Source organism: Aplidium turbinatum, chromosome 3, assembly GCF_918807975.1.
Source record: "Aplidium turbinatum chromosome 3, kaAplTurb1.1, whole genome shotgun sequence".
Taxonomy (NCBI): Eukaryota; Metazoa; Chordata; class Ascidiacea; order Aplousobranchia; family Polyclinidae; genus Aplidium; species Aplidium turbinatum.
In genome coordinates, this window is record NC_137474.1 from 35,391,060 (window position 1) to 35,463,148 (window position 72,089).

General features: G+C 38.6%; 3 protein-coding genes across 3 annotated transcripts; all 3 read left to right on the top strand.

The window, feature by feature from the left end:
* The first annotated feature begins 10,035 nt into the window (after nt 1–10,035).
* Nucleotides 10,036–10,863, top strand: LOC145766751 (uncharacterized). Its single transcript, XM_082578457.1, has one exon. It carries the CDS (start codon nt 10,036–10,038, stop codon nt 10,861–10,863), a length of 828 nt encoding a protein of 275 aa, XP_082434583.1.
* A 6,472-nt stretch (nt 10,864–17,335) lies between these two features.
* On the top strand, nt 17,336–39,512 carry LOC145766752 (ornithine decarboxylase-like). The gene is made up of 10 exons (XM_082578458.1): nt 17,336–17,440; nt 20,714–20,887; nt 22,900–23,072; nt 28,369–28,503; nt 29,005–29,170; nt 30,181–30,361; nt 32,396–32,526; nt 33,071–33,197; nt 38,473–38,560; nt 39,421–39,512. The coding sequence occupies exons 1-10, from the start codon at nt 17,336–17,338 to the stop codon at nt 39,488–39,490; spliced, it is 1,350 nt and encodes a 449-aa protein (XP_082434584.1). The 3' UTR covers nt 39,491–39,512.
* Nucleotides 39,513–56,193: 16,681 nt separating this feature from the next.
* On the top strand, nt 56,194–58,891 carry LOC145766753 (uncharacterized). The gene is made up of 2 exons (XM_082578459.1): nt 56,194–57,304; nt 58,791–58,891. The coding sequence occupies exons 1-2, from the start codon at nt 56,194–56,196 to the stop codon at nt 58,889–58,891; spliced, it is 1,212 nt and encodes a 403-aa protein (XP_082434585.1).
* The last annotated feature ends 13,198 nt before the right edge of the window (nt 58,892–72,089 follow it).

Consider the following 72,089-nt stretch of genomic DNA (forward strand, 5'->3'; position numbering starts at 1 on the left):
CAGTAAACTTCCAACAATCCTAACCCTTACTATCGAATCCTTTGCAATGCACGGTAGAATACATTTCCTTCGAATGATTCGGCTAGTTAAGTGGACTTATAAAAGCGTTCTGTCCTCGGGAAAAGAAAATCATTTTCTTTTTAACTTATAATTGGTACTGCAACTTTAGCTTGCGAGTAGTAGCCTACTCTTCTCAGCTTTCTCTTACTTAGATTACATCTTCCTTTAATTTCATTAAATTCATCAGTGAATCTTGTTTAGGACCGTAATCCACATAATGCAAAGCAGTCACAAATTTAAAACTGCTAGTTGTAGCCTACTTTAGCATTGACTCAGCTTCCGATCAAGCTCTTGTTGGTTCCAACTTGATGCATTTAAGAAACGTCTTTAGAGCTTCACTTGCAAAAGGGTAATGTAAAGCGTTGGGTTTGACTGCACCACGCCTTGATTACCCTCTCGAAGTCTATTTTCTTTGCAAGATGATAGAACAGCTTTCTTTAGATTTTTCAGAATTTTTCCTCTGACTGGGCTATAACTTTAAAGATGCCACAAGCTTACAGATAATCAATTACTCCAAAAATGATAAGAAATTTGAACAACGCTGTCTGTAGGCAATATTATGAATTCCAACTAGATTTAAGCAACAACATCCACAAACAAAAAACTCAAATAAAGAAAAAACTCACTACCTTCCAAAATCACATCATGAGAAGCATGACCAATAAAAGACTAGCCTACTTGATGACACGAAAACAGAAGATCTTTTAACTATGACAAAATTACATCCAATTGCAGCAATAATAAAATCAAAAGTTTTAAAACTGTTCGGCCACACTAAAAGATCACAATTCGGAATTAGCAAAGTTTGCACAGAAGGAAAAAGAAAATGTGGCAGACAACCAAAACGATGGCAAGACAACATCCAATCATGGACCGTGTTGTATTTCCGTTTGATTAACTTAGATATACCACACTTTAATAGATTACACACAGACCACTTTATTGTACTTTCTCTCTGCTGAATCTATCTCATGCTCTAGTCTCGTAACAGTCGCACGTAGTACAAACGATAGGCTAGTGAGACGTAACAATGGTTTCTATGACGAAACACTACATCCCTCCTTTTTTTTTAAAAAACTTCAAAATACGGTACAGATCATATAGTTAATGCAGCTTTAACATTGAAAAAACAAGAACATGAATGAGCTTTTATGAACTGCTACAGCTGCACTTTAGTGGCGACTCAATTACGAAACAATTGGTGACATAAACGGTATGTACATAGAACATCAGATCAGGCTATTACTATTTCGACGATATGCCTTAATATGCAAGTATGAAGCAAGAAATAAACAAATAAGAAAATTGTTAGTATGTGGTAGGTTACTCCAATACACGTAAAAACAGAACTACACAATATTACCACATACAGTAAACATGTTTATGTGAGAACATAGTCATTAAACCTTGTTGGTTTAGTTATACAGCGAGAAGATCTACGTTCTGGCATTTGTAAACGTGGGGGTGATAGATTCATTGAATCTGATTCATCGACAGTGACTAGTGGTGAGTCGTAAGTCTCACTTTCACAAGGACTATTGTCTGGACTGATATACTTCTTAAAGAAAGACGAATTACGTTTTAGTTCAATACCATCTTTATCCATAACAGTAACCTCACCCTTTTCTTTCGAGACAACTGTTTGAGGGACAGGTTTAAATGTAGGAGACAATTTAGAAGTTTTAGGATTTCTAACTAAGACTTCATCACCCATTTTTATTTCCGACTCTACAGCCCCCCTTTTTTCGTCAGCATAGCTTTTACTTTTCAATTTGTTCTCCCAATCACGATCTCTGACTTCTTCGTCGAACTGTTGTGGCTCACGACACAATTCTGGAAGTTTCGTTTTCATTTCTCGTCCAAACATCAAATAGTACGGAGATGCACCAGTGGATGACTGTGGTGTCGATCGATAAGCCATCAGGAATTTACTGATCTCCTCTTTCCATTCTTTTCCGTCCACATGTGCAATTCTGATCGCTTTCATCAACGTTCTGTTTTGTCGCTCCACCTCTCCATTTGCTTGTGGCCACAATGGCGTCGACTTTTCATGCTTTATGCCGTACTCGGTTAAGAAATTTTCAAACTCTGAAGAAACAAATTGTGGCCCATTATCAGTTCTCAAAGAAACTGGCACACCGAATCGTGCAAACACAGGCACAATTGCGTCTATTATTTTCGTGGTGGTAGTAGACTTCAAGACAGCTATTTTATAGTACCTACTGTAGTAGTCTACAATAACTAAAATGTTTTCACCGCTTGGCAACGGTCCAAGAATGTCAGCAGAACAAGCTTGCCATGGACCGTTCGGAGGAACCACTCTTGTCATCGGCTCCGGTCTTGCATATTCACTTGTCACTTGGCAACCATGACATTTCCTACACAACTTCTCTGCATCACTGTCCATTTTAGGCCACCACACTTTCGTGCGTAGTCTATTCTTAGTTTTAACGATTCCCTGGTGTCCTTCATGTGCGAGCTCCAAAACGCGTTCTCGCAAAGACTTTGGAATTACTAGTCGTGTTCCTCTTAAAATTAATTCACCATAACAACAAAGTTCATCCTTGACATGTAAATAGCTAAATTGAGAACACTTTGACCAATCGCCAGATTTGACATATTTTCGAATTTCTTCAAACTCCTTGTCACGAGCAGACTCTCTTTCAATTTCTAGCGGTGTTAATGCAACTGGAGTACAGAACTGCTTATTGCTACTAACCTCACAAAATCGTACTCTTCATGCGAACCGTCTTCTTTTGATTGTGTGGAGTTGAGTCTTGATAAGGCATCTGCAATGTTCGTACGTCCCGGTCTGTAAACAACTTTGAAATCATAAGCTTGTAACCTTAAAACCCATCTTTCTATTCTGGCAGAGGGTTTGGACGTTTTGTTATAAATAAACTGTAAAGGTTTATGGTCTGTTTCCAGCTCAAATTCTTTCCCGAACACATACAGATTAAAACGTTCACATGCCCAAACTAACCCTAAAGCTTCCTTTTCTGTTTGGCTATAACGCTTCTCAATGTCAGAAAGACTCCTTGACGCATAGGCAATTACGCGCCATAACCCATCCTGTAGCTGTGTAAGAACAGCTCCTAAACCGACTGGTGATGCATCTGCAATAATGCGTGTCTTGCAATCGGTTCGGAAAAATGCTAAGGCATTAGCTTTGGTCATCAATGATTTCAGCTGTTCAAAAGCTTGTTGCTGCTCCTGCTTCCACTCAAATTTAACTTCTTTCTTTGTCAGATCAAGTATAGGCCTAGCGATCGTAGCAAGATTTGGAATAAATTTAGAAGAGTATTGAACCAATCCCATAAATGATCTTGCTTCACTTGAAGTTTTCGGTGGTTCTGCATTCAGTATTGCTGCGACTTTTTCCTCGCTAGGACTGACACCTTGCTTGCTCAGATTGTGTCCAAAAAACGTCAGCTTCGGTAAACGAAATTGGCATTTATGTTTGTTCAAGGTTAATCCGGCTTCCTGTAGTTTTTCTAAAACATTAATCAATCTTTGGTCGTGTTCTTCTTTGTTCTTCCCGTACACAATTACATCGTCTGCGATGTTGGCTACTCCTTGACATTTCTTCAACACATCGCACAGAATCTTTTGGTACTTCTCTGGAGCGGAGTTGATTCCAAACATCAAACGTTTATAGCGATACAGTCCTTTATGCGTCACAAATGTTGTGATGTAACGACTTTCTGGCTCTAACATAATTTGATGGAAACCCCACTTTAAATCGAGTTTACTAAACATAGTGCTACCATTCATTCGATGCAACAAATCTTCAATTGTTGGAATGGGATGTCGTTCTCGGATGATTGCTTCATTCGTTCGACGCATGTCTACACACAATCGTACATCCCCATCTGGCTTTGGGATAATAACAACGGGTGAAACCCAACCTGTAGGTCCCTCGGAAACTTCTTCAATGATGTCTGCGTCGAGTAGGTCTTGCAATTTGCACTCAACTTTACCCCTAAGTTGAAATGGAACTTTACGTACTGGTTGAGCCACGGGCTTTACCGATGTGTCAATGTGTAACTTTAATTCATAATTTTTTAAAAGTCCCACCCCATTCAACAGTTTAGGGTAACTATCAAAAACATCATTGCACAGATTGTTTACACGTGAAGGGCCAATACGCAATACACTTAATTTTTCTGCAGTATCTCTACTTAAGAGACTAGGTGCATCACAGTTAACTACAATAAAATCAGTTACACAGGCACAATTAGTATCCTCACAAATTACTTCTGCAGTAAAAGTACCTAGTGTAGGTAACGGTGTAGTACTCCCATATGAATACAAAGATTTAGCTGATTTCCGACATTGGGCAACAACATTACGACATTTTAACCATTCCCAAGTATCTTTACTAATCACATTACTGGCAGCACCTGAATCGATCAAAACATCAGATAATTTTACACCACCAACTTTCAAAGTTATTGTACAAGAGTTCTTACGTGTCCCTTGTAAGTTGAAAAGTTCTTCTTTGTTGCTCTCCTCGTTTTCTGCGAAAATAAAAGTCTTTCCTTCTTCTTCCTCTAATGTATTGGTATTGGACTTGCGCTGCACTGGTCTCCGCGACGGCATATTCCGATTCATCTTGACGTCAGAAGGATATTGTGACGTCACACATCTATTCGTTCGGGACCGTGTTCGACATTGTAAAGCAAAATGTCCGACTTTGCCACATTTGTTACATTGCTTGCCTCTTGCTGGGCATTGTTGATCAAACTTAAAATGTCCAGTCTTACCACAAGCAAAACATACTTTCCCTTCCTTCTTAATTGAAGGCAATGCGCGTCGATGCTCTGGTTGGCGCACTTCGTTGACATGAACTGATGACGTAGGCTGCATTGTCTTTAATTGATTTTCGACATCTTCATGAGCTTTTGCAATAACTATTGCATCATTCAAAACTAGATTATTTTTTTCGAGCAACTTCCTTCTCAATATGTTAGAAGCACATTTTTCAATAACTTGATCTCGAATGTAGTCATCTCTATTGGTTCCAAATTCACACAACATTGCTTGCTGGCGCAAACGGCAAATAAATTTATCAATTGTCTCGTCTTGGGCTTGCGTCAGCTGTCGAAACTTGTATCTTTCAAAAGGAACATTAGATTTAGGCAAAAAGTACTCATCCAAAATTGCTAGAGTATCGTTAAAAGACTTACTGTCGTCATTTTCGTCCACGAGGCTGAAATAAACTTCTTGAACCTCTTCTCCAGCTGTGTGTAACAACAACGCTTGCTTTTGTTTATCGTCTGCGATTCCTGTACTGACAGTAAAAAGATAAAATGACCTTTTCCACTGCTTCCATTTTTGTCCTAAACCATGTGGATCACCTTGCACTTGAAACGATTTGAGACTGCCTATTTCGCAGACCAGCGGGTTGCTTCGGGCTACAGTAACTTGTTCAGCCATCTTTCACTTAAATCCTCGTCGCCATTGTTGTATTTCCGTTTGATTAACTTAGATATACCACACTTTAATAGATTACACACAGACCACTTTATTGTACTTTCTCTCTGCTGAATCTATCTCATGCTCTAGTCTCGTAACAGTCGCACGTAGTACAAACGATAGGCTAGTGAAACGTAACAATGGTTTCTATGACGAAACACTACAGACCGGACTCAACTTGGCGACACTGGGCGAGTTGGCTCAAAATCGCCACTCTTGTAAGCAAATAACTTATGTTGATTAGGGCAGGTCGATTTTAAAATTTGATATGGAATAAAGTACCGGTAGTTGCCAATAAGTGAAAAACATCTTTCGCAAGTAAAAAAAGTAAGTAAAGTGCAACGATCGCTTGCGGAAATACGATTAAATTCTTAAAAGTTGCTCCCCGCGTTTTTTTTGAAAAGCGCGAATATGTAGCGCCGTTAGCGGAAGTCGTCATAACAGCCGCAAACGCTTGATGACTTTCTCCGTACTTTATAGATGATGTAGGCCTACCTAATCACAGTAAGTTAGCGGAATTTTATAAGAATAGGAGACCTGAACAGTCAAAAAGTTGTGTTTTAACTCGAATTGAAATTAAGCACTTAATTCAGTGATAGACTGTATGCCTAGCGCTTGTTATAAGCCTAACGCGTCTCTATGTACTTAGGCTTTCCATTAGATTGAGTAGCCTAATCAGCTTATCATTACATCATTGGAAATGTGCTTCTTATGAATTTATAATAGATCGTTTTGAGCAATGATTTGACAAGCCAGTGAATCAGTTGATCTAAATAAAGCTTTTTAAATCTTATTTAATTTCAGCTAGTATGTGGTAAACTTTCTTGTTTACAAACTCTTATTGAAACATGCCAAAAGAAAATCCGCGTTAACACGACAAAGTGAACAGCATCATGGAGGAGGCCCTTGCGAGCTTGCCAAAACGGAACCTAGCACTTACAGTATAAACAACTAATTCAATATTATTAGTTACCACCTTAACAATGCTAAAATTAAAAGAAATATTTGGGGTATTGTTTTGGTCATCAGCGAGGATTTAATTAGTATCTGGCAGGCAGTAAGCTAAATCCTCGCCTACGTTTGATTTCTGACAAAGCCATCAACATAAAAATTGAAGATTTATTGAAATTGGTTAAGAATATAAACTGCATACATGCAAAAGGCCGAGCAAAAGCTAATCTGGGCATGTATTTGTTCGCTGGAGTTGTGGCATGCAGGGATACTCGAGTCAACTGCAAGCTCTTGGATTGCAAGAAAGAGCACATTCTCTGTGTATTCTCTGCAAATGCCAAAATTCCATTGGAAGAGCTTATCTGATGGATCAAACGCTAAAAAATTGGTCCTAAAGGTATCCTTCAAATGTTATTGGTTGATCGATCAGCAGTTTCAAAAGCACAAAATGAGGAAAAACGGTTACAAAAACTTCTCCATGACTTCCACGAGGAGGAAGCAGAGGCGCCGGAACGATTTTTGACTGGGGGGGCAAGATTACGAAAAAAGGGCACTTTTTTTTACTAAAAGGCAATTTTTTTTCAAGTTTTAAGATAAGATATAGCGATAATGCTAATCTATCAGCTCACTATGTATTGAGTAATGATAGCCTACAAGTGTCCAGTATACAAAGAAGGGCATCATGCTATGTTATAATGATGTAACCTACTGTCAAGCCTTAAAGCAGCCGGTGGCCATGGCCGCTAAGTAGTGCTTGAATGACCACCGGTGCTACCTCCTCAATCGGCCAAGTTTGGCCGCCGGTCTCTTCTAGCCAAATATTTAATTTCGCAATAGAATGATCGTGGATTAACTGTCAAAAATATGTAGTATCAAAGAGTGACGCAAAATTAGGTCAGCGCGTCATAATCGCCACTGTTGCATTGTGCGGGGATATTTGTTATTGATGGAATATATCCATCTGCGATCACCAGCGCTGTAAGTCTTGTTTGTAATTCTCGACGTTTATTTTAACAAAGTCTTAATTCGAAGTGCTAAATTACATCGGCTGGCAATATTGTCGTTTTTATGTCGATTCGATGTTGTCGGACATTGAATCGTTGTTAAAAAGGAGAACTAGGTTAGTTGACATCCAAGGGGAAAACATTTTTTGATCATATTTTGCAAAAATTATGCTTCTTTTAGTAATGTCCTTCACATCATTGAAATACTTATTTTATTACCTTGTCGTCATCGTCAACACAATCATGTCGAGCGTTGTTTTTCGTTGCTAAAAAGAATTCTAGAGGAGTGGCGAACTTCTTTAAAATCAGCCACATTGGAGACACTCGTGCGAGTGTCGTTAGATGGTCCCGCAGTACTGGATTACAATCCCGATAAAGCAGTTATTGCGTGGTGCAACGATTCTATTGTAGGACGTCGCCCAGGCCCAGACTTCAACAACGCTAAGTGATCATTTTAGCATTGTTAAAAGTTTGATTTTATTTACTTGTGCTATCGTTATTTTTATTTTGTATTTTGGCCTCCAAGCACACAGATTTGGCCGCCGAGAAGGAGCTCCCGAAAAAAAGGCCTGTACTGTGTTGCAAAATTTTCTGCCGTAAATATTATTTTGAGGCAAAAATGAAAGATTATTATTAGGCTAAAAGCGAATAGCAGAAATTGTTATATTGCAAAATGTGCAGTTGCTTACATGACTTTAAAAGGGCACCATTGCCCCCCCTGCCCCTCCATCTGCAGAAAAATTGAGGGCAGGGGGGGCATCCGCCCCCCTGCCCCCCCGCTTCCGGCGCCTCTGGGAGGAAGGCGACATACCTGGACCATCAGGATTACCCGAATGGATAAGTAGCTCAAGCACGTCAAGTTTGGCATCAGACAAGGTAAGCACGATTTATTTAGTCGATTGAAAGTGATAGGCTACATATGAATTGGTACCACAATGAAAAAATCAACACGCGCATCATATTGATGTTATTTAATAAGCTCAGTGCACAAAGAATATAAGTAACCTAAAATTTATATACCGAAACTATTTTACCTTTGTTTGCCATAAATCCCTGATGTTTGAATGTTTTAGGCCAGTAACATTTGATTTGTATCACAGATTTATTATTACCGTAAGTTAGTTTTTGTTTTAAGGTCATCATGTTTTAGGACAAGCAAGACTGCAAGAGTGCCGGCCTGCGAATACAGCACCGTAAAATTTCCTTTTTTCCGTTTAGAGCTTGTGAGGAGTGACTGTATCATCGCTTGGCAATGCATTATTACATGACATAAAACATCTTTTGAGACCGGAAATTGATCTCCGTCACATTATTATGAACAAGTCCAAACTGGATCGAGCCAAAGCAAAAATCAAAGTTATCGGCGAAAAATTACAGACAGCAGCAAAATCTGATTTTTCTTGGCGTCGATAGTAAAAATTTTAGCAATCGCTAACTTATTTTTGTATTTTTCTAGCGAGCACAGGGCAGCAAAAAAGATTCTATTAGTCAACTGGAATGCAAACGAGTGGCAAGAGTAAGTGGATATCAGCGATCTTGAAAGCCCAAACCCACCACTGACACAGGAAGTTTTAAATGAGGACCTTCAATCATTCGTTGACAACGATCGGAAACTGAACATTTCTGATGTAGGCTACCTTCACATTCGCAAAGCGTGGAGAGATGCTTAAAACTGGTTTCGGAAGCTTCGCAAGTTTCCTACGGTTTCGAAAATCGTCACAAAACAATTGTTGCCAAAGCTCTCAGTAGAAATATGCGCCGGCCGTTTCCGTCTTAAGGTCATTATCGTCACCCTTACGACGAATTGCAGTCCGAGCTGTAGCTCAGCTAACCAACTTTCACTTACTGTAGTTCGCGTATACTGAATATTTGTTTCATTTTTATTAATTTTTTACTTCGAAGAGTAGGCTACGCCTGAACATAAAAGTTTTCATTTTGAGTTCCCGAAGGATTGACTCAAAGCAGTTTAAACGAAAAATCAGCAGCCATTTTCAAAGTTGGTTTTGCGCCATCTAGCGGTAATGCAATTTTCTTTCAAAAATCGAAAAAAATTCAAATCAATTTCCGCAAGCCGTTTCTCATCCGGTATGGCTGATATTTCACAGAAGTGAGTTTTTCAGCTAAATCTAACTACCGGTACATTACTCACTTCAATATTCCAAAAAAAGTATAAAATCGACCTGCCCTAGTCTTTAAGTCCGGCCGACCTCAGTTCTCGAGGTGTGTGGCCTGACCAAATTGATGCGGCCAAGTTGTGGCTACATGGTCCAGACCTTTTTTGTGAGCACGAGACAAATTGGCCTAAGCAACCCAATTTTTTACGATGTTTGCCCAAAGACGACCCTGAAGTGAAAGACGTCAAACTTTGCAACACCCACTTAGAGTGACTGTCACAGAAGACCCGTTGCAGCATTTGTTTCGCCGTTTTTCGAAATTTTATGATTTGCAGCGCACCGTAGCGTGGCTACTTCGTTTTTGGCGGATTTTGAAATGCCGCGTGCGGAAAGAGTCGATTCCGAATGGGCTGTTGACTCGTGAAGACATGGATGCTGCCCGTTTTGCCATCATCAAAACGGTGCAGTGGCAAGTGTTTCCCGAAGTACTGTCGACGCTCAAAAACCACAAAGATTTTGAGGAGGATGTGAACCTTCTTACCGAGCAGCAGTTGTCCAAGAATCCGATGCTTAAATGTATCCAATCGCTGAATCCTTACCTAGTTGATGGCTTGTTAGCGACGTCAAAGAAGGTTAGCGACGAACTTCTTCGAAGCAAGACCAACTGGCATTTCAACCCTCCGCGAGCCTCGCACCAGGGTGGTTTCTATGAAACATTTTTTCGTTTGGTGCGGAAACTGATGCGATCGATAGTTGGAAATGCTACGCTTGACGAATTTGACCTTCTGACCTTGGTGGCGGAGATCGAGAGGATACTGAATGACCGCCCCATTACTCCACTTCCATCGTCACCAAACGACTTGCAAGCTCTCACACCAAGCATGCTACTCACGGGCTCTATAGGCGACGCTTTGCCTCCAGACACCTTCATGAAGACTGATGGCTATAGACGCTCATGGAGGAAGACGCAGTACATTACAGATAAGTTTTGGGAGCAGTGGTTGGCCCAATATCTTCCACTTCTACAACCCAGACAGAAATGGTTTGCGACATCTCCAAGCCTAAAACCAGGAGATTTGGCATTAATCGTGGACGAGGCTGCTAAGCGTGGACACTGGCCCAAAGCGATTGTGAAAGAGGTCATGCCGGACGCGAACAATCTTGTGAGACGGGTGGGAGTGGCGGTTGCTAACGGAACTGAATATGTACGCGACATTAGGAAAATCTGTCTGCTAGAGGGCAGCATAGACTCTTGATCAGTGACATTGCGCGTCGACGAGACTCAAAATTGGGTTGCTGGCCATTTCGTGCTGTGCATCATTAATGTTTGTGTCTAATAAGCTAATGATTACCTACGATTCGGTTTGTAAGTTTTGCTGTAGTTTTATCTTTTATTTGTGTGTGGTTAATTTTTTGTGGTGACGTAATTTAAGCCACCCAGTTAGTATTAGACATTGCTGCAATTCGCATCATTGTCTCCAGTTTTCCCGATTCATTACTGTTCCGTTTGAACAGTTTCAAGTTGTGTGATCATGGCCGTTATGTAAGTAAGTTTGCAATCAGTGTGGCTTGCCCCTGTTGGTGTTTGGGCCTGGTGCAATGTCTTTAGCTAGTGTTATTGTGTCTTTTCCATATCCACTCGAGGCTCCCCTTTTAGATTGTGTGTTTGCTACTGCGCCTGCCTTTTAGATAATGTAATATTCAGTCATCTTCGACACTGTTTGGTCATGCATGCTTTGTGATTTATTGGCATAGCCTTTCGGGCAGTCTATATTTCACCAGTTACGTGCTGCTTAGCTAAGCCGTCTCGTTAGATTTCATGTGTTTTTTCTTTTTATTGTGTTTGTGTAGGGCTAAAGTTAAACATTACCGTTTTCAACTGCCTTGATTCATTTTGGGCAGACGTTTTCAGTGCCTTTGTGTGACTATTTTATGTAGGCCCAATTAGAGTGTACTTTAGATGCTACTTGCTTCGTCAATGTGTCTTTTCATACGGCATCTTTCAGCGCATCATTGTGATAGAAGCAACTTTAGGTTTCGTTTGCCAGCGTCAGCCAGGCGTTGCTCAACGCCTCACACTTAATTTTTAGTTTATAATCTGAGGCAGCATTGCTAGAGTACTTTGCGTTCTTATTCTTGCTGTCCAGTCACTATAGTACTCTGCGTACGTTGTGTATTAGTCTATGCGTTGTGTACTGAGTATATGTACTAAATCGTTTCCCTTGTAGTTAGAAACCTTCGTGGGCTTGCTCTGGTTTCGGGGGAGGGCATGTAAGAAACGATTTTTGCGATCCCTTTTTAATTTTAATGTTTTGGTTTAATTGTCACGCTTCATTGACCTCCAGCCGCACGAGTTTTAATCTCTGTTGGTCATTTATCGGAATCGTCCTTTTGCGTTTTGACTCGAGCGGTGGACGGTCACATTTTCTAAAATTTCATACTGATGACGGTTGACTATTTGTTCGTGGATTGCAAGTAAGTGTCTTCATGTGTAGACTACTTGAATAAACTTTTAGTCAGCTTGAATCAGTTTGTGATAATTAGAGGCCTAACCTTGGAGCCGTTCTTGTCAGGCGAGAAGCACAGTTGTTGGATGCAAGGTCAGTTTATGATCTTGTAGAATTCGACTGTTACAGCCCATTCGTGTCATGAAGTATATCTGCGTCTTTCACGTGATCTCATATTTGGTTGGAGCTGGGTAACCATTAAAAACTAGTTTTATTTGTATTTTGAAAAGGTCACACATACCCAAAGCACGTTTAGTCGTTTTTGTAGTCACGTTTTTGTAGTCACGTTTTTGTATTAGTATATAACTATCAAATGATTGGTAACCTGAAATATTGGCTAAACATTACGCAAGTAGCTTACTTATAGTTTATTGTGCTAGCTTACAATTCTTCACTTTCACAAAGTATCAGAAAAATTCACATCCGCCAGATTGCTCAGTTACATGCAGTAAGCGCTAAGATTTAGTTTTATCAAGTAAGTAGCATTCAGTGTGTCTTTTGCCGAAAAGGTAATCTGATATTATTTTAACATTTTCGGCTGTCAAATGAAAATGACGTAACAATGACGTTTGATTTAAGATTAAATGGGAAGCTTTGGTTCTTTGCGCTCTGTCTCAATATGTACTTTCACTTCTATTTTGATCGCTTTTCTAAATTAAAAAATCCACTTAAGTCTACCAACTTTTCTTCGGCGTAAGATAAATTAATATACCCCAGTCAAGCTTTAAAGACTTACAACAAAAATAAACTAAAAAATCTTTCTCTTTGCAACAAATTTTCGCCTGCACATTTCATGCATTATTAATATTTCATAAATAAACAATAGGCCTACAACTCTAAAAGGACGCTTTCACAAACAAAAAGCAATTACAGAAGACTACATTGGTCTCAACATTAAAGAAAACATAAACAAGTAGCAGAAATGCATCACACTTATGTAAAACAAAGATATATTGAGGGTCATATACGATAAGAAGGTTTGGTGCAGCTGAAGCAATGCCGACGTAACAGGCCAGGCCAGAAGTTAAGTTGCCAGAGTTGTCGAATCATTTCCCCCACCTGGCATCACTTGTTAAGTGTAGGAAAACGTCAGATTAACGAATATTATTGTTTAAAATTTAGCATAAATTGGAACCCAACGCTGTGGGAAAACGTTTACCAATTTGTACACTACAATACGCTACAGAGCAAATTACGAGCATTTTAAATAAATGTTGTTTATTGATGTAATTGTAGACTTGCCGAAGCCAATCCAATAATTATTCAGTTTATCCAAATGGTGAAAGAAACTCAGCAATCAAAGCAGGGCCGGTTGCCTCAATGTCGGAAAACTTATTAAAAAAACACCATGCTGAAATGAAACTACATGACATAGATACAGTAGATAGTGAATTTGAACTTGCCTACATCCTGCTAATATGCTGATGAGTAAAACGTCTGTATTGTTTCCTCTTTGTGTTTGTTATCTGTGTTGTTATTGCTGTGTAATATAAAAAATCTAAAAGAGATATTTAATTAATTTCTGAATCAAACCATTTCCCTTATCATATGTTTTCTCTAGCAGCCTCATATTACACTAACCTGTTAATGGATGTTGAATAAAAATCTTCTGATGATTCCAATAAGGGTGAAACAGCCTGTTAAGGTTTTTAGTGAATAAAAACTGTATTTGATGTTGTCTATGTGTATGTGTACGGTTGCAGTTAAAGAAACATAGCTTAATTGTAAATTTACATTTATAGGGGTCTCAACTTTTAACTACAGAAAATCTCATTGTACCAACATGATCAGCTAAAGTAGCAGAAAGATAGACAGTCGAGTAAATAGAAAAGTGGTGGAAAAAGTTTGTCGCAGATATTACGATGCTGACTCTGGGGAGATCATTGGAAGGAGAAAGAAGAGTTGTTTCATAACTTAGACCAGAGTTTCTCAAACTTTTTGGGCCACGGACCACTATTTGTGAATCTTTTTATTTGCGGACCCCCAATACAAAAGTAAATGAATAAAACCGAATTTTGTTTATTTAAAAAACTGATAACATCAATGGGAAGGATGGGATTGCTTCTTATTACATAAGTCATCATCAATTCTCGGAGTTATTTGTGAAAGACAAACTCGTAAGTCAGGGTCCACGGAAAGTTTGGACCTGTATTTTGTCTTTATGTTGGTAAGAGCTGAAATTCTGAAAATGCTGTCTCACACATGTAGGTCGTGGCAAAAGGCAATAAAGTTTTAGTTGCCTTTTGCGATAGCAATGGGTATTCCTCTACAACACTCAACCAGAAAGATGCAATAGCTGTTTAATTGAAACTAAGCATTAATTCGATCAGATGATAATTTGGCTAATTCTTTTTCTTCGCGTCCTGACAGATCAGTCTTAGTAACAACAAAAGGGTTTAAAATCGAGTCAAAATTCTCATATGTCTCTTTTAAAAAGTACCTCTTGAAATGTACAGAAAGCAATTCCAAATGTTGTGTAACGTCAAAGAAAATCAAGTCTGTATTAATTTAGAACTGCGGCAATTATCTTTGATAGTGTACGTAATGTACAACGTTTATGTGTAACTTTTTAATTTCTTATCATATCACCACTGACTACCTGTGCAGTCGTAGCGGACCACCAATGGTCCGTGGACCATTGGTACGACTGGTCCTGAGTTTACAATAGCTTTAAAATTTGAAATACCTGTTGTATAACAAATTTTATGCCTAAATCAAGCATAAAGGTTTTTATCCAAAAAAGTCCTTGCCTGCAAAGTGTTGATGTTGCCTCAGGCTAACTGTGATCAGTTTGGTACGTTTTATTTCTGACCATCATAAAGAAAACAGTAATCGGTCAAGCTAAGGTCAAGACAACGAAGCAGGTGTGGTTTCACTGAGCTGAATAAAGAAACAGAAATGATTCCATATAAACGATTGTACTTTAGTTATACACTGTAAATGATCGTCAAAAAGACTGCTGAAAACTTTACTAAAATAATACAACTCACCAAGTCAGCAAGCCCGCGGTCTCTTTTTTACATCACGTTGGCGCCTTTGCGATTGATGAATGTTAGGAAAACATTAAGCTAAATTCAAAGAAAGGTAAAAATAATAGTATTGAATTTAGTTGTGAGTTGCTGGTGTAGTGTACCTCCATACCATTGCTTGATTAATTTGTTCATAAGTTCATAATTAAAAAATTCATAATTAAAAACGTTATTGCGTTTTTGCGTATTGGTTTTATTATTATTACTGACCTTTTGTGATTTCTGGTTGTGGGATGACATGCCATTACTCAAAATATTGTTTTAAAAAACTCTGTTGTGCTCTTATATGACTTTATCGAAGGAAAAACGTTAGCTGGATTTATCCCAGTTCTATCTCTGCTATTTTGTTGGTTGTCACTGCCTTGCGACAGAGACAGGTCCGTTAAGAGGAAAACTTGGGCCCAGTAGCCTACCAATGATATCCTCGGACCCCAAATTAAAATAGAGTTAAGACAAGCAAAATGCACAATATCCAACGAATATGAGGTGGTTCCTTCAAGTTTCCTGGCCTCTTGAAAATGTTACATTGTTGCAGGCCCCTAAATTCTTCACGGGATGGGGTCTTGGATAGAGATCTGCGTATTTAAAAATGAAAATAGGGATATAGCCTACTGTGAGCATGGACACCACAAAAAGACGTTATCGAAATCATATTCAAACAAAATATACAGTAGTGCAGGCTAAAAATTGTTGTAATATAGTTCGTTTTTCATTTCATTTGTCCACTTGATTTTTGACTTTGTGAAGAAGTCACTCATTATATGTAAGTGTAGCCTAATACATTTTTTCAAGGAGACATTGGTATCGTCGATTATAGTGGTTTGCTGTCAGCTTAACTTATGAATGAAAATAAATTGTTAGTTCAGGAATTCTTTTAGTGTGTGTTACCGAAAGATTTAAGATTTCTGGTTACGTAGACGGGAAGTAGAGCGTTAAAAATGGGTACCTTTAGACCCGGCTCTAGGATGACTTTAGATCGTCAGACCACTCGGCAAGCGACAACGCAGCAGGTACATTTCAGCTACTACCAAGTCAGCAAATGAAATTGGTTTGCTCGGTTCGGAGATGCTTGGTCATCGCTTGCTACACTGAATTTGCTGACTTGTGACATGCCAAGTTTTGACTTGCTCAGTTTTACTATTTGCTAACTTCAGCCACTTGCTAAAATGTTGCTAGCTCTGTTGTTACTTGCTCAACTTCCATTTGCTCAGTTCACAACAGCCGACTTGCAGAAGACTCATAATTTTGGGAACCTATAACCTTTCCAAAGGGCCCGAAAACTTGACGAAACCGCCGCGTATTCTTCGAATGCAATAAGTTTTTGTTAGAAATGTCTTAATGCAGAGCACAAGGATCTCATTGGTGCCGGTCCTGCCGGTCCCAAATTATCCTCCCAACGGTCTTTACGGAAGGCTATCTTGGTTGTGGCCAACTTCAATCCAATCATCACCTGTCTTGCATGACAAAATAAATTGCCAACAAACGGCTTGAAAGTGAGAACAGACGTTTTTTCTAGCATTGTCCAAAAGTCTTGCCATTTGTCGTGTCCAGTGTCAAACTGAAAGAATGTTTGTTTCTTACATCACAGCCATCCCTAGCGATGACCTAGCTGAACTAACTTATTTCAGTTGATACAATTAAGTGTTGCTTGGATCAGAAAAGGAATTAACTTCTGTTACTTTTTGAAAATCAGTAATTTCATCAGAGATTGTTAGCCTGCTTTTTCAGTTACTGGTTACTCTTTTCATATGTTTTTCATAACTTTCTGAAAATTTCAGCAAGGCTGAAACGAAAAGGTTTCATGTTTAACTAACTGAAAACTACTGGAGGTTGCTTTTTTCGCCAGTAGTAGCTCCCTATACCATGAGTTTAGCTGGCTTTGGTTTGCTATTAGGTTGACGAAGAGTCTCAACCATTGCTGGCTACGTTTGTTGCATAAACGTTTGTAAAAATATGACGCTGCAACTCAACTCTAGCACACGGTTTTGCCACATTTTCTATCCATGGAGCTGTTAGTGTAGCTTATCGTGGACTTTAGTTGGTTGTCTACTGTTTTTACAAGGGGTGGAGATTAACCAACTGGCACAGGTAAATCTGTTGCAATATTTACATGCTTTGTTTTTTTATCAGTTAACAGTTTTTGAGTTGTGTATTGTAGTTAAATTGTCAGTTTGTATGCTAATCAGTACAAAATGGGCAACGCAACAAAAGACCAATCTGTTTGCATTGAGGTTGTACCTTCAAAGGACAAAGTTGCGCTAATCGAAGAAAAATCTCGCATTGCTACAGGCAGAGAAGTAAGTCCTATATGCTTTCTTATTTCTAACTTAAATGTAAAAAAAGTAAAATTCTACCGTCGATGAAATCCTTTTTGATGTTGTTTTAAAAAGTAAATGTTGAAAAAGGGCAAGCACTTTAACTTCTTTTTCAAAAACCTAGCACTGTTGTCCCATGGTTCTAGGACAATTGCCCCCCGGACAACTGCCCCCCGGACAATTGCTCCCTCGGATAATTGCCCCCCCGACAATTGCCCCCGGACAATTCCATCAAAAAGTGCAGTAAAGTTTTTTCTTAATTAGCGCTAATGGTTTGATTCTTATTTGCGACAGAAAGACATCGTCATTAGAAAACGCCATTAGAAACGTAAATTATGAGCGATTCCTCTTAATAAGTCAAGTAGGCTACATTGCGATTTTCATAGGCTTCTACAATGGTTGCAATGCGAGCTGAACAGTCTTGATAGCGTTTTTTGGGCGGTGGTGCAGGAAATCTTGCAACCATTTGGTTAATTTTTACCGTTGCTAAAGCCTGCTCGCTTTTTAATGCGTCCATAAACTTCCAAACGTTTGAATGACATACAGTAATGTTAGCTTGAAGGTGGACATGCCATCTTTCCAACGATTTGTTTGTGCGGGAAGATCTTCTACTACACCAGTGTTTCTCAACCTTTTTTGGCTCAACGCCCCCTTCATGAACTGGAAAATTTTTACCGCCCCCAAACACCCACACTTGCTGTTGTTTCTCTGGGCAAGAAACTTTACGATAATTGCCTCTACCCAGTGATCGATTTCAAGTAATGGGTAGTACCAAATTTAAGTCATAAGTAGAGTAGACAACCGGAAACAGACATTGCAGTCGGCTGCAGCGTGGGTCAGGTGTACGTCGGAAGGCGTACACTGATGTATAGCGCTCAAGTCCGCTTTCCCGCAATGCAGAATAAAGATAATAAAACAAACAAACAAACAATAACGATTAATTACGAAAAGCGAATATAAAACAATAAATAGTATTAATACTACAAAAAGTGTTCAATGCCAAGTAAAAAGCCAAGCAGAGCGAATTACATCCAATATAGGCTATTACCAGTCTCTGAAACCCTTACAGCCTGTTTTACCCTAAAAGGTGGATCATCAAAAGGTCCTTCTTCAAATAGAATTTTATTTCTATAGGCTAGAATATAAGGACCTTCTGATGATCCCACTGTTAGGGTGAAACCGGCTGTAAAGGTTTTAGAAACTAGTAGGCCTAACTATATTTGATGAAAAGCAAATATATATTTGCGAGCATGAAAACAGTATAGGCCTATAGTGGTAGTCAATGTGAACCTTGGGCTTGGTGAGAAAGTGCCAGTTTCTTCACATCTGGTGTAAAGCCAGTGAGAAACTTTCGAAGATCACCTCTTATGGATATGTCAAGTGGGTTTCGCTGTTTGGTATGTAGCAGAACAACACAGCATCCCTTTTCCACCAGGTATGCGGTAGGAAATGCTACCACGAAGATACGAGCTCTTTAACAAATCGTTACGCTGGGCGGTAGATGGGGTTAAAGAATGCCTCCTAATAATCAAAACGCCCCCCTTAAGCCGAGGTAATTATACCGCCCCCCCCTAAAAAATCAAAACGCCCCCTGGGGGGCGGTACCGCCCCCGTTGAGAACCACTGTACTACACGATCATGCATGCTCCACATGGTGATCGGAAAACGGGTGATCGTCTGTTGATGCGTAGCCTTCTTCCGATGAAAACATCCTCAAAGTAATCTACGATTGAGTCAGCTTCTGTTGTCATGGTATCCTGAAGTGTTTTAAACGCACTAACTACGTTATTTGGTCGAATAAAAGCCATAGCTGGAAGCATACGAATTTTCAGAGCAAAGTCAGTATCTGCCTGATATTGGCCTTGCAATCCTTCCGCCTGCCTTTCCTTTGTTCGGTGTAACGAGTAACGATGTTGCCACCAAACATCTTCGCGTTATGAATAAATTTCAAAGTGATGCTTAAATTTTATTACTCTTTTGGTATTCATCATCCGGGGGTAGTTGTCTGGGAGGCAATTGTCCTACGGGGGCAATTGACCGGGGCAATTGTCCGGGGGGCGATTGTCCGGCGGGCAATTGTCCGGATAAAAGGAAAGCAAATAGCTGAAGTCTAACTCTGCTTGATTTGTACAGATGAAATTTTTGAAGTCTAACTCTGAAGTCTAACTCTGCTTGATTTGTACGGATGAAATTTTTGTGAAATAAAAAAGTGCGTATCGTGTTTTAAAAGGTTGAAAAGCACTGGGCTAAGCAATAATTTTAACTGTGTTGTCAAAAATTCATCGCATTTTCTGAGCTCAACAAAATTTTATTGAAAACAGTTAAATCCTTGAAAATGTGCTTGCCAAACGCTTGGAGGTGTATTTGGAATTTATACCATCATGGCGTATAAAGGTTATGTTGAAAGAACCAGTATTATGTCCCTGACGCAAGCATGGAGGAACCATTTTAAAAGTAGGTGGGCCCAAAGATGCAGCAGTCAAAGTCAATCCAACTTCTGGGAGGCGAAGTCCCCTAGACCCCCCATAACACTGCTGCATTCCTAATACTTGAAATGGTTTATACATTGTGTTTTCATGATTGCCTTTCGTGCCAAATTTTCCATTTTTGTGGCCGATTTAGCCAAAAAAATACAATTTTTTTAAATTGCTCTAAAGCGCTGTACAAAATATGGCGATGTACACACAAATAAAAGGCAACAATACACACAGTTATAATACCACATGAGAGTAATAATCTGTAGCATTATACAGTAGGCTACGTGCATATGTAATGATATCTTTGTTTTAACCATAAAGAACAATTATATTGATTGATAGATTGCTCCATCAATCACACGCAACCACGCACACACGTGCTGCCCATCAATAGTGGGCTCAACAGAAAAGTTTGAAGATTGGATTTCACCATTGAGCTATCAAAGATAATCAAACTAGTGTGTATCAAATGAGTGAAGACCTTTTTTTTGGAACTCCCTCTCTAATTTGCCGTTTTTGCTACCTTTTCAAAGAAATTTGGCTTTCAAAAGTGGGTTCCACCCAGAAAATAAAGTAGGTGAGCCCAGGTCCAAGAGGCCTACGTGGTTCCTCCATGCCTACCCTGACGTAAACTGTCAGGGATTGTAGGACCCTGTCCGGTGTGGTAATGCTGTAGTGGTTTTGACAACTGCACTTGACAACACTTTGACATAACTATGGCTTTTTCCAATGGACATAACTTTTCCTGACGAACTAATTATAATGCCAAACACTGTAGGATATCGATGATGGATTTTTCATTTGTGATATTGGAGCTATTCTGTCGAAGTACCAGGAATGGGTGAAGACATTACCACACATTGTTCCATTCTATGCTGTTAAATGCAATTCTGATTCAACGATGCTTAAAACGCTTCTAGCCCTGGGAACTGGCTTCGACTGTGCTAGTAAGGTAAGAAAATCAGCATTTAATGGGTGAAGACATTACCACACATTGTTCCATTCTATGCTGTTAAATGCAATTCTGATTCAACGATGCTTAAAACGCTTCTAGCCCTGGGAACTGGCTTCGACTGTGCTAGTAAAGAAAGAAAATCAGCATTTCTCTACCACCGTGTTATTATCTAGGCCAGTGTTTCTCAAACTTTTTTAGTCCATCGCCCCTTTTTCGTTATTGAAATAAAATTTCGCCCCCCTAATCCTCTCAAGTAAAATAAACATTGATAATAGAGTGATAGAAAAATTTAGTTACGGGAACTTAATCAACGAAATTGACAGTAACATGATATTGTTCAATAGGATGGATGAGCTTGGCGACTTCAACAAAGTTTTGAAATGTTTGGCGACATCTTCGTAAGATAGAATCGAAGATCATCCCGTTTATGAACTAGCAAGCGATTTCTTTGCTTTGAAAGTATCAATGTCACAGCCGAAAACCCCTTTTCAACCATATATGAAGTAGCCTATGAAACGACAAAATCCACATTCTAGCTTCTTTCCAGAGAAGCTCATATTTGCCAGCAAACCTGGCACCAAAACAAATCGTATCGATCCTTTTTGAATTTCATTCTTGACTCATCATCTGTTTGCATATCAATGAACTGCTCTTGAAGTTCCACTTCTTTAGTATGTCTGTAGGTTCGATAGAAAATGGTTGTAGCCTACTTGTACCACCCAGTTTGGAACATGGAGGTCCACGAGATCTGCAAAGCGAAGTTTCATGTCTTTATGAAGCATGTCTAAATGTGAGCACTGAGCAGTATTTTTGCGGTTGTTCTTCTATAATTACATTCTCGCGCAAATGGGAAAACTGAGTTAAGACATTTTGACCTGCGCTTTTATCTTGTTGACGCATTTTATTACAATATTCAGTAATTCATGCAGTTCAAGACTGAGATTATGGGCAACCAAATGCTGACGGTGAATTACACAATGTATTGCAATTACAATAAGTCCAGGAATTGCTCTTTTCATCAGTGCAATGAACCCTCGATGCTTTCCAACCATTGCCGCAGCACCATCGGTTGCGCATTGCAGAGTATTCTTCAGAGGAATACCCTTCTCTTCGTAGAAGTTTTTCACTGCATTAAAGATGCTTGATGCCCGAATATCTGCAGGAAGACTGAGCGCAAAAATCATTTCTTCTTGTTTTCATATTATGAACAAAACGCACATATCCAAGCAGCAGCAGCGATACATTGTCGGTCGAGTTGGATTCATCTATTTGCAGTAAATGGTTTGCTAGTTGGAATGTTATTAGCGCGTTGGACTGTTATTGGTGGTTTGCTAAATTTGCCCCCTTTAAGTGTTTTCGCCACCCTGGCGCTCGAAATCGCCCCCAGGGGGGCGATTTCGCCCACTTTGAGAAACGCTGATCTAGGCTTTCTTTGTAAAAGTATCGACATGGAATAATATTTACGTAGCTTACGTGCATTAACGGATGTATTATAAGCTTGATGGCTTACAAAAGTTAGATATTCCAAAAACTTCAATTGCACTTAGGGAAGAACTTTAAAAAGAACTGCAATTGCAATCAAATGAAAGCATAATGGGTAGGTCTTTGAGGTTACCTCTCATCAAGATGAAGGCTCGGTTTTAAAAAGAAGAAACGGCAAGATGATCAAGCGGGTGTTCGATGGAGCAACTCACTTTCAAGAGAGCGTTCGATTCAATGGCTCTAAGCGGAGCATTGAAGACGATAATTTACAAACAACATCATGTCTACAACAAATGGAAACTTCAATCCATAACCCTTGAAAACCAGGCCTGCCTCAGAGATTCAATAACTTCACCAATACGCAAAGCTTCTAGGATTAATATTGTACGAAGAGGTTTCTCAGTTCTAAGATAAAGAACCCACAACCATTCAAAAGAACATGAAAGAGTGGTTTGTAACTTTTATAAGATAGTTGGTTCTACATCTCTCTTAAAGATGAACTTAATTTGTAACATTTACTGTAATAGAAAGAAATTCAAACTCTACTGGAACTGGGTGCGCAGCCTGAGAAAATCATCTACGCAAATCCCTTGAAGCAGGCTTCACATATACGTTATGCACGTGACGTTGGTGTTAAACGTATTGTTTTTGACAGTGAAGAGGAATTAACTAAAATGAAAGCAAACTATCCTCAGGCTGAGTGAGTCGTTGTGTATGAATTCTTTTTATTAGCTTGAACAAGATCGTAAAATACACAAATCTTTACAACGTTTATTATTATTATATAATATTATTAGCCTATGCAATACGCTTGAGTGTATTGGATTAGTTTTGCGCCTGATGATTGTGGTCCACTGTAACATGAAATCTTAAGCAGCACACAATTTGTACGTATCTGTATATTGCAGTAAATCAAATATAGTTATTACTATCTGAAGCTAGGGACAGTAGATTACCGGGACGCGCAACTCCGTTGTTCCGCCAACATTAGAAGGGTAAATTGCGAATTTGACATCTTTTTCACGCTTTGCTGCTGGCTTGCTTTCAACTAAAAACTTTAAATTACTTCAAAACCAACTTCACGCTTTTTATATAACCCATAAAAAATACATTATTTTGTAAATAAAAATAAAAAATTACCCTTCTAATGTTGCGGATGAACGAAAAGCGGATGTAGTTACGCATCCCGGTAATCTACTGTCCCTATCTGAAGCCTTTACAAATTGTTTCACCTAACGGATCATCAGAAGGTCTGAAAAAACATGCAAACAGTAAAAAATCGATAATTCTGAAAAGATATTAAATATTACAACTGTAATTTAATCTGCCAAAAAAAATCTCTAAACCTGTACTTCCTGAGAAGATATTAAATATTGCAACTGTAATTTAATCTGCAAAAAAACCCTCTAAACCTGAATTCCTGAAAAGATATTAAATATTATAACCGTAATCCAATCTGCAGAAAAAAAAACAACCTTCAGAATCACTAAGGACAACATCCATCCTTTACGACAAAGTTTCAATCAATTTGTCCCAATGGAAACCAAACAACATGATGGCAACATCTATGACATCACAAAGCAAAATGCATATGTGATGATCAGCGCAACCTGTAGTAACCTGAAGAAAATAAATAAAAATTGTTTTTAAACCTGTAAAAATTAAATGAGATTTATAACCTGTAAAAATCAAATGAAATTTAATTTTTTCAAAATTATAACCTGTGAAAATCCCAAGGAATTGTGATGATGTAACCTGTAGTGACCTGAACAAATGAAATAAAATCTGTTTATAAACCTGTAAAAATTAAATGAGATTTATAGCCTGTAAAAATCAAATGAAATTTTTTTTTTTAAAAAAACCTGTGAAAATGAAAAGGAATTTATTTTAAGTTTAAATTTGTTTCTATGACGACATTTTCCGACCAGTTCCGAACGCTTGTTCAAAAGGTGGCCACTATCAGCCTTCATAATGGCTAGCTTTTCAGCCAAACATAGGCCACAATTGTTACGACCACCTCCACTATAAGGCCGAGCACAGCTGTGGATGGACCAAGTTATTTTAGGGTCAACACCCTTGTCTTTAAGGTCCCAAACTGCCTTAGATAGCTCGGTGCTGTTTCGTTTAGATCTATCCATGAAGGTATATTTATGGTTGGAAAAACGTTTTTTAAAAGTAGTTTCACAACAACCAATGTAATTAAGAACCTTCCGGCTGTTATCAATAGTGGCTTTGTAAACAACGGCCTTCTGCAAGCATTGCCCATTCAAAGGACAATCTGGCCTCACCCTACAATTGCAACCAGGCTGCGATGGTACATTATCAGCCTGCAATATTGCTTTATTGTGGGAGGATATGACGCTTGCAACATTCGGAGTACAACTGTAGCTCAGCTTAATAGTATTACGGTTGAATATTTTGTGCAATCTATGATGGGGTGGAAAGTGTATGGAAACAAGTTTGAAAAATTCCTTACCAATATTGCTATCAACCTGCAAGCTGAAAGGAGGGTTAAACCATAAAATTTTCCGGCTCCTTTTCCTAGATGTTCGTAAGTTATTAGCAGGGTTGTAGCAAACTCTCTCCGCAAAACCACTTTTCAAAAGGGCATCATTATAAACAGATGCGGTCTTATCAAATTCATTTTGGCCAAATGATGTGGCGGACAATCGCTTTGAAATCATAGTCGGGATTTGTCTCTTAATACTGGGTGGGTGATTTGACTGGGCATGAATGTAAATTGGGTCATTATTGGGCTTTCTATAAGGCCAGAATTTACCAGATAGCAAATTCAAAGTGACGTCAAGAAAATCAGTTTCAATTAGTCCAGTATCCACAGTAATATTTAAGCCATGTTGTTTAAATAATTGAATGACATTTTTTCTCAAACGATCAATTTTAGGGCCAGATAAATTCACGATATAAGCCAAGCATGTCTCTGTCAACAATAGCAGAAAGTTCGTTCAAAAGAAACAAGCCGACCAACTCACAAATCTCAGCACCATCAAATGAGCCCATTGTAGCCTAACATCAAACAAACCATCTTTCTTAGCCCAAGTTTCATCACCATCAAAAAGCAACGATTTCCTAGCATGGAAAATTGTTTGTATGATACAATCATCCAAATCCATAAATGGTTTGGCAAACTCAATTGCTTTACACAAAAGTTCCTCCGTAATAGATGGATAAAAATCAACAATGTCAAATTTCATAAAGGTGCATTGACGTTTAGATGGAATAGCCTTAAACTAGGATAACACAGTCTGTGTTTTTCCATTGATTCAGTCGTGATGCATCACGGATGGTTACGTTAATAGAGTCCAAGTATTGTTTACTTATACGGCCAATCTGGGACTTGGAAGGGTTAATCAACCTGCATTTAGGGTTCGATGTAAAGTTAGGTTTATGATCTTTTAGCGTAATAAACGCTGGGTTGCTTGATACTTTTTCAACCCGATCATCAACCTTTAACGCTTTGGCAATCTTTTTAGCCTCAGTATTGATTGTGTCACTGATAGCAGGATTCACCTTTTTGTATTTTGCCGATACATTATCATTAAGCAATTTTTTATAATTCTGGGTTTTAACTTTGTATAAGTTAGTAGGTATATCTGCTGATATCAACAGATCCGGAGAGTTAATAATGTTCTTAATGTCATTAGTTAGTTTTCTCTGAAAAGAATTGTAAATGGGTTTGAACTTAATATTACGAACCATCTCGTATAAACCATTCTCAAATGGTATCAAAGCACCATGCTGTGGAGGTGTTCTTTCAGTCGTAAAGCCAAAGTTATTAAAATGCTCAGACTGAGAAACATCCTGCTGGTTAAGATCGAAAAAATAGGCTTTCCAACGTAAACGTTTAATAAAATTTTCAATCTTACCTAACATCGTCTTCAAATATCGATCCTTACTTGGAATAGCAATGTTTTTTAAAGAATAACCGTAGTTAATCTTTTCCAAATTCATAATAACTGGATAGTAGCATCAAAAGAAAGTGCTCAACTGGCTCAGTGCAGGAGCAATATTAAAACAATGAAAACTATTAATACTACAAAAAGTGCTCAATGCCAAGCAAAAAGGCAAAGCAGAGCGAATTAAATCAAATATAGTTATTACTATCTGAAGCCTTTACAAATTGTTTCACCTAACGGATCATCAGAAGGTCTGAAAAAACATGCAAATAGTAAAAAATCGATAATTCTGAAAAGATATTAAATATTACAACTGTAATTTAATCTGCCAAAAAAAATCTCTAAACCTGTACTTCCTGAGAAGATATTAAATATTGCAACTGTAATTTAATCTGCAAAAAAACCCTCTAAACCTGAATTCTTGAAAAGATATTAAATATTATAACCGTAATCCAATCTGCAGAAAAAAAACAACCTTCAGAATCACTAAGGACAATATCCATCCTTTACGACAAAGTTTCAATCAATTTGTGCCAATGGAAACCAAACAACATGATGGCAACATCTATGACATCACAAAGCAAAATGCATATGTGATGATCAGCGCAACCTGTAGTAACCTGAAGAAAATAAATAAAAATTGTTTTTAAACCTGTAAAAATTAAATGAGATTTATAACCTGTAAAAATCAAATGAAATTTAATTTTTTCAAAATTATAACCTGTGAAAATCCCAAGGAATTGTGATGATGTAACCTGTAGTGACCTGAACAAATGAAATAAAATCTGTTTATAAACCTCATTTTGATTTTGATTTTTGGGTTTTATTTTTTGTTATTTGATTTTTACAGGCTATAAATCTCATTTAATTTTTACAGGTTTATAAACAGATTTTATTTCATTTGTTCAGGTCACTACAGGTTACATCATCACAATTCCTTGGGATTTTCACAGGTTATAATTTTGAAAAAATTAAATTTCATTTGATTTTTACAGGTTTAAAAATAATTTTCATTTATTTTCTTCAGGTTACTACAGGTTGCGCTGATCATCACATATGCATTTTGCTTTGTGATGTCATAGATGTTGCCATCATGTTGTTTGGTTTCCATTGGGACAAATTGATTGAAACTTTGTCGTAAAGGATGGATGTTGTCCTTAGTGATTCTGAAGGTTGTTTTTTTTTTCTGCAGATTGGATTACGGTTATAATATTTAATATCTTTTCAGGAATTCAGGTTTAGAGGGTTTTTTTGCAGATTAAATTACAGTTGCAATATTTAATATCTTCTCAGGAAGTACAGGTTTAGAGATTTTTTTTGGCAGATTAAATTACAGTTGTAATATTTAATATCTTTTCAGAATTATCGATTTTTTACTGTTTGCATGTTTTTTCAGACCTTCTGATAATCCGTTAGGTGAAACAATTTGTAAAGGCTTCAGATAGTAATAACTATATTTGATTTAATTCGCTCTGCTTTGCCTTTTTGCTTGGCATTGAGCACTTTTTGTAGTATTAATAGTTTTCATTGTTTTGTATATTACAGTATATATTTTGTGTGTTTATATTATACTATCTACATCGCAATGTATAAATAGCAGTTCAAGTTTGTAACTTTTAGCATGATTATAGCAGTCAGGGATTTTTAACCAGGGATGCACGCACCACTAAAGGGTGCAAGACCTGTTGCCGCGGAGTGCATGGATGCTCAATCAATAAACTTAGTTTTAAAATGAAATAAGAAACTATGCTTGTTTAGCCTATCAGGCTACATTTTGAATTGTAGGTGATTATAACATTTTAGTCATTCTACTGTAAAAGGGGTTGGGAAAACTGTTTAGTGATTTCAAGGTAGTGCCAACCAGGGAACATTTTGAGAACGATTGTTTTAAACAGTCGATTTTTATTGTAGGCTATTCTTGATAGACTAGAGTTAGTCGAGAAAACTTCATTTTCATATCGTCTTTTGTCTGACTACTGAAAAAACAAAAATCAACAGCGGAAGATATTTTTTGTAAGGATAGCCATCAAAAATGTTGCTGTTTGAAAAACTAACATTGATGCTTAGAAATTATTTTCATAGGCTTGTTTTACGTATTCAAGCAAACGGATTTCAAGGTTTTCGTCGAATGAGCAGAAAATTTGGTGCGGATATCAAGTTGTCACAGCGCTTGATAGATGCTGCTCGTGAAATGGACCTTCAAGTAACAGGAATTAGGTATATGGCTTACAGCAATGCAAAATAAATGATACTCGCGGGTTGAGATGTGAGTTGAGATGTGCTAAAAAAGATGTAAAAGAATGATTTTCACTTTCAAGTCGCATGAAATTACACTTTTTACATTGTTTCAACGTCGTCGAGCGTAAAAAAAAAACGAAGTAAAAAGGGCAACTATTGCCAGCAGAGTTGCCCTCGCTTGTCGCATTGTTGATGCGAACTAGTTGAGGAAAAATAATGGCTATGCCATTGCTGACGGTACAATGGGGTATGACTTCTGTTTAAGGTTTGTTTTGTAACTTGTAACTTTGCATAAGTTTGATCTACAAAGTTTTTGGTCAACATTTGATAAGTTGGGTCACATGTGAGTTTCACAAAAATGTAACTTAAAGCTTTAAGATCGATCACGCCATATTTGATGCCCAATTTCACTTTGATATTCAGTGGTTATGACATTAACAACCTGTTTTTGGTAATAAGCAAAGATGATTTTGCTTTTAGTTTCCACGCCGGAGTGTTGTGTCCGAGTCCCGAAATCTATTTTAAAGCTTTGAAAGATGCTAGAGCTCTTTTTGACTATGCCGAAATTGTTGGTTACAAATTTGATCTTCTTGACATTGGTGGAGGATTTAGTGGAACTGACGAAGCTGAAGTGAAGTTCAAAGATGTACTTCTATGTGTTTGGCATTTGCTTGTTGAATTTGTTTAGAGATTTTTAAAGCAACTTTACATTTTCTTGAAATTTGTTACAATTTTATTTTTCAAAATTGTTTGTGTTCTCCCCAATAGCTCAGTTGGTTATCGCGTGACTTCGTGAACGAAGAATCATCAAGATCAAGCGGCGCTGGTTCGACTCTCGGGTTGTGTGCTTGAGCTAGGGACGGTACATTATGGGACGCGCAACTCCGTTGTTCCTTCAACATTAGAAGGGTCAATTGCCAATTTAACATTTTTTTACGCTTTACTGCAGGCTTGCTTTCAACTAAAAACCTTAAATTACTTTAAAACCAACTTAACTCTTCTTATATAACCCATAAACAGTAAAATATTTTGTAAATTAGAAAAAAACGTAACCCTTCTAGTGTTGCGGATAAGCCAAAAGCGGATGGAGTTTCGCATCCCTATGATCTACAATCCCTAGCTTGAGCAACGCATTCTGCTCACAAGACTCACGCAACGCAAGACTGCTCTCCATTTAGCGGCACCTAATGGCTGGTATAATTCTCCGGCAACAACACTTCAACAAGGAAAAACGGAACAAAGATTCAACAAAACAATCTTTGAATTCTCACTTCACTAACTTCGATAAGAATCTCAAAAAGCGGTGACTGAAGTGATTTGCCATTTGCACAAACATTCTTTTTGTTGAACCAGAAAAACTTCACTCCCGCCCCTGCGTCGAAAGCCTCTACCAGCAATAACCTATCAAGACTTTGTCAGTCCGAGAATAAAGATTCAAAACCAACCAACCACTGAAGAAGAATAATTGATAAATACTTTCACAATTTAAATTCACTATAATGCAACATATGAAATACATTACAAATAAAAAACACCATCAGGCACTGTTGAGCATTCTTCCTAAAAATGCAACTGACAGAACCATAAAACCCAAAATTTTTGTGTTATTACACTTTAGGTAACATAAATTTTTATTTAACGAAATTATTTTTACAGATTGCACCTATAGTTGATCTGCACGTCAGTGAATTGTTCCCTGTGGACAAGTTCAAGCATGTTCGTGTAATAGCTGAGCCAGGACGATACTTTGCCATGTCTGCCTTCACATTAGCAACAAGCATAATTGCCAAGAAGAAGGTCACCCAGAGTATTTTGATCCGAGATACAAAAGACAGTGGTAAGCTATTGTTACTTTAAACTTTGTTGGTTGTAAGCAAAAAAGCGTCACCCATTTGTGTGAAAAAACACCATTTTCAAACCTACATAAACCTACTGTAAGACCAGTATTTCAAGTGACCATCTTTTGTGTAGTATTTCAAGTGCAGCTGTATGCTTGTATAACTTTTTTTTAACCTAATATACGCCACATGTCTATTAGAGAAGGGTGGTCACTACGTAAGTGTGGAAAAATTTCGAGATTTTGCTTACTTTGGGCTAATGTTTAAAGAAATTTTTCTAAAAATTATATTTTTACGCTTTGTTTAATGTTTTCCCCAGATAACACAATAAGTTTGAACATCCTCAGATGTTGAAAAACAAAGAAAATTTGATTTCGAAGATTTTAGTCAGACTGTTAATTTTTTAATAACAGTCTGATTCGGCGTTTTTCAACTTACTTTTTCTCATTTGCTATCAGGAGACAGCAAGAAGTAAAAAAAATCTCACAAACTGTCAGTCAAACATTAGCAGTAGCTGTAATCAAAATCTGCAAAATGTGACAAATCAGGCCGCATCTCCAGGTGGCCATGGTTCTTATAAAGTGATTTCATTTATAGCAGGCTTGTTTTAAATCAGTCATAACTAAATTTAAAGCATCTACTGTATGCTCACGAATTTTTTGCAATGAAAATTCAGCACTGAAGACGAAATCTCTTTATTGTTTGAAACATGTGTTCAACCATCAACAGTGGGATGCCAACAAGATTGCGTCAGTAGAAATTAGATTCGATAAAATCGGTCGATAAGCTATTGTTGATGCAAATAGACCTACTGCAATTTGAAGCAAAATATATTGAAAAAGGATTTCATATTTTGATTACCAGCAACATGGGTATTTTATCTCCCCGTCGTTAAATCCCTGATTACAATTTAGCTACCTTTAAAAAAAGTAACTGTCACAATCAATATGCGAAGCCTCACGACAGGCTACATTAATACATTATGTCTTGACCGAGCCTACTGTTTTAATTGTAACATTATCGTACCTTCTCGAAGTTACTAGACCACCAAACCTGCTATAAATAATGGAGTATTTGCGTAAGTGTTCTAAATTGTAGTTGCAGTTGGTAATACATGCAGAGATTATTGTTGATTGAGAGTTAAAGTTATTGAATACGAGTAGATGAGAGTTGTGGTGTTATTATAAATTGTGATCGACATTAGAATCATATGAGAAGCTGTGAGTGAATCACGTTAAAGTCGATTAAGAGTTACAAGCGTTGGAATCTATTGCTGTTCATTGTTACTTTGATTATTGTTGGAAGTGTTGAGCCATTCGTTAAAGTCCTTCAAGAATTTTTATTTATCATTTCACTAGTAGAACTATTCGACCATTTAATTGACTGCTTTTCGGTAATATCTCATTAAACTACATCATTAATCCTTTCCAAACCTCTTTCCTGGAAAGAGATAGAAAGAATTGTGACAGTAACAAAAATTCTAATATGACGAGCGTGACCCGACTGATCCTAACATGGTAATTTAACCCAAAATGCGTGATCCGAATCATCGTACAGTAAGATGATGATGCATTTTTTTTGTGGCGTAGGCTACTATTTGGCCTTAGGTCGCAGATTAGGAAGCCCTTGTATGACCACTGTGACCAGGCAGAAAACTGAGGTATGACCTTTTTTTGCTCCGTCATCCTTGTTGTGTGAATTCAATTGTTGTCATGAATGTTCATGATGCATGTTTTTATCAACAACAAAAACATACATAGGCCTAAACTGAATCGAACTATTAGCGGCTTATTAGACGACACGACAAGCCAACAACGTGACCAGCATGATAGCTCAACCTAAAGCGTGTGGTCTGAATCATAAAAAATGATTGATGAAAATGATGCGATTGTCAGCGATGCTACTTGCCTTGTGTAACTTAAAGAATGTATTTTTTTTAAACGAACAACGGGTAGAATCCACCGAAAATGTTTGAAGTTTCACGGCTTATGTTGCAATGATGTTTTTCTTTAATGCAACTTACTTTCTATAAGATGAGGAGAGCCAAAATGGTATTCCATCACCAGAAGAACCAGCTTTTAAGTATATCATCGATGACGGCGTGCACGGGTCATTCAATTATATTTTGCACGGCGTACATGAGCCGTTGCCTGTTCTCTTGCAGGTAAAGTTTATTAGGTTAGGTCTATATACGACGTTAATTGTAACTTATTTCATTTACTAACAGGCTTATAGTTGTGTAACCCACAACATTGTAGTAGCTCTTCATTCTTATAATAACCTGCAAACTATTTTTTTCACAACATTTTATTCAATTTTGTGTTTATCTTCGAGACACGGGCTTTCTATTTCTTTCCATGAGATTGATTACAATTTTTCGAACTTATTACAGGACCGGATCCAGAAAATAGCCTTGGGGGGTGGTAGGGAGGAGATTTTAACAAAACACAATGATGTGTATTGTACATTACTCCAACCTTGCAAATACACAGTGAATAAAAATACTTTTCTGTCTTTTAGGAGAAGGGGACAATCGCCCCTCTCTGGATCCGCCACTGACTTGCAAGATTAAAAATATATCACCTAAATTTATGACGAAACAATCTGAGTTTGTTGAACTTTAGTTCAACACAAGCCTATCTATATTGTAGCTTGCTGGGTTTGTGCTGCAATCCAAAGCAAGTTATACACAACTTTATTTTGATTAGCCTCCACCAAACAAATCCGCTACTTTTATGTCGAGTATCTTTGGTCCAACTTTGAATGATGGCGATCTTGTTGTCAAACGTCGAATGTTACCCGAGTTGAATGTCTCAGACTGGATTGTATGGCATAGTAAGTAGTTAGGCTGAAAACAATTTCAAAACTATTGATTTTCAAACTTTTTAGCCCAAGGGCAGTAGGTCGCTTTTCGTTCAATAAAACGTTGCTTGGGTAGGCCTAAGTTATGATACAAAAAATGTTTGATAAAGTATCTTTTGATGAATTGTCTAGTCATGCGCAAATCATGGATTCCATGTTGGATAGACAATAAGAGGCTCACTGTTTAGAGAAGGAGTAGGTTCATTCCGCAGTCCGTATCGGATAGTTTTGTTTTAGCTATCTAGAGTCTAGACAACACCCAGCTCAACAGAGTGATTTGAAAACTGTTGATATTAAAATAATCAGAGAAACAACTTGGTTCAGTTACGATCTTTTTTATATTTCCTCCAGCCTCAGCTTTTCATGTGTAATATATTGGCTAGGTGTGAAAAGTGGATAAAGGAAAACACAAAAAACGTAGGCTATTGTAACAGTTGGCAAAGTTGTGAAGAAGGGAGTGTAACATGTACCATGTTTTTAAATAACAAATTTATATTTTAACATTTAACCGAAATTCATCATTATTGCAAAATGCATTTCAATGCTGCAAATTCAAAACCTAACGTTCTCATAGAACATAAGTCAAGCTTCCTGTTAACAAACGCCACTCACACAGAATCTAGCTCAACACATCTGTATTTCTAATGCGACATAACTATGAAACCGGTATAGCGTTTCCCTTGATTCTTACGATAGCTATTATTTATGAAAAGGCTCTACCGGGATATTATGATATAAGCGGGGAATTGAAAAATGCAAACACTCAGACATTGATTCGAAATTTGACTGGCAAAACGAACGGACTGAATTTTTAGAACGAGAAGGTTAAATTCACGCCGGGAGAATGTCACTCACCCGACACCCGTCTCAATAAATTAAATTAGTTAGGTATTTTCTCAACTCCCCGAATACTAAAACTTGTAATATTGATAAACAATAAAATGTATGATTCTATTTAATTCGTTTGCCTTTTGTAGGAAGTCATACCCCTAGACTAGACAGCCAGAAGCCTAAATTATCCTTCTAAAGTATACTTTTAAATTAGAGACTTAGAGTCTCAATATTCTTTTAAATTATCCTTTTATTTTATAACTAAATTACGACAGTAAAGTTAGGAAAAACCCTACATTGGGGGCTCGTCCAAACAAAGTAAAAAATTTTTAGTTTGTGAAAATTTTTTTAGTGTAGCCAAATTAGACAGAATATTTATCAGGTAGTCAAACAGTCTTAATATAATTAACTTATTAAACCTTTAATTTGACATATGTAATATAAATGTTAGCCTACCACATTGGTGACACTCAGACAAGTAAGTTTAGAAATATTCTCCAAACTAGCTATAAAAAAATCTGGTAAGTACCCTATGCTACAATTTTTATCATAAATACCTTTTAAAAACATGTTACTTGATAACATTTCACACGTTAGTTCGACAATAAATTTTGTGCAGCCTACTGTACTTTTTAAGCGCAACGCCGGCAATTTATTGCTTGTCAAACGTAACTGATTTTTGTTGTTTGCTTATGGGAAGTAATAATAGCGAATTGTTCAGCGGCAGACAGCCCATTTAAACGCCGATGTCAACAATTTATTTACATACCGAAGCGCCATTTGCCACTTTTAATATTTTTAAACGTTCACATTAGAATAATTAGATTCACTGATTAGTAATTACCAACAAGTTGCCTTTTCAGGGAAACATAACCATGTAATTTTTTGTTGAAAAATCGTAGTGTCAAACGAAACTTGAATTTTTAGCTCATTTTAATATTCCTTTTATTTTTGCCTTACTCGGCATCACAGATTGCAGGACACCCCGTCCCAATCTTATTTTATACAGACGTGCAGGCACCGCTCTGCAAAGCGTTGTGGTTTCGCTCCCAAGCAACCATCGTAATTTTTGTGCGTCTTTTTACTCCGGCTAGGAGACACTTTGGTACCCTTATACGTTCTCAGCTGAAGCTATCAGTTCGTGCAACTCCCTGGGGCAAAGGAAAGGGGAAATCATGCGAAGCCGCCTGGACACATAAGGTTGTTATCGTTCCCCCCATTTTTTTAGTATTATTAGGAGCTAACATGATTTGAGAAACTTTGTTTAGTTATTTTAGCCGCTGTTTTTCTTTAGTTTGGAATTGCAGTATATGCACAGTTATTTACCCTGAATATGGAACTTTGTGTGTAAAAGCTTGGTTGGCATTTGGCCATGTAAATTCTCTTATCTCTTGATAACGTAAAAGCGCTGCCACATAGCCTACTTAGATCAATAAAACAGTACCATTCATTCATCACATGTCGTTCAAACGTTGATTAACCATTACAAAACATGCTAGAAGTTTTATGCCTACCGATTTTATCTCGGTATGTTCTATTGAACCATTACTGTTTCCTGTTACATACACCCCATTAGCCGTAAGCTTAGCCTACGCCATGACACTGTCATGTTACGTAGTATTTCCATTTATCCTATGTTATTAGTTACCGCTTTTACATATCGTACTTTAAGCTACGCCATGTCTCATTGACATTGTTCATTCACTGATATCGCATCACCACCTGTTTTTCACTGCATTTTATTACAATTTTAGGTGCTCATCATTTCACCTAGCCTACGTTAACTAAGCTATTCGTTCTCAACGACTTCGCTCATTCACTGACATTGCCTCCCCTTTATTGTATCACATTGTACATACTTACAGATACAGTCTACCGATTTTTCCTGCCTGTTCTCACACTTGAACAGCTTCCAGAACCTGGCATTTGCTGCCATGATTAAATCATGTCGTTTAGTCGTTTCAACCATTCTTATGCTTTTTTATCGTATTACAGTACGGTATAAGTACATTACTAATTATTATAATTACAGTACATGTATCTCGCGGATGCTACTCTGTATCGAATTTTGCAGATGCGCCACCTCGCCACATGGTTGCTGCTACGACGAGATGCGAGAGACATTGAGAGACCTCAAGAGACCTTAAGAGACTACAGCACTACGACGGATGACACGACAGAGTTCTCTATCGCCACCACACGGTGACTCTCATCAACTTACCTCCACGCGAGATGCCTCTATTCAGAGATGCCTTTACTTAAAGAAGCTCTGCGCAGACGACGTCAACTCGGCTAACCTCATAGCCGCCAACATGCACCGAAGCTGCATCGTTAACTTTCAACATGGTCAATCCCATGTCCGCCGTAAAACTGCACTACCGTGCACAGTAGTTGCATTGTTACGCACTCAAACCTTCTTCACACAAGAAGCACTCTACTTCAACAACATCGCCGCAGCATTCAGCTGCCCAAGACGTCTGCTTTACAGCTTGCGACCTTACAAGCTGACCACTCATTCATGTCGTGCTCACTGCTCATCATCCGTCAACAGACATAAACTGAACTGCTCATCAGCACTGCTTGTCATAGTCTCGAACTCAACATGCTTGAACTGTATAGCATAACTGGTCCTCAAAAACCACTCTCATGAACGCCATGTCAGTCTCGCACAACCTTCGCGCACGCGTAGCTTACCGCTATTCTATTATTATTATGGTTGCTTCTATGAGTGTCAAGCCTATCTCCTCGGACGCGGAGCATGAACAGTCAAGGACACTCACCTGCCTATATAGCCTAGCCTACCGTATTTGTGTATTTTATCTTGCAAGTGCAATTTGTGTATATCATCCTAAGCCAAAATGGCTGCCAGGGAACTTAAGACATCGCCTTATCTCTTACGATAACCGACTGTTACCCCTGCAACCGCAACTACTGTAGCCTATTACAGTCCCGCAATTATTGTAGCCTATATCGTAGCCTACTAAGCAAAGGGCTTCCAGGGAACTAAGACATCGCCTTATCTCTTATGATAACCGACTGTTACCCCTGTAACCGCAACTACTGTAGCCTATTACAGTCCCGCAATTATTGTAGCCTATATCGTAGCCTACCAAGCCAAAGGGCTTCCAGGGAACTAAGACATCGCCTTATCTCTTATGATAACCGACTGTTACCCCTGTAACCGCAACTACTGTAGCCTATTACAGTCCCGCAATTATTGTAGCCTATATCGTAGCCTACCAAGCCAAAGGGCTTCCAGGGAACTAAGACATCGCCTTATCTCTTATGATAACCGACTGTTACCCCTGTAACCGCAACTACTGTAGCCTATTACAGTCCCGCAATTATTGTAGCCTATATCGTAGCCTACCAAGCCAAAGGGCTTCCAGGGAACTTAAGACATCGCCTTATCTTTTATGATAAACGACTGTTGCCCCTGCAATCACGTTATCTACTTACTTATATGTGCGTCTAATCTCCTCATCCCACGAAAGGAGGGGGGTCATGTGTCTTCCCCTAGCAATTGTTAGCCTACAATTGTCAATTTTGTTGTAAAGTATCTTATAACCACACACCTATATATTATTGCATCATGTATAACCGAGTTATTGTAATATTACTTATCTGTTATTTTTGCCGTAAGGAGGGAAGTGTGTAACATGTACCATGTTTTTAAATAACAAATTTATATTTTAACATTTAACCGAAATTCATCATTATTGCAAAATGCATTTCAATGCTGCAAATTCAAAACCTAACGTTCTCATAGAACATAAGTCAAGCTTCCTGTTAACAAACGCCACTCACACAGAATCTAGCTCAACACATCTGTATTTCTAATGCGACATAACTATGAAACCGGTATAGCGTTTCCCTTGATTCTTACGATAGCTATTATTTATGAAAAGGCTCTACCGGGATATTATGATATAAGCGGGGAATTGAAAAATGCAAACACTCAGACATTGATTCGAAATTTGACTGGCAAAACGAACGGACTGAATTTTTAGAACGAGAAGGTTAAATTCACGCCGGGAGAATGTCACTCACCCGACACCCGTCTCAATAAATTAAATTAGTTAGGTATTTTCTCAACTCCCCGAATACTAAAACTTGTAATATTGATAAACAATAAAATGTATGATTCTATTTAATTCGTTTGCCTTTTGTAGGAAGTCATACCCCTAGACTAGACAGCCAGAAGCCTAAATTATCCTTCTAAAGTATACTTTTAAATTAGAGACTTAGAGTCTCAATATTCTTTTAAATTATCCTTTTATTTTATAACTAAATTACGACAGTAAAGTTAGGCAAAACCCTACAGGAGCATTCTCCTGGCTGTCAGCGTAAGGCTGAGCACACATTAGTACTACGAGCAATTGCGGTTCGATATAATATTTTCATAATTTATTTTCAGACATGGGAGCCTACACGAGCACATTAAGTTGTAACTTCAACGGCTTTATGCTTCCTTGCGTATACTACGTGATTTCAGAAGATGATTTGTAAGTGTTATTACACACCACCTTTTCGATAATTCAGACCTTTTAGTTGATAAATGATAACCAACAAACTCGAATGCAAATGGGACTCTAACTAAATTACTAAAAGCATGAGTAGCTCATTAGCAAAGCGTCAATATATTGACTGTGGCAATCTTTATTTATTGCAACTTTCCGCCCCGCTAGCTCACTGGTTAAACACTCGACTCAAGATCAAGCGACGCTGGTTCGGCTCTTGGGGTAAGCGCTTGAGCAACGCATTTCAGGACTGCTCTCAATTCATCAGCATTAAGTGGATAAAACAATTCCACCGGCACCGGCAACAACATTTCAATAATCGGAAACTTCCCTCTGTCAATCTCGGTTACCAGCCCTGCGTCAGTAATTCAAAGCCTCTACAAGTATGCGAAACTGCCAGGAATAACCTATTAAAGGCTATGTCAGCTCGAAGATAAAGATTCAAAATCAAACCAATTACAGCAGCCTACCAGATTTATGCTTTTCTTTTCTTCACGTGGCAAAGCACCAAGTTTTGTGGCTGCGACAAGCTGTTGAATGAAAAATAAGAGTGCATTATACATGGAGACAAAGCAGATTGAAACACAATATAACCAAACTGCTTGCATTACGATACTGCCGAAACCCAACGCTCCATGAAGAGATGAAGCTTCACTCATCTTGCTTACAACATCTCGTATGAATGTGGCCCAGGAAAAAAATACAAATTGGTCAACACGTTGTCCCATCTTCTACATAGAAACATATAACCTGATAATATCTCGTCAGTGCTGCTTCTTGTTTCAGAGCGTCGTAATATTTTTAGATATCGCCAAAGATGAACTGATGTTTGTTTTTGTTTTTAGAGCTCTCTTTCGCGGTTTGACTCAAGGAAAAGATTCATTTGGGCTTGTGTGGGGAGAAAGCAATTCCTAGATGTAATTTAATTTTGTTATTGCTTAGTGTTGGTTTAGGTTGCTGCATAACTGAACTAACATACATTATGTATAGTTAAGCTATATACTGATGATTATGTGGCTTTATTGCACTGATGAGACTTGCATGCCGATTGCCGAGTCAGTACATCACCGATTGTTGTTTCATCTATAGGCAATAAATAAGGTGGATAATGGATTAAACGTGTAACCTGCAGCTGCTGCATTCCACTGTAGTGCGATGCTATAGGCTACTTTTAGGCCGCACTTCAGTTGATTCGCTGCACTTCCACATACAGACAAGCATTCCGCAATTTCATATAAGTAAAGGTGGTCACAGCGGTAAACCATAATCTCTTCGTGGGAAAATTGTAACATAAGATTCCCGAATCCGTTCGTCTGTATGTAATGACCGAAAAAGAAACACTCCTTTGAAACGTCTATTCAAAAAGTGTATTCCTGTAAAATTAGCCCGCGGCTATCGAAATCGGAATGCAACACCTTACACCACTAAAACTTGTCACTACAGAACAGATTACTTAGTTAAAAGACGGAACTTTTGTCCAGCTAGCAAGCAATAAGCACAACAGTTCAATATGCGGCCAACTTTCAAGCAACCATTTTACGAATGACTAGAATAATTTGCGATATCTCAAACTCACGTAAACAGTAACTGTGACGCAATAATGAAAGACATTGTCACGCAATTCAAACAGGTGTTCAAAGGTGATGACAGAAGTTCTTTTTTTTTTTTTTTATTTGCATCAACAGCACATGTGGAAAAAACAATACAAGCACATTAAGATGATGCCATGTTTCATGTTTAAACAGGTTTGACACAAGTCTTACGAACGATGGTGCAATTTTGGCTCATGTTTTAGGAATTTCCATGACGTAAGATTCAGTAGACCTGAACGGTTTTTATATGACGTTTGATTTGGTGAATAATGGTCGGGAACATAGCGGCCCCTAGTTATGACAGTCTGACATGGGCATGGCATAACTAAAAAATCTACAGTACTACAATCATTCAAATGAAACATATTCACGTCATGAAAATGACGGAAACCACTTAAATCCTGTTTATGTGGTAAAGTTTTAACATCGTCAGCCCAAGCTGGGTTAACCACCGAAGTTATATCACAAAACAGTTCATTCGTCTCTAACGACTGAATGTTGAGTTTAACAAGGTCAGCACAAGTAGGTTTCTGACCAGCCAGGGTATCCATTTTAAACGACGCTTTATCATATGGTTTAAGGCCAAGTTCGCACATCAAATCACTTGAAACAAACGTCAACTGTGAACCAGGATCATGCTGACAATACACCAACTTCGATTTGCCAGTCATTGGATTCAAAACACGAGCAGCAACTGCTTTAACATTTCCAATCTTAACATTACGCACAGGAACTCTGGCACCAGCATCATCTTTGCCGATCGAATCCAGAGAATCACGTGACGTCACATAAAAATCATGCAAAAGAAAATAGTGTTTCCTATCGTTGTTAGGCCCACACTTACGACAGTTGTTTGCATGAACGCAATCCCTAACCATATGCTGGCGCAAACAATTCAAGCATTTGCCAGCTTTCACAATAACATCTCTCCGATCTTTAGGTGTCAAGCGCAAAAATTCTTTACAATTAGACAAAAAGTGATATTCGGCTTGACCACGTGACGAACAACAAATGCATGCCGGTAGGTCACTACGTCTGGCCACACCACCGCGCGGTGCGCCAACAGCAGTCGAGTACTGCGAACTCTCTGACATGACATTATCATGGGGTTTTACCGACGTCTGCCTAACCGGACATGAAGGCAATTTTCCTTTGCCAAACTTTTTAAAATGCTGCGACTCACCAGAATCGCCTATTAGCATAATGCTAAAATCAGTCGACTTGCGCGTTTCCTCCCGTACTACAAATCCAAACAAACTCTGAAAAGTAGGCTCATCAGTACCACCATACTGATCACCTAAAAAGTCAAGATAACGCTGCTTAGCGTCAAGCGGGAGTCGCTTAGCCAAATCCAAAACAAAACGTCCTTCTAATTGGTCACGCTGACCATAAGCTTGCGCGTAAAGCAGACACTGCGACAATTCATCTTTAAACTCTTTCAGATCACTGGAAGAGGTCGAAGTCAATTTGCTACCATAGCGATACTTTCTAATTTCTGGTTCTGCGAAAAGACCTCCACGAACCCCAAAACGCTGGGACAAGCGAGCTAACGACATTTCTATCCTGTCTTCTTCTGACAAGCCAGGAGTGTCGGAAACCAAATTAGCAATCGTTTGCGCAGCTGTTCTAACACAAGCTGCTTGTAACAAAGTCAAACGAGTTCCTTTAAAAGGCGAAGCTGCCATTAAGGCCGTAATACGACTTTTAAAGACGATAAATGGCATATTATTACCATCGTAACCAATCAAGGCCGCCTTATCGAAAAACGTCCTACTATTTTGATATTCAAAAAATCAATCCTGCTGTTGAGAACTCGATTTAGCGGGAGAAGACAAGCTATATCCCTTAAGGGGCTGAGGGGGTTCAGTCATATGCACAGCCCGATCACGATCCTCACAAACGTTAAAATCAGGAGACGCGATACGCCTCTCACAACCACCCAAATTACGTGTAGCTGGGCCATCAAAAACTAGCGGCGCAGAAAACTGTGAAGGGGGCAAAACATTACTTCTGATAGCGGCCCCGTAACCTGTACGCTCTGGGGGAGGAGTTCGGTTATAATTCGCAGACCTTGGCTCTACAGCCTTCGGAAGACCCTTAGCCGCGGCCCCGAGACCTCTTGAAACAGCTGGAAAACGTGTGGATTGTACTGGTCCACTCACGGACTGAACAGGCGTCTGGAAAAGGTTATGTAAATTAAACTGCGATTGATGTTCACTTCTGGAATGCCTAGAAGATCCCTTCTTAGAGCTACGCCGGGAGCCCACCTCTGATCGATATTCAGCTAAAGCTACCTCCTTACGTTGTTCAGCCCTCAACTGGGCGTCTTTGAGTGCGAACTCAGCAGCTCTCGCTTCGGCCTCAGCTCTCGCGGTGGCCTCAGCAGCTCTCGCTTCGGCCTCGGCTTGTATCTGGAGCTCCTCTCGTCTTAGCTGCAGGTTAATTTGTGCAACTATCCGTGACGAGCTCTCAGACATCCTAGTGCTTACATTTGAGGCGCTATTCTGAGGATGTATGTCAGCATCCAACCTATCTGAGAACTCACTTTCTTTTTGTTCGAAGTTATTTTTTAACGAGTTAAATTCAGGATCTACCCTATCACGAAGTTCTGCCAAGATTGCAGAGTTAAAAATTTTACTCAAGAGAGCATGGAAATGCCGTATAATTCCTCTTCTAAAGTAGATAAGTTAGATCGAAAAATTAACAGTTCCTGTTTATCACTCAAAGAACCTAGAGCTACAGAAAGTTCCCCAATTTGAGTCAAAATATCCCTTCTAAGATGCCGGGCCTCTCGAACTGACTTAGCCTCATCGTTACTGGGTCCCTCCCCAGAATGGCCTGCCCGACCGCAAAGAACATCACCAGGATTAAACTCAGTCGAGTCGACGGCGGCCGAGTCCCTGTCGCCACCGAGTGTAGACATATTAAATGTTGGGGCTAAATTTAACAATTAAAAAATTAAGTTACACAAACACACAAATTATTACAGTAGTTACAGTATAAAAAACTTAACTGCAAAGACCGTAAAAATACAAAAAGAATCTAAATGCACAATATCGTAGTTGTAAGGGTATATGAATGAAGTCCAAAAGTTCCACAAAACTTGCTTGGATTCGTTCACTTGAATCTTCAAGCACAGATCGATTGTCTTTAATCTTTTATCTTGCCAATGAATGTCAATGTAGTTTTTTCTTCAGAACCGACAAAGAAACGCCTTTAATTTTTAGCTTGGTTCTTCAGTACCAACTGAAAAGAAAAGTCTTTAATTTTCTTGTGCTTCAGTAGACTACCAACCAACAACTTCGTCTTTATTATTTCTTTGTGCTTCTAAGTTCCAACTGACAACAACGTCTTTTATTCTTTATGGTCACAGCGGTAAACCATAATCTCTTCGTGGGAAAATTGTAACATAAGATTCCCAATCCGTTCGTCTGTATGTAATGACCGAAAAAGAAACACTCCTTTGAAACGTCTATTCAAATAGTGTATTCCTGTAAAATTAGCCCGCGGCTATCGAAATCGGGATGCAACACCTCACACCACTAAAACTTGTCACTACAGAACAGATTACTTAGTTAAAAAACGGAACTTTTGTCCAGCTAGCAAGCAATAAGCACAACAGTTCAATATGCGGCCAACTTTCAAGCAACCATTTTACGAATGACTAGAATAATTTGCGATATCTCAAACTCACGTAAACAGTAACTGTGACGCAATAATGAAAGACATTGTCACGCAATTCAAACAGGTGTTCAAAGGTAATGATGCCATGTTTCATGTTTAAACAGGTTTGACACAAGTCTTACGAACGATGGTGCAATTTTGGCTCATGTTTCAGGAATTTCCATGACGTAAGATTCAGTAGACCTGAACGGTTTTTATATGACGTTTGATTTGGTGAATAATTGTCGGGAACAAAAGGTAGTCCCATACTTGATTTAATTGTCGGGTATGAGAAGATAAGGTTCTCATTGTAGGGAAACCGGGGCGTCTTTACGCGTTTACGTGTTTTAGCGTGAGTAGGGGAAGGTCGGGTTAGTTGAGCCACTTTTTGCATTTTTGCAATTTTTTTTTATATGAGTTGCTTTTATTTCTTCATTCACAGTGCTCTACCTTCTGCGTATATTAAACAATATTTGTAGGAAGTACAAGCCTTATCGAACAACGACAACCGGGTCCACAGGTGTTTAAAAACTAGTAGTCAAATGGCTCAACTAACACCACGGTAAGGGTTAGTTGAGCCACAGACTGCGGTTAGTTGAGCCTCATTTATTAATTTTGAAAACACAAATTTAATCACGTTTCTTTTCCAAGCCTTAGTTTAAATTTAAAGTAATAATATCAATGTATGAAAACAGGTTAACAATTGTTCCAAGAGTCGCTCGTAACTCAATTTGCAGATAAAATAATGAAGGTATTGCTACGGCATCCAAATAACACCATTTCATTATAGCTTGACCACGTTTATGAGCTTTTGTTGAGTTCTATGTAGTTCAAAGAGATTTATTGGACCGTAAACAGACTTATCCAACGGCTGCAATCTATGTAAGGTGTTTGAAGGTATTGTAAGCATTATAACGCCCTTTATACACTGGCTCAACTAACACCGAAGGCAGTGGCTCAACTAACACCTTAACTATACCGCCATGAAAATGTTAAAACTACAGCAAAACTTTATGGCACACCATGCCGCTTTTTATTCAGAACGTAGCTTGTTTGGTAAGCTACCAAACAAATTAAATGAAACTGTCTCAGTAACCAAGCAAAAAAATATTATTGGACATACCTCTATTTTTAAAATCTACTTTCCAAGGTCAAAACACAACTTTTTAACTTCAGCACCACAAATAATATCAATCGTCAACTCAAACCAGACGGGAGACCACGCGATAAAAAACTTTAAGATCACGTGACGATAAAATATGGTTACCTCACCACATTTAAGAATTAAAAGGGGTGGATCAACTAACCCAGTGGCTCAACTAACCCGAGCTTCCCCTACAGGGGCCAAAAATGTCAATATAGGCTTACTTCAAAAATTCCTAAACTGCTAAAGTGTAAAAAAAGAACTTATGGTGAAAATAGATTTGTCCAAATAACTAGACATTTTTGCCCTAATGATTTAATTAATAACTGCATTAGTAGGATATAGAGAAAAAAGCAAAAAAACTCATAAGGTTACCAGTAGGGCCTACTAAGCAGGCTTTTGAATCCTACCCATAGAGAAATGTGGCCTGTACATGCTAGTGAATAAGCTTACCTCTGCTCGCCAAATGTGCTCTTTTACACTTTCTTTTTTGCAAATGGTGAATCGAAATTTATCATTCTGCCCAAATTGCAATACCACATGCAATAGTTTCCAAAATCGATGATGATACATTTTTGATTTATTGGAAAATATAAATGCATCTCATAAATTATAACAATTATGTAAAGTTTGTAAACACGTGAAATGTCGAAACCTCATGGTAAGATTGATTTGCTTAAATCAGTGTTTCTCAACCTTTTCTGGCCCAACGCCCCCTTCATGAACTGACAAAATGTTACCGCCCCCCAACAAAAACGATTAATTACGAAAGGCGAACATAAAACAATAAATACTATTAATACGGTGCTACAAAAAGTGCTCCATGCCAAGCAAACGCTAAGCAGAGCGAATTACATCAAATATAGGATAGTTACCATTCTCTAAAACCCTTACAGCCTGTTTTACCCTAAAAGGGGGATTATCAGAAGGTCCTTATTCAAATAAAATTCTATTAGAATAAGAACCTTCTGATGATCCCCCTTCTAGGGTGAAACAGGCTGTAAGGGTTTTAGAGACTAGTAGGCTAACTATATTTGATGAAAAGCAAACATATATTTGCGAGCATGAAAACAGTATAGGCCTACTGGCAGAGATGGGCAAGATCACCAGTATTGGTGATCTTGAAGATCAAGATCAAGATCACCAAGAATAGGTGATCTTGAAGATCAAGATCAAGATCACCAAACTATGTGATCTTGAAGATCAAGATCAAGATCGTGATCTTGAAGATCAAGATCACTTTCAAGATCACTTTTTGTGTACTTGAAAAAAAAAATGAAGTTTTTGATCAGTAATGTTGCAAAAAATAATTACTATAAGCAACCTGGGTAAAGGTATATAGTTGGTATTGCTAACTTTTATTTTTAACTACTCGATCGCTGGCCTAAGAATTGTGATAAGTTAGTGACTGTTGCTATTAGGCCTATCAATTGTTGATGTAGTTTGCGTAGAATCGCAACGTCACACCCAAGGCCGAGGTTAATTACAGTTGTTCTGAAAAAGTCGCAAAATTTGCAATTAGTTTTATACGTTTTATTTATAATAAATAAATAAAAATAAACTTTGAACTGCATCATTTTTTACCAAATTTTTGTCTGGTTCGTGGGAGTTTTTATTCGTGTTACTAAGCAGTTTTAACTTTCACTGTATTATGTCAATGTTTATTGCACCATTTACCTATCTGGCAACCTTGATGCTGTTGTCTGCTATCAAAAACGTTCAGAGGCCTGAGGTCAGACAAACCGCTCCATACTCAGACTTTAAACAAGTCTTGGTCTGGTTGATTTGCTGCAATACACCACTTTACATGACCAAAGTCGGCGTCCTAGAGTCCAGATTTTTTAACACCGCCATTCTAGAGTTTTGAAACATCTAAAATTGAGTCAAAGAAAGAAAACATTTCTTTAAAATTCACACATGGAAATTGTGAACAAAATTAAATCATTTTTTATTATGCGTCAACATAAAGTACACGGAAGTTGACTTCTTTATTATGACCAACACAGAAAACTTTTTCAATTTTGAAATGGCAACACTGACCAGATTAGACGGAGACTATCGTCTTTTGTTGGACACATATTATATTAACAGTGGCTTAATGTTAGTAGTTGCCACTAACTGCTTTGTACAGTACGAGTTCTAAAAAAATGCCTTTATTTAGGAAGTAAAATTCAATTTTAAAGTGATCTTGATCTTATTGTTCTTCAAGATCAAGATCACACAAAAAAAAGTGATCTTAGATCAAGATCAAGATCACCAAAAAAAAAGTGATCTTGAAGATCAAGATCAAGATCACGATCTTGATCTTCAAGATCACTTGTGATCTTCAAGATCAAGATCACGCCCATCTCTGCCTACTGGTAGTCAGTGTGAACCTTTGGCTTGGTGAGAAAGTGCCAGTTTCTTCACATCGGGTGTGAAGCCAGTGAGAAACATTCGAAGATCACCTCTTATGGATATGTCAAGTGGATTTCGTTGTTTGGTATGTAGCAAAACAACACAGAGCTTGAATTCCTTTTCCACCAGGTATGCGGTAGGAAATGCTACCACGAAGATACGAGTTCTTTGACGAAATCGTTACGCTGGGCGGTAGATGGGTTAAACCAGAATGCCTCCTAATAATGAAAACGTCCCCCTTAAGCCGATGTAATCATACCGCCCCCGTGAAAAATCAAAACGCCCCCCGGGGGGCGGTAACGCCCCCGTTGAGAACCACTGGCCTAAATAATTGGACATTTTTTCCCAAATTCGCTACGGTTTTTTTCTTTTTCAGCGGGGAGCGACCTAAGGCTATAGTAACTATTGCATATTCTTTTATTCCGTTCAGCTTGTAAAACCATTTTTGTTGGTTTCTGTCATATTTTAATAATTAATCATGTACAGAAGTTTGGTGACAACACGCCCCGGGGTGGAGCGTGTTGTCACAGCTCATCCACCACTCAACATGCATTTTTGAAAATAAAACAAACGGAATAATCTGGAAAAACTTTATCTGTTGCTAAAAGAGGTCGAATGATACCTCTTTCAGCTACTATTTAACATCTCGATACCATTGGTACAGTACGAGATACATGTTGATTTATAAAAATTGTGACAACACGCCGCGGTTTGCCCTACTCAGCCTTCGGCACTATGGACTCGTGGCCAGTAGGGTGGCCAGTTCCTTTCTGTCGGCCGCCTTTCTTGCAGCAATTTCCCCATCCAATTTATTACACTCTAGGTGCGCGGTGTATTCAACAACCACCTGAAGCCGGGAGTCGAACCAGGTTTGCATAATTGGAATACCAACGCCTTATCCGTTGCGCTATCCCACTTTAATTTAATGCAATGTTTATTGCACATTGACCTTGGCTGCGGTGTCCGAGCTTGAATGATGTGGATGCAGCTCTTCGTTTAAATTTTGCAGTTTGGTAAATAAAGTGGAAGCTTAAGATACTTCGAAAAGTCAGCATTGTTTGTATTGCTCTTCTTGCTTTAGCTAATCTATATCTTCCACCGGTAAATAAAATGCATCTAAAGACGGTAGCCTACACTTCCCGCCAGTCAGAACCTGCAAAGTAGACTAATGAATTTAATCATGAGCCAGTGTTTGTGGTGGCAAAGTAGAACGATCTTCTAAAAAAATGTAGGCTACATTAGCTGCTTCGCCCAACGGGGTTAACAATAGGGTGGAGTGAAAAAAGAAAATTTTGATTTTTGCTCTGTAATAGCGATTAAAAGTTGTAGTGTGGCTTGACTATTAAGCTTTGAAAATTTCAGCGTTTTAAAATAAAGTTTTCGTCTGCCGCAAGCAAGTTCAAGATTACAAGGGATGTGCTGATTAAATATCACAATTTGCTTCAGATTTTTTTCCGCAACAAAACCATCGCATGTGACGTCATAGAGGATATTTCTTACGATTCAATTAGTCCATTTAAGCAACATAATCGGAAATATGCAATTCTTAAAAAGGGCCTGAAAAAGCCATTGCAGCGGTTTGTATGTCTGTTGCATTTTAATGAATTACCACTGAGACACTTGATGCATTATCTTGATGGAGTTACATCTGGTCCACTAAGTTTTTCTGGCTCCATTGGTGAAAAACTTGAAGACTGTGACAGTTTACCAGTCACAGAGTTTGAGGCTGTTGATATTCAACTGCCTTCAATTGACGTGAGCTTAAGCACAGACCAGCAGTAGCCTACTGTACTTGTATGGCATCTGTAAAGCAATTAGCTCAGGGCGTTGTGATGCCAAGCTTGCCTATTGTAATCCAAGAAAGATGAATCACTCCAGATGGCTGACAACAACCAATCGCATTTTGAAGCTTTATGTTTCACGAAACAATCCCTGTAAAATCTGAGAGCGTTGGTCTTCTTCATCGTGTATCACACGGCCGTAGCCCAGAGCATCACGCAGGCTCTTGCTCTATCGTTGAACTCGGCCAAATCCTGTGCAGAGCACCTTGCTTTTAGGTCAGGGCATTCGAGTAGATGTTGCATCGTTTGCTCCTGTCCGCATTTGCAACTTGTGCTCCCCATGGAATACCCCCAGTGTCTCATCAAGGTTTTACACCTGCCAATACCAGTTCTTAAGCGGTTGAGGCATCGCCAATACTTCCACGGTTCACGTTTTCTGGGAGGAAGGCTCTCCATGGGTGTGAGCTCCATATTGGCCAATGTCGGTCCGGCTGCCAGTCTCTCCTGCCATAGTTGAACCCGCACATTGGCGGCGACATCGTCATGACCTAATGGGACAACTGAAGCAAGGAAACTTTTGGTGGAGTAGCCTACATTGCCAAGTTATACGCTCCAACGTGGTTTGCAGTGAAAACGCAACCTTCCTGTACTACTTACTGTAAAGGAGCTAAACACTTTGTTTCACGTAGTTAAAAAGTCGCGCTGTCTTAGCGCTGAACTAAAAGCAATAGTTGTCCCTGGTATCAACCGAAATGCCTTTTTTGCTCACCAAGAGAACCTATTGCTGTGGATGTTGGTAGATGAACGTCTGTACAACAGAAAATTAGCACTGAGAAGGATACTTTCCAGAAAACAAGGTCATGGAGATTCCATTCGTCTCTTTAAAGTTCCACTCTTGATCTTTGAAGCAAACGAATACTTTGAACTGATTGATTGGCAGCATACAGAGAAATATGAACTACCGCTAACTCGAGACATACCGGACAGTCAGTTAATGTCCTTCATTCAAGATGCTGCAGCTCCAGAGCTTGAATTTCCTAGCTATCCGTGTCACACGCAAGCCATGGAAGGGGCCGTGCGCCTCGTTACTGAAGCAGCATCTGCGGTGTGTGGGCAAAAACAACGGGAGGGATTTATTCGAAGTAGACTGCAGTCAAAATTAGAAATGCCTGTATTCAATACAAAACGAGAGTTTTTGGCAAATGGAGTGCTTAATGAGATTTAAACTCATGGGAGTCGGCAGAGAGGGGCACTTGTCCCCCTGGATTTGGGTTTTATAAACGTTTCTTTCCTTATGAAAACGATACTTTCAAAAATGTTTCTTACCTTTGGGCGATAATATCTTTTTCATCCAATTTTTTTCGAAGTAAACCAACATTTTTCCAGGACTATTTTTTTGCGCTTTCGGAAACTATCGCTAAGTATGCCTTGGAAATATCTTTAATTGTAACGTTTTCGCTCGTGCCGTCCAAATTTACGTTACATTTCATCAATACACTTAGCTACGTTGCACTCGTTGTAGCTCACAAGATGAAATTTGGCTTAAAAGATGTTTGCCCCCTCCCCCTGCAATATTTCTGCCAACGCCCATGTACTGTATAAGCTGATGATTTAAAAAGCGTTTACAATATTTATATGGGATCAAAAGTAAACAGGCAACCGAAATCTCAATATTGTCATATTAAGAAAAACACTTTTCTACTGTAGTTTGCTTTACCTTCATTGCACATACTTGCTTAAACTGTGGTGATGAACTTGTGAAAGGAACAGAAATTTGAAGAAAATAGCTTAAAATCCGTGTTTTTTCTTATCAGTTGATCATATACATGCAACAAGCGTTCTAAAAGACGTATTTTCCACTGCATTGCAACGATTTATGTGTAATTTACAACTCTGATATTGTTAGATAGAAGTACCGAAGGTAGAAGTTAGATAAAAGTGACGATCTGCTAATTGTGATGACGTCATAGCTCCAAAATACCAGTGAAAACTTCAATGGACTTGCGGCAGACGTAAACGTTGATCAAAATCAAAAATATTTCAGCATGTGAATACATTTACCACATCACAACTTTTAGTAACTATTACAGATTGATTCTATCAACTTTCATTTTTAACCTATGTTTCACTCCACCCTAGTTAACAATCTATCTTGATGTTCCATCACAAAGATGAAAAGTTGCAAGTTCCTTGAAAGGAAATAACAAAGTTTAAGCTCGTGGTAGCCTATTGGCGTATAATCTTCATATAGTTCACTCGTCAAACCTCAAAGATTCTTAAGTTTTGCATTTCATTATGATCTTACTGTAATTCCGCAATCAATCTAGTCTTTCGTTAACATTGAAAACAATTGTTACTTCAAAACAAAACGTAGATTAAAGATTTCAGCAGGTAACCTAGATTATGGCTGAGATTTCGTTTGGACAAATAAGGCCAGGATTTAGTGTTAGGGTTATTTGAGATTTTTCTCTTTAGGGTTGTCGTCGTTCCGAGGAAACTGCCAATGGTTATAATGCAGAGAGGTTATTTTGTTGAATTGCAAGCAAACAGACAATGCAGAAACATCCCGTCAGTCCGCCCGGTCAGCTCAGTTGGTTAGCGTGTGACTTCGTGAACGAAAAAGCTTCAAGATCAAGCGGCGCTGGTTCGACTTTTGGGGTGTGCGCTTAAGCAACGTATTCTAAGAACTGCTCTCCTTTCAGCGGCACCTAGTGGATGGAATAATTTCCCAGCAATAACATTTCAACAGTCGGAATACTTCGCTCTGCCAATCTCGGTAACCGACCTTGCGTCAAAAACTTCTACAAGTATGCAAAACTACCAGAAATAATCTATTAAGGCCATGCCAGTCCGAGGATAAGGATTCAAAACCAACCAACCATGACAATTTTCCTTTGACATAAAATCCAAACGTTTTCAGCTGACACCATGTCGCTTTTATTAAACAGTTTTGAAAAACTGCTTTATTTTGCACTGAATTTAACATCGTTGCAAAGCAAATTACAAAACAAGTATAACAACCATAGCTATAATACGTTATAATATAACGTATTATATATATAGCTCATCATCATCATCATCGGCCATGCCTGAATAAGGCGCCGGCTACCGTGAGTCTCCACAACGATCGATTGTCCATACTTCTAATTAGGTTTTCTAACTTTTGATTTGTCCATGTTGAAAAATTTTTGAAGATTTCCAAACGTGGACGTCCCCGGTGCCTCTGACCAGGAAATCGCCCCATCATTGCCGAGTGTTCAATTCCGCGTTTGCGGTAGACATGCCCGATAAATGTCATTTGCCTTTTTTTGATAGTTGTGATGAGGACGCCAGGGGTGCACCCAGAGCGTCTCCACACTTCTTCGTTAGTGATTTTATCCATCCAGTTAATTCCCATCATTCTACGAATGAACCAAATTTCAGCACTGTTGATCTTCTTCTCAATCTTCGGGCATACAGTCCAGGATTCACAGCCATATAGCAGAACTGACCAAATGTACACATGTAAAATTCTTATTCTAGTGTTTAGAGAGATTGAATTAGATTTCAGTATTTTGTCCATTTAGATGAAAGCTTGTTTGAATTGTGCAATTCTTGATTTTACGTCGCTCCAGCATCGACCATTTGAAGTGACCATAGAACCCAGATAGTTGAAACTATTTACTTGTGAGACTGTTGTATTTTGTATTTTGATAGTGCATACTGGAGTTATATCTTTTGATGAGATGGTCATGCAGAAGGTTTTTGTTGCATTCAAATTAAGTCCAAGGTTCTCACTTTGCTTAATGACTATGTCGAGTAAATTTTGTAAACTGGAGTTTGATGAGGCGATTAGTACTGTGTCGTCTGCGTATCTTATGTTGTTGAAGTGTTGTCCGCCTACAGAGACGCCTTCTTCGTCATCTAGATGTCGTAAGATCATTTCGCCGTAGAGTGAGAAAAGATCAGGTGAAACTACGCACCCCTGTCTAACACCTCTCCGAATTTGTGTCCACTTGCTCAGCTCGCCATCTATCCGGACTGCTGCTGATTGATCATAATATACATGGAAAATAATAAATGAAATCACTGGCCGTACAAACAAAAAACATAATATACAATACGCAACCAACTTTTTATTAAGTAATGGCCATGAAGTTACAACCGACCCGGTGCAAATAAGTGATACATTTAACACATATTTTACTCAAGTGGGACCTTCACTTGCAGCCAAAGTTCCAAAAGCCACTTCTAATCCATTGTGCTTGATGAGAGGCAGACTTCTCAATTCCCTGCACCTAGAAAATACTGATGAAATGGAAATTTTAAGCATTGTCAACAGCTTAGATAACAAAAAAGCAACTGGTCCAGATGGCATCACTATTAAAACAATAAAAAGATTGAAATATGTCATAAGCCCAATCTTAGCTTCTATAATAAATGAATCTATGACAATTGGTAAATTCCCTGATAGCTATAAAATTGCAAGGGTGATACCCCTTCATAAAGGGGGAGTAAAAAATAAAGTTGATCAATACAGGCCTATTTCCATCTTAACATGTTTCTCCAAAATCTTTGAAAAAATCATTCATAAAAGATTAGTAAATTTTTTTGAAAAATTCAATGTTTTGTCCCAACAACAGTTTGGATTCAGAGGTGGACATTCAACCACATTAGCTGCTACGGATATCTATGAACAACTACTACAAAATTGCGATGATGGTTTTACTACATGTAGTATCTTTATTGATCTTTCCAAAGCATTCGACACCGTTGACCATGAAATCCTTTTAAAGAAATTAGATTATTATGGCATCAGAGGAAATGCCTATAATTTATTAAAATCTTACTTAAATCGCCGTTACCAGTTTGTGCAGATTGGTACTACAAATTCTAAATATGAAGAAATCAAATGTGGTGTACCCCAAGGCTCAGTTCTTGGTCCACTGTTGTTCATTATCTACATTAATGACCTTAATCACGCTTCTGAATTTGAGACTCGTTTGTTTGCTGATGATACACTACTATGTATTAAGGATAAAAGCCCTAGTAGATTGCAAGAAAAAGTGAATTCTAACCTCCTAATGATTCAAAACTGGATGCATACAAACAAGTTAACAATTAATGTAAGCAAAACCAAATACATGTTGTTTGGATCAAAGTTTGTCCGAGAAAATTCAAATCTAGAAATAACTTTTCAAAATACCAGTTTGCAACGCACAAACACCTACAAATACTTAGGAATAACATTTGATGAGTCGTTATCATGGAAACAGCAGATCAATATAATCTCAACACAACTTTCTCAAAGCTGTGGTGCTCTATATCGATTAAAAAAGTGCGTAAATTCCCAGACATTAAGAGCAGTTTACTATGCTCTAGTTCACTCCCACCTAATGTATGGTATCATCTGTTGGGGTCGTGCTTCTAAAACGGAACTGTATCCTTTAAATCTGGTACACAATCGCATCATTCGCTGTTTAAACTTCACCAAGATTAAGGACAGAATTCCCACCAAATCTCTGTTCAATAAAAGCAACTTGCTACAAGTCGAAGACATGTTTGTAATAGAAGTATGTAAGTTTGTTTATAAAAGCAATAAAGGAAATCTACCAGCAATTTTTTCTGAGTACTTTCGTCCTAGTAATGAAACTCATAACTATAATACCAGAGGTGCTATGAAAGATATACTTTTTAAACCAAGAATGCATACAAAGCTTGGCCAACGCTCAATTAAATTTCTTGGAACAAACACTTGGAACAAATTACCGGAACAGCTAAGAAAAATTCAAACAATTAGTATGTTTTCCAAAAAGTTAAAACTGCACTTAATGTCTGGGTATAAGTAACTGATATAGTGCCATCAAACTGTTTTTACTTATTCTCGCCGTATCTCGCTAATTACTGTATATTCGCTTTTGTCTTACCAGTATGCTGTGTTGTATGTATAGCCTATGCCATTTTGTATTTCTACATCACTTCTTGTATTCCTGTTTTATATTGCACTGTTAAATTTCGTGTGTGTATTGTTTTTTATGTTGTAATGTATACAATATATATTTGCGTTCAACTCCGACACCGTTCCATGTCAAATAAGTTATGACACCACACAGGTGTGGCAGACTAGATGACCAGTTCGGTCCTTCTGCCACTCCCATCATCATCAGCAAACATTAAAACAACCTAGTTCACATTGTAATCTTGTATTGTTTTTACCACATGTGCTGTTGATGCAAATAAAAGAACTTCTCTCTCTCTCATATAAAGTACAAAAATGAAACTGAACTTTCTAAATTAATTTGGTCATTGAAATGTAATAATCAAGAATACAAAATCAACTGGAAAATTATTGCCCATTCGAAACCATACCGCTGCGGATCGAGAAGATGTGATTTGTGCCTTACTGAAAAAGTTTTAATTGCAACTGCCGATCAATCAATTTGTATCAACAAGAGAGATGAAATTGTATCAAAATGTAGACATCGCAACAAATTTAAATTAAAAAATTATCGTTAGTATTGCTTGTGACGCACTTTTCATGTTTATTGCATTTTTTCCATCTTCGTAATTAGCCTACGCTCAATTGCTGCTTCCTATAGAACATGCCTATTGCTTTTTGCATTCGCTTTAATTTATTTACCACAATATCGCATATTTTTCTTAACCATTGCCTTTTTTCACTCCCTTTCCTTTTTCAAAAAATTATATTTAATTTGTTATTCAGACGTCACAATGAATGATTGTCCGCTTTTTCTTAGCAACATCTTCAAAACATTTCTAAATTTTGCTTGAAAAAAGAAATTGCCTTTGACGTATAGCTTTTAATTTTCTGCTTATGTGTTTTTCAGTATGCGCCTGATGATTGTACCTTGCAGTACATGAAACCAATGGTAGCGCAAACTTTTTGTAGTTGATTAAATAATGGTTTACATTAGCTCTGTCTTTTAAACATTGAGCACTTTTATTTGCAACTGCTGCAATCAATTTCTGGATTATTACATGTATATATATTATATTATATAGCTATATATAATTTGAGAAATTGCGATCGTTATGGGCGATATGAATGCCAAAGTAGGCGAAAGACGATACGGAGATGTTATCGGGCCGTATGGCCTTGGTATCATGAATGAACCTGGCGAAACCTGGGCAAATTGGTGCAATGCGAACGGAGAGACTGTAATGAACACATGGTTCCGTAATCACCCGAGAAGACTTTGGACATGGAAAAGCCCTGCAGGCAATATCAAAAATCAAATTGACTATGTCACTATAAACAAGCGTTTCAGAAGCGTTATCTCGAACTGTCGAGCGCTCCCGGGCGCAGATTGTAACAGCGACCACAACCCCGTGGTAGCCACGCTCCGGGTAAAACTACGCAAGAACTCAACAAACAAACAACAAAACTCTCCAAAATTAGACTACGAGCAGTTATTGGCAAACTCCCAATTACAATCCGACTACAACGTAGAGGTCAAGAACAGGTACGCTGCCCTGTGTGACTCAACTATGAATAAAGAAAGCTCTGACGACTTGTCTTCAAAATTGACAGCTCTTCGTACCGCCATCACAGAATCGGCCGAAGCAGTTATACCGCACAAAGCAAAAGCTGCCAATCAAGTATGGATGACCGACGAAGTTCTAAAGCTCATGGATAAGAGAAGAGAATCGAAGAAAGATCTGAAAAATTTCAACTCACTAAATAAGAAAATCAAAACTCGATGTAAACAACTGAAAGAACGATGGTGGAACCAACAGTGTGACGAGATTGAGCGTAGGCCATCCATTGCTCACATCCAAGTGAAGAAGATGCAAATGAACTCTGTGCACTCCTGCACAGGCTGCATCAAAGCCAAGAACGGTAACATCTTGCTGGAGAAGGATGAAATCCTCGAGAGATGGGCTGAATATATCAGAGACTTGTTCGACGATGCTCGTGGAAACAAACCTGCGATATCGAAAGAGATGGATGGACCATCGATTCTAGAAAGTGAAATACGTCACGCTATAAAGAAAGCCAAATTGAAAAAAGCTCCAGGTCCTGACGCTGTGCATACAGAAACCCTTAAGGTTTTAGACGATTTTGGAATAAAAAAGTTGACTGAAATCGCGAATGAGATTTATGACAGCGGAAAAATTCCGGAGGACCTAGGACCTAGAAAACATACTAATTGTTTGAATTTTTCTTAGCTGTTCCGGTAATTTGTTCCAAGTGTTTGTTCCAAGAAATTTAATTGAGCGTTGGCCAAGCTTTGTATGCATTCTTGGTTTAAAAAGTATATCTTTCATAGCACCTCTGGTATTATAGTTATGAGTTTCATTACTAGGACGAAAGTACTCAGAAAAAATTGCTGGTAGATTTCCTTTATTGCTTTTATAAACAAACTTACATACTTCTATTACAAACATGTCTTTGACTTGTAGCAAGTTGCTTTTATTGAACAGAGATTTGGTGGGAATTCTGTCCTTAATCTTTGTGAAGTTTAAACAGCGAATGATGCGATTGTGTACCAGATTTAAAGGATACAGTTCCGTTTTAGAAGCACGACCCCAACAGATGATACCATACATTAGGTGGGAGTGAACTAGAGCATAGTAAACTGCTCTTAATGTCTGGGAATTTACGCACTTTTTTAATCGATATAGAGCACCACAGCTTTGAGAAAGTTGTGTTGAGATTATATTGATCTGCTGTTTCCATGATAACGACTCATCAAATGTTATTCCTAAGTATTTGTAGGTGTTTGTGCGTTGCAAACTGGTATTTTGAAAAGTTATTTCTAGATTTGAATTTTCTCGGACAAACTTTGATCCAAACAACATGTATTTGGTTTTGCTTACATTAATTGTTAACTTGTTTGTATGCATCCAGTTTTGAATCATTAGGAGGTTAGAGTTCACTTTTTCTTGCAATCTACTAGGGCTTTTATCCTTAATACATAGTAGTGTATCATCAGCAAACAAACGAGTCTCAAATTCAGAAGCGTGAGTAAGGTCATTAATGTAGATAATGAACAACAGTGGACCAAGAACTGAGCCTTGGGGTACACCACATTTGATTTCTTCATATTTAGAATTTGTAGTACCAATCTGCACAAACTGGTAACGGCGATTTAAGTAAGATTTTAATAAATTATAGGCATTTCCTCTGATGCCATAATAATCTAATTTCTTTAAAAGGATTTCATGGTCAACGGTGTCGAATGCTTTGGCAAGATCAATAAAGATACTACATGTAGTAAAACCATCATCGCAATTTTGTAGTAGTTGTTCATAGATATCCGTAGCAGCTAATGTGGTTGAATGTCCACCTCTGAATCCAAACTGTTGTTGGGACAAAACATTGAATTTTTCAAAAAAATTTACTAACCTTTTATGAATGATTTTTTCAAAGATTTTGGAGAAACATGTTAAGATGGAAATAGGCCTGTATTGATCAACTTTATTTTTTACTCCCCCTTTATGAAGGGGTATCACCCTTGCAATTTTATAGCTATCAGGGAATTTACCAATTGTCATAGATTCATTTATTATAGAAGCTAAGATTGGGCTTATGACATATTTCAATCTTTTTATTGTTTTAATAGTGATGCCATCTGGACCAGTTGCTTTTTTGTTATCTAAGCTGTTGACAATGCTTAAAATTTCCATTTCATCAGTATTTTCTAGGTGCAGGGAATTGAGAAGTCTGCCTCTCATCAAGCACAATGGATTAGAAGTGGCTTTTGGAACTTTGGCTGCAAGTGAAGGTCCCACTTGAGTAAAATATGTGTTAAATGTATCACTTATTTGCACCGGGTCGGTTGTAACTTCATGGCCATTACTTAATGAAAAGTTGGTTGCGTATTGTATATTATGTTTTTTGTTTGTAGGCTACGGCCAGTGATTTCATTTATTATTTTCCATGTATATTATGATCAATCAGCAGCAGTCCGGATAGATGGCGAGCTGAGCAAGTGGACACAAATTCGGAGAGGTGTTAGACAGGGGTGCGTAGTTTCACCTGATCTTTTCTCACTCTACGGCGAAATGATCTTACGACATCTAGATGACGAAGAAGGCGTCTCTGTAGGCGGACAACACTTGAACAACATAAGATACGCAGACGACACAGTACTAATCGCCACATCAAACTCCAGTTTACAAAATTTACTCGACATAGTCATTAAGCAAAGTGAGAACCTTGGACTTAATTTGAATGCAACAAAAACCTTCTGCATGACCATCTCATCAAAAGATATAACTCCAGTATGCACTATCAAAATACAAAATACAACAGTCTCACAAGTAAATAGTTTCAACTATCTGGGTTCTATGGTCACTTCAAATGGTCGATGCTGGAGCGACGTAAAATCAAGAATTGCACAATTCAAACAAGCTTTCATCTAAATGGACAAAATACTGAAATCTAATTCAATCTCTCTAAACACTAGAATAAGAATTTTACATGTGTACATTTGGTCAGTTCTGCTATATGGCTGTGAATCCTGGACTGTATGCCCGAAGATTGAGAAGAAGATCAACAGTGCTGAAATTTGGTTCATTCGTAGAATGATGGGAATTAACTGGATGGATAAAATCACTAACGAAGAAGTGTGGAGACGCTCTGGGTGCACCCCTGGCGTCCTCATCACAACTATCAAAAAAAGGCAAATGACATTTATCGGGCATGTCTACCGCAAACGCGGAATTGAACACTCGGCAATGATGGGGCGATTTCCTGGTCAGAGGCACCGGGGACGTCCACGTTTGGAAATCTTCAAAAATCTTTCAACATGGACAAACCAAAAGTTAGAAAACCTAATTAGAAGTATGGACAATCGATCGTTGTGGAGACTCACGGTAGCCGGCGCCTTATTCAGGCATGGCCGATGATGATGATGATGAGCTATATATATAATACGTTATATTATAACGTATTATAGCTATGGTTGTTATACTTGTTTTGTAATTTGCTTTGCAACGATGTTAAATTCAGTGCAAAATAAAGCAGTTTTTCAAAACTGTTTAATAAAAGCGACATGGTGTCAGCTGAAAACGTTTGGATTTTATGTCAAAGGAAAATTGTCATGGTTGGTTGGTTTTGAATCTTTATCCTCGGACTGACATGGCCTTAATAGATTATTTCTGGTAGTTTTGCATACTTGTAGAAGTTTTTGACGCAAGGTCGGTTACCGAGTGTTATAGTCGTCATTTTATTTACGTTGAATATATGTAACTCGTGACCAGCGTCACTACATAATCACAGTTCAGCGTTTTCTGGTACAGACGTTGGAATTGATTACTACCGCACTGCGCGTGTGATCAATTAAGCGTTCTGTACCACGTTCCTTAGTTGATTGTTTTGCGTTTCTTTCTTGATATATATTGAGTTGTTTTTGTGCACATAAGTGAGTAAGTAACAAGAGGTAAATGGTTTTCTCACTTGGTTGGCTATCGCTACAATTATTATTGTTTATTTTATATTAAACGTCTGGAAATACAACAGACATTTAACTGGCGTCGTCGGCAGGATCTTTACAGAATTTCTACAGGATTTTAGAAGCATGGAGAAACTGATCGAAGTCCTGCAACAACAAATTGCCAACCAAGAACGCCAGACGAAGGAGCAAATTGCCAGACAAGAAGAACGTCACCAAGAACAAGTACAACGTCACCAAGAACAAGAACAACGTCATCAAGATCAAATTGCCAACCAAGAAAAGCGCCACCTTGAACAACTACGAGAAATACGAGCCTAAACTTCAAGACCACAACCAACAACAATAAAACAACAGGTATCTTTACCTAAGTTCGTAACGTTCGATGCCACCACTGAACTGTGGGCAGACTATTGGAAGAGGTTTAACACCTTTGTAGCAGCACATTCAGTCGCACAAGACAAAATGCCGCAGGTTTTTCTCACCAATCAATCACCTACAATCTACAAAATGTTAACAAATTTAGCTGCGCAGGAAACAAACCCAAAAGAAGTCAACGATCTCACCATGACGGAAATTACAAATTACATGGCTCAACAATTCGACCCAAAACGCTTCATCGTGAGGGAGCGATTCCGTTTCTGGAGCGAAATGAAGCGCAAGCCCGGTGAAACAGCTCAAGAACTAGCCATCCGCATACGCCAGGCAGCTGCCACCTGTGACTTCTCGTCCATTTCAAATCCATTGGACGAAGCTTTACGTACTCGTTTTATTTGTTCAATAGGTAACGAGGCGGTGCTTAAGGCGTTATTCAAAATCAGAGCTGATGAACTTACTTTCAAACGTGCGGTGGAGGTTGCATCAGAAACCGAAGAGGCAGCCAAGGTGGCCAAAGAAACTGTTTACGGCACTCCACCAGCACCAGTTGCGAAAGTAAGGGCCATCAGCAAACCTCCAAAAACTAGGCAACTTACAGGTACTTTCTTTACTTCTAAAAATAAAGAATGCTATCGTTGTGGTAATTCCAACCATAACGCCAATGACTGTAGGTTTAAGAAAGCCACTTGCCATTTCTGCAATATTACGGGACACTTACAGAGTGTTTGTCGAAAGAAAGCTAGACAGTTCAAACCTTCTAAGGTAAATTGTATCGAGGAAATTAACATGCTTTCTAGTTCTTGCAGAAAACCTCGAAATTCAAAGTTGGAAGTACCGATCTCCATTAATTCGGTAACCACACACTTAGAACTGGACACTGCTACAAATGGAAATTTCCTTTCCAACGACGTCTGGACTCGGGTAGGCGCACCTCAATTGCAAGCACCAGTGTCGCAGTTCCAATCTGCTACCAAGCATCTAGTACCAATCACGGGTTCTTTCACGGCCCAGGTAACTTGTCCTTCCACGGAAAGGTCAGATAATATTCCTTTTGTAGTCACGACAGTCAAAGGACTGAACTTGCTAGGTCGTGATGCAATTTCGTCTTTAGGAATTTCTATCGATAAATTCCTTCTGTCTAACTATTCTACTTTACAGAGTATCCAGTCATACGACAAGCCTGATAAGAGTCTGGAGAAAGCATGCTCCCTCTTATGTGACGAGTTCAAAGATGTTTTTAAGCCTGAACTCGGGTGCTTACGAGATTATGAACTAGACATAGATTTTAAGTCTGATGCTAAACCTGTTTTTCTCAAACCTAGGCCTGTACCTTTCGCGCTAAAGGAGGACTTAGCACAAGCCTATGATTCGGGCATTGCACGTGGTGTATGGACACCAGTTCAGTTTTGCGATTGGGGCACATCGGTTGTTCCAGTCCGTAAGCCTTCAAACTCTTCAGAAGCGAAGGCCAAGTTACGCATTTGTGGCGATTATTCAGTCAGGGTGAACCCTTCCCTGGAGACCCATCGTCACCCGTTACCCTTACCAGAAGACTTAATGCAAAAGTTGGGTGGTGGGTACGGTTTCAGCAAGATAGACTTGGCTGATGCCTACAATCAGATTCGACTTGGTCCTGACAGTCGAAAACGACTCGCATTAAGCACTCACCGTGGCGTACTTTTACAAAATGTTTTACCTTTTGGCATATCTTCTGCTCCAGGTTATTTTCAGAAGATCATGGACGACCTTACAGCCGACCTTCCAGGGGTCGCAGTCTACCTAGACGACATTCTTGTCAGTGGCACTACTGTTGAGGAGCATCTCCAGAATCTTAGACGGCTCCTCGATCGACTTCACTCAAAAGGCCTGAGGTGTAGGAAAGACAAGTGTAAGTTTGCACAACCTCAGGTAGAGTATCTCGGACACATTTTGTCCAGGCAGGGCATCTCCAAAGGTCCCAAGGTAAACGCCGTACTGGAGATGTCTGCCCCTGACGTATCTTATCTTCGTTCGTTTTTAGGTTCCTTACAATTCTATTCGAAGTTTCTACCGTTGAACGCTTCTACTGTAGCAGAACCACTATACCATCTCACGAAAAAGGACATTCCTTGGAGATGGGGAAAACAAGAGGAAAACTCTTTTGCTCAGCTGAAGCATCATCTATCTACTGATGAGGTTCTTACACATTTCAATGCGTCACTTCCGGTAGGTATCGCATGTGATGCTTCTAGTGTGGGCATTGGTGCTACTTTGTTTCACCGTTACCCAGATGGCACAGAACGGCCTATAGCAAACGTTTCAAAAGTATTAACAGCCTCTCAGAGAAACTATAGTCAAATTCAGAAAGAGGCTTTGTCGATAATTTTTGCGCTAAAGAAATTCTATCAATATCTTTTTGGTAGATCATTCATTTTGGTCACAGATCATAAACCATTGCTTAGTCTTTTTGGCCCGACCAAATCGACACCTTCTTTGGCAGCAAATCGTTTGGCTCGTTGGGCACTCTTTTTGTCGCAATTTACATACACTATTGAGTACAGGAAGACAAAGGATCATCAAAACGCTGATGCTTTGAGTCGCTTACCAGCAGGAGGGGATAAAGTCTTCGATGAAGAGGAAAGTGCGGATGACATTGATATCGTCTGTGCTATCGATGCTTTGGATTTGCAGGTCCACACCCCAAATGCCGCCTCACTGCGTCAAGAATTTTCTAAAGATCCTATCATTTCCACGGTAATGCGTTTCATTCATGAAGGATGGCCGGTCAAGTCTTCTCCACAAGACCCGGTCGAACCGTTCCGTAAGTACGCAGACTCTCTTTCTACTTGTTACGGATGTCTACTTTACGGTTCCAGAGTGGTCATCCCTTCCAAACTTCGTCCTTCCGTCCTTCAGTTGCTTCATGAAGGACATTTCGGCATTGAGAGAATGAAGCAGTTGGCAAGGACGTCCGTCTACTGGCCAAACATCGATCGAGACATCGCGGAACTTTGTCACAAGTGCAGTACCTGTGGCGAACCTCAACCGCAATCTAAAACCCAGGTCCAATCATGGACGGTTCCAGAAGCACCGTGGAGTCGCTTGCACATAGATCATGCGGTAGAATTCATGGGTTACCATTGGTTACTCAGCATTGATGCTTTTTCTAAATACCCTTGTATTCATGCTACTACTTCCTTATCTTCAACAGCTACTATCAACCTGCTAGAAGAAGATTTTGCTCATTTTGGCTATCCCCATACTGTAGTTACCGATAATGCTTCTACTTTTAAATCCACAGAATTCCAAACTTTCTGTAAGGAGACGGGTATGGTACACATCACGGGTGCCCCTTACCATCCGGAAACCAATGGAGCGGCGGAGCGCCTCGTACGTACGTTCAAGCAAGCACTTCGCAAATCTTCCCTGCCCCCGAAACAAGCAGTCTTGGAATTCCTACAGCAGTATCGACGCACGCCCACTCCGAGTGGCTACTCTCCAAGCCAATTACTCAACAATCGTCAGATTCGAACCAAGATCGATACGCTTCTCCCCACACCGTCTCAAGTGGTACCCCGACAAAACCCTCACAACACGGACGCCTCTGAAGTTACAAAACGACATTTCAAACCGGGAGATCCCTGTTACGCGCTATCATTCACTCCACGACGGAGCCAGGATCCTCGTTGGGTTCCACCCGAGGTGATTAAGCAACAGGGTAGCCGAATCTTCCTGGTACGTCTGCTGCCACATGGTCCGACGTGAAGGCGCCATATGGACCAACTGCAACCTCGCTATGCATCATCGGAGGACCAGGAGCCGGGAGAAACTCCTGCACCAACAGTCGACTCCTCCGCTGTCTCCACCTCAGCTCGAACGGATTCGGACGACACACCGACTGTACCGGAATTCGGGCCACACAACCCACGAAGGTCGAGCCGTCGCCGCAGAACTCCGGCCCGTTACGGACTTTAAGAGTTATTGTTTAATTCGGTGTCTTGTTCATATTTTTCTTTGTGTATAAAAATTATCGGGGGAGGTGTTATAGTCGTCATTTTATTTACGTTGAATATATGTAACTCGTGACCAGCGTCACTACATAATCACAGTTCAGCGTTTTCTGGTACAGACGTTGGAATTGATTACTACTGCACTGCGCGTGTAATCAATTAAGCGTTCTGTACCACGTTCCTTAGTTGATTGTTTTGCGTTTCTTTCTTGATATATAATGAGTTGTTTTTGTGCACATAAGTGAGTAAGTAACAAGAGGTAAATGGTTTTCTCACTTGGTTGGCTATCGCTACAATTATTATTGTTTATTTTATATTAAACGTCTGGAAATACAACACCGAGATTGGCAGAGCGAAGTATTCCGACTGTTGAAATGTTATTGCTGGGAAATTATTCCATCCACTAGGTGCCGCTGAAAGGAGAGCAGTTCTTAGAATACGTTGCTTAAGCGCACACCCCAAAAGTCGAACCAGCGCCGCTTGATCTTGAAGCTTTTTCGTTCACGAAGTCACACGCTAACCAACTGAGCTGACCGGGCGGACTGACGGGATGTTTCTGCATTGTCTGTTTGCTTGCAATTCAACAAAATAACCTCTCTGCATTATAACCATTGGCAGTTTCCTCGGAACGACGACAACCCTAAAGAGAAAAATCTCAAATAACCCTAACACTAAATCCTGGCCTTATTTGTCCAAACGAAATCTCAGCCATAATCTAGGTTACCTGCTGAAATCTTTAATCTACGTTTTGTTTTGAAGTAACAATTGTTTTCAATGTTAACGAAAGACTAGATTGATTGCGGAATTACAGTAAGATCATAATGAAATGCAAAACTTAAGAATCTTTGAGGTTTGACGAGTGAACTATATGAAGATTATACGCCAATAGGCTACCACGAGCTTACACTTGGTTATTTCCTTTCAAGGAACTTGCAACTTTTCATCTTTGTGATGGAACATCAAGATAGATTGTTAACCCCGTTGGGCGAAGCAGCTAATGTAGCCTACATTTTTTTAGAAGATCGTTCTACTTTGCCACCACAAACACTGGCTCATGATTAAATTCATTAGTCTACTTTGCAGGTTCTGACTGGCGGGAAGTGTAGGCTACCGTCTTTAGATGCATTTTATTTACCGGTGGAAGATATAGATTAGCTAAAGCAAGAAGAGCAATACAAACAATGCTGACTTTTCGAAGTATCTTAAGCTTCCACTTTATTTACCAAACTGCAAAATTTAAACGAAGAGCTGCATCCACATCATTCAAGCTCGGACACCGCAGCCAAGGTCAATGTGCAATAAACATTGCATTAAATTAAAGTGGGATAGCGCAACGGATAAGGCGTTGGTATTCCAATTATGCAAACCTGGTTCGACTCCCGGCTTCAGGTGGTTGTTGAATACACCGCGCACCTAGAGTGTAATAAATTGGATGGGGAAATTGCTGCAAGAAAGGCGGCCGAGAGAAAGGAACTGGCCACCCTACTGGCCACGAGTCCATAGTGCCGAAGGCTGAGTAGGGCAAACCGCGGCGTGTTGTCACAATTTTTATAAATCAACATGTATGTCGTACTGTACCAATGGTATCGAGATGTTAAATAGTAGCTGAAAGAGGTATCATTCGACCTCTTTTAGCAACAGATAAAGTTTTTCCAGATTATTCCGTTTGTTTTATTTTCAAAAATGCATGTTGAGTGGTGGATGAGCTGTGACAACACGTTCCACCCCGGGGCGTGTTGTCACCAAACTTCTGTACATGATTAATTATTAAAATATGACAGAAACCAACAAAAATGGTTTTACAAGCTGAACGGAATAAAAGAATATGAAAAAGTTACTATAGCCTTAGGTCGCTCCCCGCTGAAAAAGAAAAAAAACGTAGCGAATTTGGGAAAAAATGTCCAATTATTTAGGCCAGTGGTTCTCAACGGGGGCGTTTTGATTTTTCAGGGGGTCGGTATGATTACATCGGCTTAAGGGGGACGTTTTCATTATTAGGAGGCATTCTGGTTTAACCCATCTACCGCCCAGCGTAACGATTTCGTCAAAGAACTTGTATCTTCGTGGTAGCATTTCCTACCGCATACCTGGTGGAAAAGGAATTCAAGCTCTGTGTTGTTTTGCTACATACCAAACAACGAAATTCACTTGACATATCCATAAGAGGTGATCTTCGAATGTTTCTCACTGGCTTCACATCCGATGTGAAGAAACTGGCACTTTCTCACCAAGCCAAAGGTTCACATTGACTACCAGTAGGCCTATACTGTTTTCATGCTCGCAAATATATGTTTGCTTTTCATCAAATATAGTTAGCCTACTAGTCTCTAAAACCCTTACAGCCTGTTTCACCCTAGAAGGGGGATCATCAGAAGGTTCTTATTCTAATAGAATTTTATTTGAATAAGGACCTTCTGATAATCCCCCTTTTAGGGTAAAACAGGCTGTAAGGGTTTTAGAGAATGGTAACTATCCTATATTTGATGTAATTCGCTCTGCTTAGCGTTTGCTTGGCATGGAGCACTTTTTGTAGCACCGTATTAATAGTATTTATTGTTTTATGTTCGCCTTTCGTAATTAATCGTTTTTGTTGGGGGGCGGTAACATTTTGTCAGTTCATGAAGGGGGCGTTGGGCCAGAAAAGGTTGAGAAACACTGATTTAAGCAAATCAATCTTACCATGAGGTTTCGACATTTCACGTGTTTACAAACTTTACATAATTGTTATAATTTATGAGATGCATTTATATTTCCCAATAAATCAAAAATGTATCATCATCGATTTTGGAAACTATTGCATGTGGTATTGCAATTTGGGCAGAATGATAAATTTCGATTCACCATTTGGGCAGTTCCATCGTGACGGACGTACCATTCAGAGAATTATACCAGTCTATAATTGTTGATGAAATGGAAATCTAGGCAATTCTACTACATAGCATGAAAGGGTACCCTACCACTATGAAATCACCCCAAAAATTATTTCCTAGCTGCTTTCTGTAAAATAGATACAGCTCGTTTATCATGCGTGACGGACGTATGCAGAGAAACAAGAAATCATAAGTACCTTTCGTAAGATGCAAAACGCTCTGAATTGTACTCAGGTAACTGCAATTTTTTAACTTGATTAGTTTAATGAATGAATAAACTAACTCACAAAAGTTGTTGCACAAATTTATTGTATGAATTGAATACACTATGCCCCAGAAAGTAACGTGACGGACGTACAAAATTTTCGTGACGGACGTACAACTCTGAATTTTAAGCAAGAAAGGTGCAAGAAATTTACTATAAAAGAAGTGAAAAATCGCATACATAGTTCTAAACTTAATGGATGGGCTGTAATTGCCAATATGTTTTAATTGAGACTATACAAGTAATTACAATTATAGTTGAAAACTGAGCTCTTTCGTCCAATATTAAAATGAACTAATTTTTATATATTATAAATGGTTTATTTTTCATTCCCAGTAGAATCACTTGTGTTGTTGCTGTAGTGCCGTACAGGCATACACACATAGTTATAGAAAACAGCTTAATTTGAATTTTGGCAGTGAATTTCAATTGTTATCAGCGCATTAATTTCCAATTATTGTGACTGATGTACATTGTACGAGTGTTAAAATTCAGATGGTAGCCAATACCGGTATACAATAGATCCACATAACAAGCGTATCTACATGCACATACAAGATTACAATGCTACAAAACACAGTGCTCATTTCCATAGTACACTGAATACTGCAGTAAGAAAACTTTAACACATTTTGAGAAAAATTAGTGAAGCCCAGACGGAATCCCAGTTAAAGCACAGGCTAAATAACATATCACGTGCAGTTGTGCATAGAAAAACTAACAGTTTAACAACCATAAACAAGCAAAAAACCAAACAATAATGATACAAAATGAATCCTACTGAACAATTTTCAAAAGAACTATAATAGTTTGCGGTTTAGTCAACGTCTCTTATCTTCAAACTCCTTCAAATTTAAATTGTCCACGGTATCCAATCACCTCATGTTGATTCAATTTCTTTGCAACTTTTTCGTCAGTGTAAACAATTTTGTCCTCAGGTGGAGGCCATCGCCACACTGCCACTTGTGGGCATCACTTAAATTTCGTAGTTTGTGCCGACTACTTGTTGAACTTCACAAGGGTAAAATCACTATCATATTCAACAAGTACCCAATCACTTTTTTGATAGCAAACGCTTTCTTCTGCTTCGTTTATGTCTTCATTAGATTCTCCATAGTTGGAAGGTATAACAACAAATAGGTATATATATAAGTTTGTGCAACAATTTTTGTGAGTTAGTTTATTCATTCATTAAACTAATCAGGTTAAAAAATTGTAGTTACCTGTGTACAATTCAGAGCATTTTGCATCTTACGAAAGGTATCATACTTATTATTTCTTGTTTCTCTGCATACGTCCGTCACGCATGATAAACGAGCTGTATCTATTTTAAAGGAAGCAGCAAGGAAATAATTTTTGGGGTGATTTTATAGTGGTAGGGTATCCTTTCTTGCTATGTAGTAGAATTGCCTAGATTTCTATTTTATCAACAATTATGGACTGTCATAACTCTCTGAATGGTACGTCCGTCACGATGGAACTGCCCAATAATAAGTAAGATTTGTGGTACCGTACCTGGTATAATAACTTTTTAAATCAGTGACAGCATGAAATAGTGACAACATAAACATGATCCCTGCATTAAGCACCACAAAATGACTAAGTTAAAGTTAGTTAAACAGTATAAAAACCTGTGATGGACGTACGTGACGGACGTACATGATGGAAATTCCATTACGGTGTACATCCGTCACGCATTTTTACTCAGTTAAACAAAAAATTTTAGAAAACCATTTGGGTTGTAGGTTGGTATGTAGGAACTAACAGAAGAAATGAAGTTTCAAAATTTTAATTCATCTGATAATGTTTTTAAATAAAATAAAGGAAAAAATTTGTGACGGACGTACAGGACCCCCAGGTCGAAGTCCTACATGCTATAAGTCCAACGTTACATCTTGTTCAAAAAAAAATTTTTTTAGAGATTAATCTTACACTCATTTCTGATTGTACAACTGCAGTATTAACAAAGTTTCTTGAAATATCAATCAGAAGCTTCAGAATTCAGTATATGAGTATTTTTCATGATTTTTTTGACATTTGAAGTGATGTTCGCTTACTGAGGCATAACTTCCAACCATTTTGGGTGGGGGCCAAATATTTTTATTTTCTAAAAACTAGAAAGAGTAAGCTTTCCAGGGATACCATTTTTATTGTTATCAGATAAAAAATATGTTTTGATGGGTTGGTTGTCCTTATCATGGAACTGCCCATTTGCAAAAAAGAAAGTGTAAAAGAGCACATTTGGCGAGCAGAGGTAAGCTTATTCACTAGCATGTACAGGCCACATTTCTCTATGGGTAGGATTCAAAAGCCTGCTTAGTAGGCCCTACTGGTAACCTTATGAGTTTTTTTGCTCTTTTCTCTATATCCTACTAATGCAGTTATTAATTAAATCATTAGGGCAAAAATGTCTAGTTATTTGGACAAATCTATTTTCACCATAAGTTCTTTTTTTACAGTTTAGCAGTTTAGGAATTTTTGAAGTAAGCCTATATTGACATTTTTGGCCCCTGTACTCACGCTAAAACACGTAAACGCGTAAAGACGCCCCGGTTTCCCTACAATGAGAACCTTATCTTCTCATACCCGACAATTAAATCAAGTATGGGACTACCTTTTGTTCCCGACAATTATTCACCAAATCAAACGTCATATAAAAACCGTTCAGGTCTACTGAATCTTACGTCATGGAAATTCCTGAAACATGAGCCAAAATTGCACCATCGTTCGTAAGACTTGTGTCAAACCTGTTTAAACATGAAACATGGCATCATCACCTTTGAACACCTGTTTGAATTGCGTGACAATGTCTTTCATTATTGCGTCACAGTTACTGTTTACGTGAGTTTGAGATATCGCAAATTATTCTAGTCATTCGTAAAATGGTTGCTTGAAAGTTGGCCGCATATTGAACTGTTGTGCTTATTGCTTGCTAGCTGGACAAAAGTTCCGTCTTTTAACTAAGTAATCTGTTCTGTAGTGACAAGTTTTAATGGTGTGAGGTGTTGCATCCCGATTTCGATAGCCGCGGGCTAATTTTACAGGAATACACTATTTGAATAGACGTTTCAAAGGAGTGTTTCTTTTTCGGTCATTACATACAGACGAACGGATTCGGGAATCTTATGTTACAATTTTCCCACGAAGAGATTATGGTTTACCGCTGTGACCATAAAGAATAAAAGACGTTGTTGTCAGTTGGAACTTAGAAGCACAAAGAAATAATAAAGACGAAGTTGTTGGTTGGTAGTCTACTGAAGCACAAGAAAATTAAAGACTTTTCTTTTCAGTTGGTACTGAAGAACCAAGCTAAAAATTAAAGGCGTTTCTTTGTCGGTTCTGAAGAAAAAACTACATTGACATTCATTGGCAAGATAAAAGATTAAAGACAATCGATCTGTGCTTGAAGATTCAAGTGAACGAATCCAAGCAAGTTTTGTGGAACTTTTGGACTTCATTCATATACCCTTACAACTACGGTATTGTGCATTTAGATTCTTTTTGTATTTTTACGGTTTTTGCAGTTAATTTTTTATAACTACTGTAATAGTTTGTGTGTTTGTGTAACTTAATTTTTTAATTGTTAAATTTAGCCCCAACATTTAATATGTCTACACTCGGTGGCGACAGGGACTCGGCCGCCGTCGACTCGACTGAGTTTAATCCTGGTGATGTTCTTTGCGGTCGGGCAGGCCATTCTGGGGAGGGACCCAGTAACGATGAGGCTAAGTCAGTTCGAGAGGCCCGGCATCTTAGAAGGGATATTTTGACTCAAATTGGGGAACTTTCTGTAGCTCTAGGTTCTTTGAGTGATAAACAGGAACTGTTAATTTTTCGATCTAACTTATCTACTTTAGAAGAGGAATTACGGCATTTCCATGCTCTCTTGAGTAAAATTTTTAACTCTGCAATCTTGGCAGAACTTCGTGATAGGGTAGATCCTGAATTTAACTCGTTAAAAAATAACTTCGAACAAAAAGAAAGTGAGTTCTCAGATAGGTTGGATGCTGACATACATCCTGAGGATAGCGCCTCA

Excerpts from the sequence above, each read along its gene's own strand:
- LOC145766752 (XM_082578458.1), top strand. The coding sequence starts at position 17,336 with ATGGGCAACGCAACAAAAGACCAATCTGTTTGCATTGAGGTTGTACCT. Across the intron at positions 30,362-32,395 it reads CCGAGATACAAAAGACAGTG|ATGAGGAGAGCCAAAATGGT; the intron begins GTAAGCTATTGT and ends ACTTTCTATAAG. Across the intron at positions 32,527-33,070 it reads CGTTGCCTGTTCTCTTGCAG|CCTCCACCAAACAAATCCGC; the intron begins GTAAAGTTTATT and ends TATTTTGATTAG.
- LOC145766751 (XM_082578457.1), top strand. The coding sequence starts at position 10,036 with ATGGATGCTGCCCGTTTTGCCATCATCAAAACGGTGCAGTGGCAAGTG.
- LOC145766753 (XM_082578459.1), top strand. The coding sequence starts at position 56,194 with ATGAATGCCAAAGTAGGCGAAAGACGATACGGAGATGTTATCGGGCCG. Across the intron at positions 57,305-58,790 it reads ACCTAGAAAACATACTAATT|TATTTTCTAGGTGCAGGGAA; the intron begins GTTTGAATTTTT and ends CCATTTCATCAG.